Source organism: Dipodomys spectabilis, unplaced genomic scaffold, assembly GCF_019054845.1.
Source record: "Dipodomys spectabilis isolate Male_0828 unplaced genomic scaffold, ASM1905484v1 ptg000118l, whole genome shotgun sequence".
NCBI lineage: Eukaryota > Metazoa > Chordata > Mammalia > Rodentia > Heteromyidae > Dipodomys > Dipodomys spectabilis.
Genome location: NW_024870795.1, coordinates 4,476,293 through 4,530,000, shown reverse-complemented (window position 1 = coordinate 4,530,000; position 53,708 = coordinate 4,476,293). Strand labels below are relative to the sequence as shown.

The 53,708-nt window shown below is 60.4% G+C and overlaps 1 protein-coding gene across 1 annotated transcript; it reads left to right on the top strand.

Annotated features, from left to right (window-relative positions):
- The first annotated feature begins 3,221 nt into the window (after positions 1-3,221).
- Runx3 (RUNX family transcription factor 3) lies at positions 3,222-50,116 on the top strand. The gene is made up of 6 exons (XM_042688717.1): positions 3,222-3,298; positions 27,302-27,570; positions 29,744-29,900; positions 38,041-38,145; positions 45,330-45,479; positions 47,948-50,116. Exons 1-6 carry the CDS (start codon positions 3,241-3,243, stop codon positions 48,481-48,483), a joined length of 1,275 nt encoding a protein of 424 aa, XP_042544651.1. The 5' UTR covers positions 3,222-3,240; the 3' UTR covers positions 48,484-50,116.
- The last annotated feature ends 3,592 nt before the right edge of the window (positions 50,117-53,708 follow it).

The following is a 53,708-nucleotide window of genomic DNA, read 5'->3' as shown; positions in this document are numbered from 1 at the left end:
CGGAGCTCAGCTGGGGGCTCCTCCCGGCTTTGGGGGGCTCCTGAGGCCCCTCCCCCCCGTCACCCATGTGGCACCAGTAATCTCTGGACTCACCTCCCTCACTGGACTTCGGCTCCATTGTTAGGAAAAAAACAAGGATCACTGGGGGTGGGGGAGAGCTGCGAACAAGATGCTGCACTTGGGAGGAGGGAGGTTGGAAAAGATAAGGGGAAAATAGAACAATCTAGAAGCCACGTATGTGGGTGGCTTCACTGCCACCTTTGCCTCCAAGGTCACCTTTAAAGACACCCAAACTGGACACTAAGAGAGAGTCCTTCTTAGCTGTTTGTAATTGAAGTTAGAATAAAAGGCTGAGGATGTTTTTTCTTAGCTGAGCCCAGTAGCTCTCGCCTGTAATCCCAGCACTCGGGAGGTTGTGGTAGGAGAATCTTCAAGGACAGACTTCACTACATAGTAACAGCCAGTTAATGATTCTCTTCTTCAAAAAAAAATGTTTTATTAAACTGAACTTATTTTTCTAAGATGACTTTAAGAGGAGATTTAATTGACCATGTAGCCTAGAAGATACATCGTGGGAAGTTGAAAGAAAGGGAGCCCCACCAAAAGAAAAGAAAAAAAATGAGCATTGAGCCGGGTGCTGGTGGCTCACCCCTGTGATCCTAGCTACTCAAGAGGCTGAGATCTGAGGATCATGGTTCAAAGCCATCCAGGAAAGTGTAAGCCTCTTCTCTCCCATAAATCATCAAAAGACTGGAAGTGGAGCTGTGGCTCAAGTGGTAGAGCGCTTGCCTTGAGCTGAAGAGCTGAGGGACAGCGCCCAGGCCCCACGACAAAAAAAAAAAAAAAAAAAAAATTGAGCACCTACAGAGAGCTAAGTATACTAGCAATTGTTTCTACTTAATCCTCTTCACAATTCTGGAGGTAAGTACTGCAACTGGCTGCATTTCTCAGTTAGGGAAACTGAGGGCCAGAAAAGTAAAGCCTCTTCCCCCACAGTTTTGTAGCTCCATAAAGCCAAAATCAGGCTTCCGGTATGGCTGGTTCCAGCCTCCACCTTCTTCCTGCTTTCCCAGGTAGTGTCCAGGGCTTTGTTTGAAGTCTAGCACAGTCTTAGGAGGGAGCCTGAGGATTTTAATCCCTCCAGGGCAAAGACTAAGCCAAGTACTCGGTGCACACTTGCTCATTTCCCCAGAATGCACTGGGCTACCTGGTGTCCAGTTTGCCCACCCAGCGGGGCTCAGCTCAGTCCCTGGGGCTCCCCACGTCCCCTGTGCCAGGCCCGGACTCAGCTTCTGGGGAGGGGGAGGCCCTCAGAGTGAGCAAGTTATAGGATCCGGGTGGGGAGGGCGCCCGTGGGTGTGGAGACCCTAGTCTGGCAGGATGTTAGAAACTGGAGGTGGCGCCCGGCTCCGGTGGCTCACGCCTGTAATCCTAGCTACTCAGGAGGCTGAGATCTGAGGATCACGGCTCAAAGCCAGCCTGTCAGGAAAGCCTGTGAGACTCTTATCTTCAGTAAAATGAAAAAGCTGGAGGTGGCGCTGTGGCTTAAACGGGAGCACACTCACCTTGAGTGCCAAGAGGCCCAGGCCCTGAGTTCAAGCCCTGGGACTAGAGAATGGGGGCTCTTTCCTCTTGTGTCGTTCTCTGTTCTACCTCTCAACAGAGGGCATCATGGGGTCAGAGCGGAGGCCTGGGGTGGCGGAAGTTCTGATCCCATGTCAGGACACCATGTGTGACAGCGGGTGTACAGGCTCCTCCCCTCTGGGGCCCCAGAGGGCTGGCCTGTGACACGCAACGGTCAAGTTTACCAGGGAAATGGCAAAGGCCACGTCCCCACCACCAGCCTGTGCCACCATTAGGGCAGACCTGGCGCGTGGGAACAGAAATGTGGGGTCGGGTCATCTTTCTGTACTTTGAGTCGCTCTGGGCCTCCAATCCTTCCCTGGGATGGGAAGGGCTCTATGGGATGGAAGAGCAGCATGAGCAAAGGCCCTGAGGCAGAGAGCTCAGAGAACCATCCCCCCCCCCGCCCCTCCCCTACTAAGAGGAGGCTCAGGTGAGCCAGATGGGAACTGGGCTTTGAAGGGCAGCAAGCTTAGACAGCAGAACCCCAGCTCCACGGGGGGGGGGGGGGGGGGGGGCCTGTGGTACCGCACCGCCACGCCACCAGCAATCCCGGGACAGGCCTGTCCCCAGGGGCAGGCCCAGGCCACTTCATGTGTTTCCCATTTGCACGTAATCCCAGCTCCCATAAAAGCCCCTGAAGTGCCACCCTGCCACACAGGAGGACGCCTCTCCCTGGCAGCCTTGGAGGAGGCGGAGAGAGGGTGGCCGCCGCAGCTGCTAGGGCGAGAAACCATCTGCCCGCTGGTGGACCAGGCCTCAGGCGCCTGGAGAGGGACCCGCAGGGCCAGCAAAAGCCATCTTCCTCCTCCTCTTCCTTTCAAAACCAAAAAAAAAGAGAACGAGGCAGCCACAAGTCTAAGATCCGTGACCTCACACCAGGTGACAGCAGCCCAGCCAATGGGCGCGGGCGGCGGGCTGGGCCTGGGGCTGGCTTGGCACTGAGCAGGTCGGCTCCCTCAACCACACAACCACAAGGCCAGGGCCTCGCCCCCCCCCCCCCCACCGGGGCCCTGCGAGGAGCTGGTTGGTCCCGGGCGTCCCCACCCCCTGGCCGCCCTCTGGCTGCAGCCTTGCCCCCCCCCAGGGGAGAGAGGGTGAGTCTCGTTCATTCATTCATTCATTCCCACACCACCGATCGGTCGGTCGGTCAGTGGGTGCCCAGTGGGAGGGTTGGCCAGCCTCACTGCCCAGGCCTCCGGCTCCTCCAGCCCGGCCTCCCGAGCCCCTTCCCGTCCTCTAATGATACACTCGGCCTGGGCTCCTGTTGAAAACTTGTGGCTAGACATTCCTGCGGGACCGGAGAGGCAGATTCTTGGGTACAAACAGCAACTTACTTTCCTTGGGGATTTTTTTTACCCTTCTGACATTCTCGCCTTCTTGCCTTTTTTCCCTTTCTTTTCTTTTCATTTTTGGTAGCAGCAAGGGGGGGAGAAAAAAAAAGAGGCCAAACCAACCCCCCAGCACCTCCTCACCCACCCCACCGCCTTTCCTCCTCAAAAGTAGCTCAAAGAAGAAAGGGGGGGACCCAACCATAAAGCAGCCGCCAACCCAGTCAACCTCAACCCCCACCCCACCCCCCCGAAGTCCAGAATTCTGGAGAATTCCGAGCAGGGCATGGCTTCCAACAGCATCTTCGATTCCTTCCCGTCCTACTCCCAGACCTTCATCCGCGGTGAGTAAGCGGTACCCCCCCCCCCCGGGCGGCCCTTTGGGGTGGGAGCTGTGGCCAAGAGGCCCCCCGACCACCCCCCACCCCGTCCAGCCGCCTCCCCCGCCGACCCCGGCTGCCCGCCGGCCTCCGGCAGCCTCGGGGAGGAGGGCTGGCCGCCTCCGTGGTCTCTTGATGTGGCACTTTCTCGCTGGAGCTCAGAGGGCCCTGGGGGGCCAGGACCAGTGGGGTCCCCTCTGTTTCCTGCCTTGAACCTCGGACTCGACCACTTGGGTGCAGGCAGATCTGGGGCTGAGACTTGGGATGGCGCAGGGAGGCAGGCGGGCCGAGGCTGGACCTCCGGCTCGGATCTCTGCGAGGTCCTGGCTCTGCTGGGCGATCTTTGGGGAGTGGCAGCCAGTGAGGAGAGGGGAGCCTGGGCATGGGGGCTCACGGCTGCAGGCTGCGCCCACATGGAGGCTGAGGGGGAGGACGGTGGGTTTGGGAAAGACCCCTGGGCTCGGGGGCCGGGGACCTGAGTGTTTTGGGGGTGGCTGATTTTGTCTCTTCGCGGCCTTGGAGGGACCCAGAGTTCTGGGTTGTGTCCCTCAGCAAGGATGGGTATGGGGGTCCTCGTGGAAGGCCTCTCACTGAAGGGGGGACTCCTGTCTCTCCGTGGCCCTCAGGGGGGCCGTTCCTCAGCCTCAGGCCCTCCCTCCTCCGCTGCCTTCTTCCTTCTGAGATTGGGGATCTAGAGTTGTTCCAACCTTGCTGTGTGACCCGACGTGGGTTGCGTCACCTCTCTGTGCTCCCAAGAGAGCGGTGCTGGCTGTGCTGTTGCGATTGTCTGAGGCTGGAGGCAGGCTGTGCACACGGCCAGCAGCTCCGGTTCTTCCAGGGACCAGTTTCTCCACTAGAAGGGGGAGGGGAGGGATGGGGTGCTAAGGAAGATCTAGAACCCCAGGGCTTGGTGGGGGCAGGGGGCTGGGGAAGATGACTTTTGAGTCTTGGTCTTGAGTCTTGTCTGTCAGGAGCCTGTCAGCCTGTCTGTCTGTCTGCCCTGCCACTGGCTCCGGGCTGCCATTGACCCAGGGCAGGTTGGGCATTGTCTGTATAGGCTCAGCTGAGGCTGGCCTGAGAGCCCGCTTTGGTCAGGCCGCGGTAGGGAGGTGGCGTGGAGGACTCCCAACCCCCCCACTCCCCACCCCCAAACCTGGCAGTGGCCGCTGACAAGCCGCAGCCCCAGCCCCCCCCCCCCCCCCCCGCCCCATCCCTCCTGCCATTCTTACCCGGTGCCCTGGTCGTCCTTAGAGCTAATTAAAGGCAGGGCTGCGGCAAGAAAATAAGAGTTTATAAAAACCATTTGCTGGCCCTTTGTAATCTGCATTCTCTCTCGGTGAGCAAGATGGAGAAATGCAGGGTTTCAAACAAAGGAGGCCTGGGAGCCTGGGCTGGCGCTGCTGAGTTGGTTTGGAGCGGGGAGGCGGCCTCTGGGGTGCAGGGGGCACGGGGAGAGGGCCAAGGACGCCCGTGGGCCGCAGGTACCGACTGCTGTCAGCCAAGTCCAAAAGCAGCTGCGCTTCAGACTGGGCGGCCATCCTGGCGATGCGGCCAGAAGCCAAGGACAGGCGGGGGAGCCCAGGGCGCGTCGTGCTGCAGGCTGAGGGCTGCCCACTGTCCCGCCCTGAAAAGTTAGTTACCTGCCGTTTCCCCTAGGCAGACACACGGAAAGAGAGGCGTGTTGCGGTTAGAACTGACGAAAGGGAAGACCTCATTATTTCCAGCCCGAGTTCGTGGACCCCCGCCCCCCAATTTCTCCACGAGTCGAGAACCCCAAGACTCCTGGGCCCTTGCCGCTTTCCTGGTGGGATTGCGCGCGTCCCTGTGGTTGTTTTGGTTGGGTTTGGGTTGGGTTCGGCGGTATTGGGAGGTTTGAATTCAGGGCCTTGGGGTGCTAGCTGGCTTCACAGGGGCTCTACCACCCGAGCCACACCTCCAGGCCCTGTTGGCTTTAATTACTATTTCACTGCAAGGACGGTGTGCTTTTTACCCAAGGCCGGCCTTGGTGATCTTTCCCCAGTCTCCATCCCCCAAGTAGCTGGGATTACAGGCCTGAGCCGCGGCACCTGGTAGAGAGAAAGGGCCTTCTATCCTCCACCCGCTCCCCTCCCTCTGCCTGCCTCCCCCAAATGCTGCCGCACCCCAGACCCCCAGCCAGGTGAGCTCAGCAGATCTCACCACCCCCAAAGCTTACATCCGGGGTCTGAGCTTTTGAAACCTCTCCCCAGAGTGATTCTGATGGCAGGCTTGGGAGCTGCTGCCTGGAGCCCCGTCCTCTGCCCTCTATGGCCCAAGTGCTGTGTGATGCTCTGCGAGTCACTTGACATCTCTGGTGGCCCTTGTCTCGTTGGTACAGGAAAGGAGGGAGTTGGGATCCACATTCTTCCCCGAGGCCTATCCCTGTGTCCCCTACCCTGCTTCCAGAGAGAGCCCCCTGTGCTGTCACCCAGCTCTGCCATCTTGGGGTCCCCCTAGACCCACAGGGGAAGGGGGGTGTCTTCGGCCTGGTGGAGAGTCAGGACTTGGGCAGAACCTTCTGGCAGCTGGGCCATGTCCCACCCCCTCTTTATAGCAGAGGGTAAAGAGGACCCCAGAGAGGAGGGCACAGCGGCATCCACACTCCCCACTCAGGATTGAGGGGAGCCCGGGGCGGGGGGGGGGGTGAGGGGAGGAAGAGGTGTTTGTTTCTCAACTTTGTCATCTTGAGATCTGGAGGGGCACCGCATTCCCAGGTGAAATGTGGACTGGGCTCTTCCTAGCTAGCTTGGGGGGGGGGGGCGGCCGCTCTGTGACTCAGTTTCCTCATCTGTCGGATCTCATGGGGCGACCAAGAGACCAAGGAACCCACGCAGGCTCAGAGCGGCGGCCCTCAGGAGCCCCGGTGCCGGGCTTGTGAGTTCACGCACACGCGTGTCTGTCATTGGACTTGTCGCGGTCCTCGTGCGTGCAGGGGTGTGCCACCCTCTCCTTGTGTGTGCGGGGGTGTGTGTGGCGGCGCTTACCCGCCAGCTAGTGATGCCCAGTGTCTTCCCGTGGGGGCGTGGGGAGTTTTATCGTGATCTTTCCACACGCACGCACGCAGCGCCGCACCTGCTCTGGCCCTCTCCTCATTCCACACCCCCCCCCTCCTTTTGTGTGTGCTTGAACTCAGGGCCTGGGCACCATCCCTGAGCTTTTTGTGCTCAAAACGAGCGCTCTACCACCTTGAGCCACAGCGCCACTTCCGGCTTTTCAGCGATTCATTGGAGATAGGAGTCTCACGGGCTTCCTGCCCGGGCTGGCTTTGAACTGCGATCCTCAGGTCGCAGCCTCCTGAGTAGCTAGGATGACAGGCGTGAGCCACCGGCCTGGACCCTTCCCGTTCACCCTCTTCCTCCCACTGGGGCCCAAACTTAAACAACGCCTGCTTTACGTGCTGGTCATTGTTTAAAGGGTGTTAACTGCACTGAGGGGCTTCACTTTGGTATTCCAGACTCACGTATCAAACTCTGCTCGGAATCACCCGCTCTCAGGGCTTGCTCTCTCCTTCCCCATCCCCAGTGGTCAATGAGTTCCAGGGACATCCCCTGAGCCATCTTCACATAGAGGTGCAGTCGGTTTGGAAATCCCCCCTCCCTTCCCCCCCCCCCCCCCAGTCCCACAGTTGGAAGCCTGTTCTGTGCGCCCCTCCGCACATTGCTGCACACGGGGCTTTATACAGACGGGCACATCTGTAAATATGTGTCTTGGGGGCCTGGCTTCTACCTAGGAGTAAAAGCACATGATATTCAACTTTCTGGGCTTCTCCCATTCCATCCATTTTCCTGAAAATAACACACCTTTTTTTTTCTTCATGGCTGTATACTATTCCATGGTGTTTCTATGCACCAGATTTTTTTTTTTTTTGTCCATTCATTCACTGCTGAGCAACTCCCACTGCGGCAGCGAGGGGCGGGCGTGTCCCAGGGGAGCCTGCGGGAGGGCAGCTGCGGTCCAGGCCCTTGACCCCCCCCCCCCCCCCCCCCCCCGCGCGGACACCTGGGAGGCTGGGGAAACAGACCCAGACGGAGAAGAGGCTGCCTGGGAGGAAGGGGCAGCAGCCCGGAGCCCTCCCCCGGGCCCTGGCCGGTGGCCAGCACCAGGGGACCTTCCAGATTCCAGCCCCCCCCCCCACGCCCTGCCCAGGCTCAGGTGCGCGCCCGCCGCCCGCAGCCCTGGACGCCCGCAGCCCTGGACGCCGTGGCTGCCCCGCTCCCGGTGCCACGGCGGCCCAGCCGCTTTGATGGCGGCTTCTGAGGGCGCCGTGCACACGCCCGTCTCCCGGACCACCCTGCCTGCCCACAGCACCCCAGGCTGGGAGGGCATTCCTGGGAGCCCCCGCTGCCCACAGAGGCCCCCACACCCGGGCTGTGTGTCCAGGGCCCCGCTGGACATATAGAAGCCCCATTGACACCCAGCTGGAGATGGCCACATCAAAGCCCAGCCCTGCTCCCTCACCTGGGGGGAGGGGCCGGGAAGGACAGCCCGGAGCCTGACCTTCCAGAAAGTTCTGTGAGGCGGGAAGAAAGCCACTAGGAGGAAAGGCTGGCCTCTCCTGAGGGGCGGGGAGACACACCCGGGCTGGGGGTCCCGCGGGACATCGGGAACGTCCCCCCTTGCTCCTGTCTCCAGGGGGCACCTCACTGCACCCCCCCCGCCTCGTGTGCCTCCTGGGGCCCGGGCCGTCCAGGCTGAGCTCCATTGCACCCCACCAGTGTTTCCAGGGAGCCACTTGGGGGACCCTGTCCTCAGCCCCCCCATGCCACAGTGGGAAGGGAGGCAGGAGGGAGGGAAGGAGGAAGAGGAAAGGAGAAGGTAGAGAAGGGTGCAGGAGGGAAGAAGGAAGGGAAGAGGGAGGGGTCCCCCCCGGGGGGCCAGGACCCGCCCCCCTCCCCCCCACGCACGCTAAAGGACCCCTGCGAACCGCCCACTCCTCTTGCGTAGACAGGGCCCCTCAGTGTAGGCCTCAAAGAGGGAAAGAGGGGGACGTGTCCCCTCCTGAGCCCAGTGCAGCTGCCTGCCGGGTCTCGGAGCTGGACAGACTGAGCCGCGGGCTCCGAGATGGACGGGATGGAGGCGGAGGGCACCCCAGAAAGGCGTCTGGAGTGGAGACTCCACCCCCGCTTCCTCGTGACGTGGGGGGTGCTCACCCCGCCTCTCCGGACTCAGTTTCCCATCTGTAGAATGGTGAGCCTAACAGTGCACGCCCGAGGCTCCCTGGGTGCGTTTACAGCCATGAGGGGAGGTGCGCACTCGCCAGCTCCCGCGTAAAGCCAGAGAGCCAAGGCAGAGCTCCCTTCCGGGCTGTGCGCAAAAGATGGCCAGCGAGCGACAGCGAGCCACAGCGAGCCACAGCGAGCCACAGCGAGCGAGCTCTCCTCTCTAGCTCCGTTTTACACTCACTCCTTCTCAGAGTCTGCCCTGGGCCTGGCCCTCTCCCCAGGCCTGGGGAGGGGACGGGGGGGGGGGGGGCAGGGGAGGTGCAGGGTATGCAGGGCTGATCCTTTCCTGTGCACACCTGGTGGCAGAGGCCGGTGCAAGGTGACCTTGGCAGGGGAAAGAAGAACACAGGGATGAATGGATAGCTAGGTGGATAGATGGGTGGGTGGATGGAAAGATGGTAGATGGGTATATGGATTGTAGGTTAATGGGTGGTAGCTGGATGTTGGATGGATAGATAGATGAGTGGTGGATGGTGGATGGTGGATGGTGGATGGTGGATGGATGGGTGGGTGGGTGGATGAATAGATGGATGATGGATGGATGATGGATGGATGATGGATGGATGGATGGATGGATGATGGATGGATGGATGGATGGATGGATGATGGGTGGATGGATAGATAGATGGTGGGTGCATGATGGATGGTGGATGGGTGGATAGGTGACTAGTGGATGGATGATGGATGGATGATGAATGGTGGAAGATGGATAGATGGATGGTAGATGGATGGATAGGTAGATGATAGGCAGATAGATAGATAGATAGAAGATGGATGGATAGATAGATGGATGGATGGACAGATAGATAGATAGATAGATAGATAGATGATGGATAGATAGAAGATGGGTGGATGGTTAGAAGATAGATAGATAAATAGATGGATAGATGGAAGATAGATAGATAGATAGACAGACAGACAGAAAGACAGACAGACAGACAGACGAACAGGCCAGCGACTGCTGGCCAGGCGGCTCCCAGCACCCCACTTCCCCTTTGCTGTCTGGTTTTTCTCCGAAGCCCTGTCCTGGCTGCTGCCCGGCTGTGCTGCACAGACGGCTGGGAGGTTTAGGTTCCTCTTTGGGGTTTTCTTTCAAGTCTGGGAAAAGTGTTTTTGGCACAAGGCTCAGGCTTGTGTGTGGTCGGAAAGGGCAGACGTGTAACTGACGTATGGTTTGCTTGGTGGCTGCTGTCGATGCCCCTCGGGAATGCCCTCCTCCGTGTGCCCCGAGCACATGCGCTCGCACACGCGCGTGTGTGGAGAGGCCTCCGGAGCCCTGGGCATGGTGGGAGGAGGCGGGGGACGTGGAGCTTGCCTCACCTGGGCTGACGGGGAGACGTATCTGATGGGGGAGGGAGAGCAGGTGCTGGGAGAAGAGAGAGAATGGGGGGGCAGATCTGTTTGGACCACGGCTGCCCCCAAACAGTGCTCCTACAAGGCTGGTCGGGTGAGTTTTACAGAGCTGATGGCCGATGTGCTTCACCCAGCTCCTGGCAGAATGCCAAGCGCTCCATAAAGCCAAATCATGGTGTGACCTCGGTGCCAGGGCCCCATTTCACCGATGGGAACTGAGAGTCAGCAAAGGCAAGTGACTTCCACCCGCGGTCATATCGGGAGAGACCGGTGGGGCCCAGGCTCAGACCAGGGCCTGCCTGGTGCCAGGGCCGCCTGGTTAAACTCTCACTCCGACCTAGAGGGGTCTCCTGGTCCTTAAGATGAAGACACACCACCTCCAGGGCGCCCTCCGTGATTATTCCGGGAGAGGTGACTTCCGCCTCCCCTGCCACCTTCCATGCCCCTTCAGGCCCTGCTCGGATAAGTACTTCCAGAAGGGTTTCTAGAAAGCTGGAGTCTGGGTGGGGCTGGGATCAGGCGGGTGTGGGGCACAGCCCGGTGCAGGGAGCTGGGAGGGCCGGTGCCTTCAGGATGAATAGGGAAATAGGGTCTTGGCTGGATCAAGGGACAGTGGGGATCAAGCATCTCATGGCGCTCAGAGCTCTGGCTGAACTGGGCAGGGCGGGTGTGCACTCTGAGCGCACGTGTGTGTGTGTGTGTGTGTGTGTGTGTGTGTGAGAGTGAATGAAAGCCCCAGGGCCTCCACCTGGGCTCACCAGCCCTATTTTTACCCACACAGCTGTGTGGCCACATGACCTTGGTCTCAGGCGCGTAGATGATGCAGGATGCTCAGCCGGGACCCTGTGCGCTGCGGGGTCCCAGGCTCAGGCTATGGCTCCACCCCCAGGCGCCCCAGGCCCCAGGCTGGAGACCCTGCTCCTTCCTTCCTGCTCCATTCCCCCAGCGCCAGTGCTGTTCATGCTTCGTGCCCACAACGTAAAAATAAGAAACGATACCAGGCGCCGGCGGCTCACGCCTGTCATCCTAGCTACTCAGGAGGCTGAGATCTGAGGATCACAGTTCAGAGCCAGCCCGGGCAGGAGAGACCGTGAGACTCCTATCTCCAATAAAACCACCAGAAAACCGGAAGTGGCGCTGTAGCTCAAGTGGTAGAGCGCTCGCCTTGAGCTGAAGGGCGCAGGGACAGCACCCAGGCCCAGAGTTCAAACCGACCAAAAAAAAAAAAAAAAAAACTACCAAAAAGCCAAAGTAGAGCCATGACTCAAGTGGTAGAGCACTAAGCCAAGAGAACACAGCGCCTTGAGCTCAAGCCCCAGTGCCGGCACATAAACAGAAAGTTCTTGGAGACGTTCAGTGCTACAGAAGAGTCTAAGTTTACTGCATTGAGTGCTATGGGAGAAGCCTAGAACCTTCCATATCTCGAAGCATGCCACCTGCAGGAGGGGCAGGAGGAAGATGGGGCTTAGAACCAGAGGCTGCAGATTTCTCCACCAGACCGCCGCTGGCTGGCTGGCCCTGCGGCCTCCTGACCTCGTGGCCTGTGAGGTGCGGATGCCAGGCTGGCTGGGCATGGGAGGGGTCTCCTCATTATGACCCCCCTCCCTTGAATCACAGCTCTTCTTCACCTCCTCTGTTTCCTAGAAACCAGGAAACCAAGGTGGCACTTCCCTGGGTGCTCCGCAGATGTTATCAGGCAGAGATGAAGAAGCCAGACAAACTTGAGAACAACAGTACCAGCAACAGGGCTCTCTGGTGCAGGACTTGTCAGGGCCTTTCATGTCCTCATAAACACGGACAGCTCTACTAAACACAGCAAGGTAAACTGCTTCATGGAAAGCTATTAAATCCATATCTTGGACTAAGGCACTCTAGAGCCAAATGATCTGTTCAAAGACTCGAGAAACTGTGTGAGACTTAAAAGAAAATTTTGCTGGCCTGTAAATACTGAAAAAAAAAAAAAAAAGATGAAATTAAGAAATACTTAATTGAGCCAAACATACCAGGTGGCTCACTCCTGTAATCCCTGAGAATCTCTGTTCAAGTCCAGTCTGGGTGAAAAAGTTAGCAAGACCTCATCACAAGCCATAGGCTGGGCATGGTGGCTCAAACCTGTAGTCCCAGCTATGAAAAGCCCGTAAGTGGGCTATAGGTAGAAGATCCTGATCTGAGGTCAGCCCAGGGCTAAGTCTCCATACCCCACCTGAAAAATAACCAGCTGGGGTCGTGGCTCAACAGTCGAGCACCTGCCTAGAAAGCGCAAGGTCTCGAGTTCAAACCTCAGAACCTCCAAAAAAAATGTGTAGAAAACTGTCTAGAAAGGGTAAATTATGACGACTAAAGTCTTAAACAGCTATACCATATTAGCAGTGTCCAGACATGGAAAATCTCCACCACGACAGTATTCTAGAAGCTTCCTTCTGGGCCGCCATCGTGTGTGATGAGTGGCACTGTGGCGTGCAGCCCTCCCTGCGACCCACATGCGTTTCCCCCGAGAACCGAAGCTGCTGTGAAGCCTGTTGCACAGATGAGGAAACTGAGGTGCCGGCAGCTGAGCCTCCTGCTGGGGCGGCCCAGCGGGGCCCTCCTGCCGGGGCGTGGGCAGGCTCCTGTGCCTTAGTGGAGGCAAGGCCAGCGTCTGGGGACCAAGGCAGGGAAGGCTGGAAACACGCACACACATGCACACATGTACACACACACATGCACACACGCACACACATGCACACACGCACACACATGCACACACACATGCACACACGCACACACATGCACACACACATGCACACACGCACACACATGCACACATGTGCGTGCACACACACATGTGTGCGCATATGCACACACACACGCGCACACACACGCACACACACGCACGCACACACACGCACACACACATGCACACACGCGCACGCGTGCACACACATGTACACACGCGCGCACACACGCACACGCACACACCCGCATGCACGCATACACACGTGCACACACGCACACGCACACACGCGTGCATACGCACACACACACACACAGGGCCTTGGTGTGCAGGCCCTCTCCTTCACCAGGGCAGAAGGGGAGAAACTGAGGCTCAGAGAGAGAGGGGACGTGACCAAAGCTAAGCTCCAGCCACATCCTGAAACCCGTGCGCGTGCACACACACACGCACGCACACACACAGGCAGCACACACCTCACAGGCGCGCACACGCAGTCTGTGGCTGTAACACCCATCCACTATTCAGCCCCCCCCCCGTGGGATCCCGGCCGCCCCTGAGCATGGTCTCACACAAGTCCAGCCAAGAAACCCCTCCTGTCCTGCCGAGGCCCCAGACCCTGCCACGGGCCTGGGCCCACGGGCTGGTGTGGCCCCCGGGTGGCCACGAGCCGGCACACCTGAGACCCAGGCCACGCCACTGGACGTCAGAACCAGGGAGACAGAGGCAGGCGGCGCACAGCGGCCGGCCTGGCCCCTCTGCGGGTGAACTATGAACACATATGAGCTGTGCCCAGGCCCCAGGGTCCCGCGGCATCGACCTCCCTGGTCCACTCGTCCGTAGGGAGCTGAACATCTAAGGCTGGGCACTGTAGCTCACGCCTGTAATCCTAGCTACTCAGAAGGCTGAGATCTGAGGATCGTGGTTCAAAGCCAGCCTGGCCAGAAAAGTCTGCAAGACTTATCTCCAGTAAACTACTTAGAAAAGCCAGAAGTAGTGCTGTGGCTCAAGTGGTAGAGTACTTACCTTGAGTACAAAGAGGCTCAGGGAATTCAAGCCCCAGGACTGACAGGAAGGAAGGAAGGAAGGAAGGAAGGAAGGAAGGAAGGAAGGAAGGGAGGGAGGGAGGGAGGGAAGGAGGGAGGGAGGGAGGGAGAAAAGAAAGAGAAAAGAAAAAGGAAAAGAGCCAGGTGCTGGTGACTCCTGCCCGGCTGCTCAGGAGGCTGAGGTCTGAGGATCTCAGACAAACAAATCGGAAAGAGTGTCTCTTCCCAAAAAAGCTGGAAGTAAAGGTGTGGTTCAAATGCTGGAGCTCTAGCTATGAGCCAGGGGAGCCAGCCTGGGGCCCTGAGTTCAAGCCCCCATACCAACGCCCCGAGCAAAACCGACAAGCGGCTGGATACCTAGCATGTGGGGCTTTGGGTGGAGCCTGGAGTGCTGTGGGCATGCTCTGTCAGGAAAGGGGAGGCCGTGCCCCCGAGGGGGTCAGGGTGTGCGCCAGGGCAGGGCTGGGCCAGAGCCGCAGGGTGAGGGGACCGCGTGGGGGGAGGGGGGGATCTGGCTGAGACCTGCACTTCCTCACATGGACAGAAGCCCAGGAACACCCCAAGCCACCACACAGCCGGCCCAAGGGACCGCCGTGGTGGTCCAGCCCCCCCGGCCACACAGGGCCTGCATGGCAGAGGGGACACGGGACACGGGGACACTCTCCACACACACAATACACTGCGGGGGTCTCAAAAGCAGATCTCAAACTGCACATCCTGTCCCGGATCCGGACCTGGCCTGGCAAAAGAAAGGAGGGAGGGCAGGAGGGTGGGAAGGAGGGAGGGAGGGAGGGAGGGAGCAGAGCAGGCTAGGAGCCCAAACGTCACTCACTGTTCTGGGTGGCAGGGTTTGTGGGTGGTTTTAATTTTCTTCTTCATAATTTTATTATTTTCCAATTTTCCCTTAATGAATGTGTATTATTTTCATACTCGGGAAAAAGATGTGTTTTTGTGTGAAGAGACTGGATTCGGAATTGTTCTTCCCTTCCGAGACGCTGGGCTTTAACACCGAGTTCCATACCCCCCTGCCCCAAGCAGTACTTCTGGGCGTTGGTTCTTCTGAAAGGAGCCTCTGGGAGCTCCCACCCACCCACCCCCATCTCCCCAAAAGCCAGGCTAGGGTCTCAGGAGCTGGAAGTGGCCTGCCATGGTCCCTAGACTGGTGACAAGGTGATTGGGACAAGGGCAGAGAGGAGAGAGAAGAGCCGTGACCCTCTTCACCAAGAAGGGCAAACAGGATAGGGCTTTGGCGTATGCACAGGAGTGCCCTTCTGGTGTCCTTGGCTTGTGGCCCTGCCTCTACTTTTAAGGCCAATACCGGGAGCCAGGTCTCTGCATACCACCATCACCCTGGCCTCTAGCCTGTTCTCCATGACCACCTCCCCCCTGGCCGCCCTCATCTCCCTCCCTCTTCCACTTGAAAGAAAGGACTTGAGGCTCACCTGGGAAGCCAAGATGCCACCTTACATAGTCCCTTTTGCTACCTAAGGTGCTGGAGTCACCATGTTGGGGATTCGCATGTGGGCCTCACTGTTTATGCCTCCTGGAGCCTCTTGGAGGAGACACAGGGTTCTGCTTCCTAAACAGGTGGGCAGCAGGCAACTGCGTGTGCAAAGGCCCTGTGGCTGTAGGACTCCTGCGGCTGGAGCTAGGCGAGAGGGGGGCGGGGTAGGAGGAGATGAGAACAGTGTGACAGGACCGCCGCAGGGGCTGGGCGGACACCCCCGCGTCCCTCACCGCCCCCTTGCCCCCACACTGCCCTGGGAGCGCCTTTACTTGCTTGTCCTCTGGCTTTTCTTTTTCTCCCACTGGAAGGAAGGTGTCATGCCACTTCATGGCTCTCTTGTCCCTTCCTGCCCCCCCCCCCACTCCCAGAACCTGAGATCATCCTCAGCACATAGTAGGTGCTCAGTAAGTCCTTGCTGACCACACACACAGTAGGTCCTCAGTGTTTGCTGGCTGCATGAACCCAGGGCCCCTGGCTCCTCTGCTTCTTGCTTCTTCTCTTCTTTTCCGCTCCTCCTTTCCCTCTCCAAGTGCAGGATTGGGAACCTTGGCCCGAGGGGGGCTGGGACAGGGGTGAGGATAGTCCCAGGGGCGCTCAGGCCCCCAAGCGCGGCCTGGGTCTTGGGGAGGAGGCAGGGAGCGGAGTCTGCGGACACTTGCTGGACCTCCTGGAGCCTTATTTTTTGGTCGGTCGTGGGTCTTGAACTCAGGGCCTGGGCGCTGTCCCTCAACTCTTCAGCTCAAGGCAAGTGCTCTACCCCTTGAGCCACAGCGCCACTTCCAGGTTTCTGGTGGTTTATTGGAGATAAGAGTCTCACAGACTTTCCTGCCCGGGCTGGCTTTGACCCACGATCCTCAGATCTCAGCCTCCTGAGTAGCTAGGATGACAGGCGTGAGCCACTAGCACCTGGCTAGAGTGGCATTTCTGTCAGGGAGAAAAGCGAATGGCAAAGAGGGGTCCATGTCCCACCCTGCAGCTGGGGTTGGGGGGAGGGAGGGGGAGGGAGGGGGAGGGGGATGAAGGGATCAGGACATAGGAGCCAGCCTAGGCTTAGCTCCACCCATATCCACCTCTGTCCCACCTCCGTCCCCAAATCCAGGGGACAGGGCCCCAGACCTCCCAAGTAGCACCTCAGGGGTGGCCAGCCACCACTTCCTGCACACACACACACACACACACACACACACACTCATGCACACGCACGAACAGCCCACTTCCTGGCGTCTGCACTCAGCAATGACAGCCCTCTGGTTGGCTGGAGGTGAACTTGAGCAAGGTACTATCTGCTTCTGTGTTTTTCCTTCTTGATGGGGGTCCTGGCCCTGGAACAGAGAGCATAGCCAGCCAAGCAGATGTAGCGAGAAGCTCTGTGGCAATCCACAGAGCGTGGGTGATTTGAATCCAGGGCTGGCTCCCGGCTGAGCCTGCCATAGACCACGAGCACAAGGTACAGCGTCCGCCACAGCCGGGCGCATCCAGCACTTCTGCCCAATTTGCTTTCAAGTCTGGGCTGGATTTATTTATTTTTTTCATATCTTTTGCTTTCCTTCAAATATAAGTAGGGGGCTGGGAAGGTGGCTCAGTGGCTCAGTGCTTGCCTCGCTTGCATGAAGCCCTGGGTTTGATTCCTCAGTACCACATACACAGAAAAAGCTGAAAGTGGTGCTGTGGCTCAAGTGGTAGAGTGCTAGCCTTGAGCACAGAGAAGCTCGGGCGGGGACAGCGCCCAGGCCCTGAGTTCAAGCCCCAGGACCTACAAATAAATAAATAAAATATAGAAGAAATTGAACAATACAATCAACCTACCAGTCACTGATGGCTCACGCCTGTCATCCTAGCTACTCAGGAGGCTGAGATCTGAGGATCACGGTTCAAAGCCAGCCCAGACAGGAAAGATGATGAGACTCTGATCTCCAATGAACCACCAAAAAAGCCCAAAGTGGAGTTGTGGCTCAAGTGGCAGAGTGCCAGCCTTGAGTGAAAAAGCTCAGGGACAGTGCCCACGCCATGAAGTCTCAGCATTGGTATACACACACACACACACACACACACACACACACACACACACACACACACACACACACACACGGGGTTGGACTCAGGGCTTGGGCACTGTCCCTGAGCTTCTTTTTGTTCAGGGCTAGCACTCTACCACTTGAGCCACAGCACCACTTCTGGCTTTTTCTGTGGACGTGGTACTGAGGAATCGAACCCAGGACTTCATGCATGCTAGGCAAGCACTCTACCACTAAGCCACCTTCCCAGCCCCACAGGTTTTTGGTTTTTTTGCTATTTATTACATATGGTTTTACCTAAGAACAAAATAATAATTATGATAATAATGATAAATTTACAGATAGAAACAATTTCAGAACTGGAACTGTAAATCAGCTGCGCGCATTCTGCTGCCCAGCCGAGCCGCGGCTCCCCCCCCCCCCCCCCCCCCCGTGGGCCCTGACGGCCGTGGGCCCTGGCGGCCGTGGGCGGTGGCGGCCGTGGGCGGTGGCGGCCGTGGGCCCTGGCGGCCGTGGGCGGTGGCGGCCGTGGGCGGTGGCGGCCGTGGGCCCTGGCGGCCGTGGGCGGTGGTAGCCGTGGGCCCTGGCGGCCGTGGGCCCTGGCGGCCGCGGGCGGTGGCGGCCGTGGGCGGTGGCGGCCGTGGGCCCTGGCGGCCGCGGGCGGTGGCGGCCGCGGGCGGTGGCGGCCGTGGGCCCTGGCGGCCGTGGGCGGTGGCGGCCGTGGGCGGTGGCGGCCGTGGGCGGTGGCGGCCGTGGGCCCTGGCTCCCATGGGCCCTGGCGGCCATGGGTCCTGGCGGCCGCGGGCGGTGGCTCCCTTGGGCCCTGGCTCCCATGGGCCCTGGCGGCCGCGGGTCCTGACGGCTGTGGGCGGTGGCGGTGAAGCCCCTGAGCGACATGCCAAGTGCCCCCGTCCTTCCTTTGTGGAACTCAGCTCCACAAAAAAAAGAAAAAGAAATTACTAGCAAGACAAATGTGCGCGTGTGGGACCCCTCTCCTCCCCTCTGCCTGGGGCCGGACAGTTGTGGCCACACTCCCCATCTGTTTTGTTTTTTTTTTTTGGTCGGTCGTGGGGCTTGAACTCTGGGCCTGGGCTCTGTCCCTCAGCTCTTCAGCTCAAGGCCAGCGCTCCACCACTTGAGCCACAGCACCATTTCTGGTTTTCTGGTGGTTTATTGGAGATAGGAGTCTCACGGAGTTTCCTGCCCGGGCTGGCTTTGAACCGCGATCCTCCGATCTCAGCCTCCTGGGTAGCTAGGATGACAGGCGTGAGCCACCGACACCCGGCTTCCTCATCGTATGAACTGAACTCCCGCTCGGCTGGATCCTCTTTGCTCTCAATGTTATTTTCTGCTTGTGAGAGGAGAGAGTTTGGGGTGACTGAAAGGCCAGTATGAGGGGGCGTGTGCCGCGCGTGAGGCTGTATTGGGAGTGGGCGGGAGCGGGTCATCTGCCCTCTCCATTTCACATGGAGGCTGGGGGGGGGGGGCAGCCCGGTCACACAGCCTGGGAGGAGACAGCAGGCTGGTGTCTGGGCTGGCTCACCCGCCGCACAGGCAGCTGGGGAGTGGGGTTCACGTCACCCCCACAGCACAGTGGGGTGTGGAGAAGTCCGGTGCTGGAGGAGGGTCTGCCAGCCCCACTGGGCTCACCAGCTGGGAGAAGTGGGGACCGGCAGCCCCCAGAGCTGGGAGCCCCGAGCCTCACCCTTACTGAGCCTGCCCAGGGCACACGCGGCCTGGGATGGAGGGGCTGCCGGGAGCCCCGCCCCGCGTGTCTGCATGCGGGACTCGTCTGTGCATGGCCACCGTGGCTCAGGGGGAGGGAGGGATGCAGCACCCGTGACTGTGTTTGTGTTTAACTGTCCACGTGTGTGGATCCCAGCACCGCCGGGGCGTCAGGGAGGTCCTGTCTGCATACACGCACAGGTGTGTCACCCGCCAGCCCTCTTGAGCCAGCCTGTGAGCCGTGTGAGGCATCCTGTGCCCTGGCTTCCAGCTCCGCCCTTCCGCTCTCCAGGCTCTTTGCAGTCCTGGGACAGGTGCCTTTTCTTTTCTGCCAATCCTGGGGCTTGCACTCTGGGCCTGGACGCTGTCCCTGAGCACCGTTTTGCTCAAGGCTAGCGCTCTACCACTTTGAGCCACAATGCCATTCCAGCTTTTTCTGTGATTAATTGGAGATGAGTCTCCCAGACTTTCCTGGCTTTGAACCCTGATCCTGGAATCTCAGCCTCCTGAGTAGCTAGGATTACAGGCAGGAGCCTCCGGTGCCTGGCTCAAAAGGTGCCTTTTCTACAGAGATGAGACACTGGCTTAATGTGACAAGAACACAGTGCTCTGCCACCAGATACATTTCTATCTAAAGGCGGGTCTCAGTTCTCCATTTTATGGCACTATAATGGAATGCCTGAGGCTGGCTCCTTTCTAGGAGAACTTTTTCCTAGACACTTTGGAACTGCTAAGTCTAAATCAGGGTGCTACCTACAGCCGGGGCCAGGTCGCCACCTCCAGGATGGTGGGTGTCACTGTGCCCTCCAAAAGGGCCGACTGTGCCCTCACAAGGTGGAAGGGCAGAAAGGATGATCGCTGGTTCCCAGAAACCCTTCTGTGAGCTGGAGCTCCTGTCACCCAGCCACAACTCCCCAGAGTCCCCACCCCCCAGTGCCACCGCACAGAGGAGTCAGGCTCAACAACGAGAGACCCTGGGGAACATGGGGTTCTTAATGCCCACCAGGGCATTAAAATGGACCTAACTTCCAGCCTGGGCACGGGGGTGGGGGGAAGGAAGCCTGGCGGGCAGATGAGGGAAAGCAGGTGCAGCACCCTGTCTGACCTTGGCCAAGCCCTGGGCTCTTCTTGAGCCTCAGTTTCCCCAGCTGTGGAATGGGGAAATCGACTTCAGATCGCTATGAGGTTCTTAAGATGTTTGAGCCAGGCCTCCCCTGGGATGGAGTCCAGTGGCCCGGATGGTGACCGCAGCGCCCGCCACACCGGGTGGTGGCCCCGAGAGGTGGCATGAAACACCGCTGTTCTCTGCCTCGCCCTGCCCGTATTGATCGTGCCATGCATGCGGTACACAGCTGATCCCTTTCCGCAAAGGGCTGGCTGGCTTTCCTTTCCAAGGGCGACACTAGAAAGCCATGTGGCTTTTATTGCCGGCAGGAATGTCACAGGCCTTCCTCCTCCACCACATGAAATGGAGCCGTAATCTGCAGCCGTGTAAGGCCAGAGCTGCTCTCTGCGGAGCCCCGGACTCTGAGATTCATTAAGGCCTCACAAGGACTGACAGTCATTAGGAACTTTTAAGGGAGGGTGGAAAATCCCTAATGGGACCAGCCGGTCTCAGGAGCTGCCGGGTGGGCTAGGGGAGAGGAGGGCTTCCCAGGAATGAAGGTTCCAAGCTGCATCCCTGGGAGGGGGCGGCAGGGAGGGGCTCAGGCTCTGTCCCGGCCTCAGCCGAGACTTTGAGTGAGACCCTTCCTTCCCCAGGCCTTGGTTCTGCTATTTGACGGGCAAGGATTTGGGGCTGGGATCTCAGAGGCTTTTAGAGGGTCACTGTAAAGTGCTAAATCCTTCCTACCACACCAGTGCTCACACACATGCGTGTGCTGGTCCTAGGGCTTGAACTCAGGGCCTGGGCACTGTCCCTGAACTATTTTGCTCAAGGCCAGTGCTCTTCCACTTGAGTCACAACTCCACTTCTGGCTTTTTGGTGGTTTATTGGGGACTTTCCCAACCCAGGTTAGCTTTGAACTTGTGATTCTCAGTTCTCAGCCTCCTGAGCAGCCAGGATCGCAGGTGTGAGCCACCAGCACCCAGTGTGGCCACAATTCTTGTGCCAAGTCTAGTTTGGGTCCATGGCTGTAACTTCAAGCATCTGGTCTGGTCCATGAGAACAGAATGGGATGCTGTGGAATCTGTCTGCGCTCGGGCTGGGCGGCCTGCCTGGGATCTCAGCAAGATCCTTTACTTCTCCTGCTTCTATTTTTGTCACTTGGAAAATGGGGGAAGATCATTATAGCTGCTCGTTAAGCATGCTGAAGACCAGTGTACAAAGACTCAGGAGCCTTTTTGTTGTTGTTTTTTGTCAGTCGTGGGGTTTGAACTCTGGGCCTGGCGCTGTCCTTGAGCTCTTCAGCTCAAGGCCAGCGCTCTACCACTTGAGCCACAGCACCCCTTCTGGTTTTCTGGTGGTTTATTGGAGATAGGAGTCTCATGGTCTCTCCTGCCCGGGCTGGCTTTGAACCACGATCCTCAGATCTCAGCCTCCTGAGTAGCTAGGATGACAGCCACCAGTGCCAAGCCAGAGGAGCTTTTTCTGTCCATCCCTGCCAAAGCCAAAGCCCCATCAGGTCCTGGGTAAGAACTTGAACTCCTCTTTGCTAGAAGTCTGGGGCTCCAGCTTCCCAGGACCCTCTCCCCACTGGAGCCTCTCCCTCTCCCCCCCCCCAATCCACGGCTGCCTGGTGGGAGGCGTGGGTCCTCCCCCCCCCCCCCCCCGTGCTCAGATGGACTTGTCTGTGTTGGGGTGTTGGAGAGGAAGCTCTTCCCTCCTAGAGCCAGAGTTTCCCCCTCCACGAAATGAAGCAAATAAAAGAATGAAGCCCCCGTGCGCCCAGGCACCATGAGGTTGAGCCACGCGGGGAGAAAAGCTCCCCGCACACACGGCAGCCAACACACTTCCAGGGCAATTATCAGTCAGACCAGGAATCGAAGTCACAGGCGACCCAGTCATTCCCTGAGGGAATGGACTCCATTTATAGATGACAGGAGGGAGGAGCGGGGGATGGGGGGACGGGGGGGGGGGGAGGGGGAGAAGACCCCCCTTGGGGCCCAGGCTACTGATGGAGCCCACATGCTTGCTGGGGTCTCCCTCCCTCCTCCTCCTCCCTTCCCGTCCCTGCACTCCCCAGAGACTGGCCTAATGTGGGGCAGGAATGGGGAGGGGGCTTGCTAGTGTTCCCCCCCCCCCAAAAGCAGAACGGCCTGCGTGTGCTAGAAGGGCCTGTGGGCCCCTGCCCAAGGGTGCAGGAAACCCTGCCTGGTGTCCCCCAGGGAGCTGGCTAGTGCTGAGAGAGGGACATCGAGGCCCAGAGGGAGAGAGGGTGGAATGGCCGGTCCCCTAAGCACTGGATGTTGGGGTGACACCAGCTGCGGGGAGAACTCAGGACTATGGTCTTGCTGCTCCCAGCTAGGGGCCCGCCCTGCCTTGTGGCCCTGGGCTAGGCAGTGCCCCCCCCCCCAGGCCAGTCCTTAAGCTGAGGGATCCAGAGATCTGCTCTCACTGGTGGCTCTGAGGATCCAAGGTGGTAGACCCCAGCCCAGAACCGGGAAGGTTGGCCAGCCCCTCCTGCCCAACTCCCAAGACATCCCAGAGATGTCGCCTGGCCACCAGCGAAGCATCCCTTCCACTGCGCTGACCGCTCTTTGCCCACCACCACCACCTGGCTGCGGGGAGAGCTTGGTGCCTCATGGCCGTGGGGTGCCCTGCTCCCCACATCTGGAAGTCTTGCAGGCTTTTTTGTTGTTGTTGTTGGTCATGGAGCTTGAACTCTGGGCCTGAGCGCTGTCCCTCAGCTCTTCAGCTCTACCACTTGAGCTACAGCACCACTTCCAGTTTTCTAGTGGTTTTATTGGAGATAGGAGTCTCATGGTCTTTCCTGCCCGGGCTGGCTTTGAACCGCGATCCTCAGATCTCAGTCTCCTGAGTAGCTAGGATTACAGGCGTGAGCCACCGGCGCCCGGTGCCTTTGCTTAGCGGCTCCAAAGCCTGGCACATGCCCTAAAACTCTAGGCTACTGTCTCCCCAGTGTGCTCACCCCATGTGTGGGGCCAAATGGGGTGCCAGGCTCAGGTGAAAGCCACACAGACAGTCACTGGCACTGCTGATAGATGTACCCCAGCCCCCAAGCTCCCTTGGACCCACTCTGTCCTCCACCAAGTTTGACCCTTCAACACACACACACACACGCACTCTGTAGTTCAAAATACACCTGTACACACACACACACACACACAACACTCCAGAGAGGCCGCCTGCCGGGAAGGAGGGCCCAGAGCCAGATTCTCCACAGAGGGGGTTCCCTCTCAAAGGTCCTTCCTTCTCCACTTAAATGTGACCATTTTTCATGACTCGGTCTCTCAGTTTACATGTGCATGCACAGGTTCGTCATAGAACTGTATTTTCTGTCTAGTGTAAGTCACCGTCTGCGAACGTTCATGTCTAAAATCACTTTGCCAAGACCATGTCATTTACTTTTCTTGCACAGCAAATGACTGACGGCATTGCAGGTAGACTGGAGCTCTGCCTCCCTCCCCTCCCTTCCCCCTCCCCTCCCCTGCCCTTCTCTTCCATCCTCCCTACTGTAAAATCCACAGTTAGATACAATCTCCACTGTCAGACTAGGAAAGCCACCCATCCCTGGAACTCCCAGGGGCTCCCTGGAACTCCCAGGGGCTCCCAGGAAGGCAAGTTCCACCTTGGATCCCTCTGGAGCGAGTATGGGGATCAGGCTGGTTCTAGAAGAGTCTCCTGGGTGGGGAGGGAGGAAACAGAGTCCTGTGGAGGGGGAGTGGAGGGGGAGTGGAGGGGGAGTGGAGGGGGAGGGCCCTGCCTCTGAACCAGCCCAGTGGCATCCTATCAAAGTGTCTGCTTGTATGGGTGAGGGAGGGGGATGAGGGTCTGAGAGCCTCTGGGACTCCTGGGGGGGGGGGGAACACATCTGCAAGGAACACTGGGGTCAATCTACCTGAAGGCAAGTCCTGGGCTGCCCTTATCACCCCAGGCAGCGCCCAGGTGAGCCAAGAGGGGCCAGCATGAACTTGGCTCTGATGGGAGAACTGGACATCTGGCAGAGACTCACAGGGCTTGGGGGGGGGGGGGGACAGGAAACAGGCCAAAGAGCTGGTAGACAAGAGGTGACAGCACACACACACACACACACACACACACACACACACACACACACATCTTTTTGGTTTTTTGCAATAACAGCGGCACTGACCTGCCAGTGAGGTTTGTACTTGCCAGGCCAGCACTAAGGACCTGGCCCACAAACCTGCCTTGGGCAGCGCTGCAGATGGGGGGCCCCCAGCTCACAGCCTGGATGGGGGCTCCCCAGCAGGCAGAGGAGCCAGCTGTCCTTGCCTCAGTTACTCCTGGCTTAGAAGCTCTGGACCAAGCTAGTGAGGAGAATGCCTCCAAGGAGAGGAGACAGCAGTTGTTTCCAAGCTGGGAGGGGAAAGCGTATGGCCTGGCGCTCAGGATAACTCTCCTCTGTCACTGCAATGGACAAAAAGAGTAGCGCAGCCAGCCCTGGGCTGTCAGTCCCCGAGCGGGAGGAAGCTGGTTAGGTGTTGGTCAGAACTGTGAATGAAATTCTGTGCCTCCCATCCTGCAAAAGAGTAGGGGAGTGGAAAAAAAATTATTTCTTCTTTCTCTTCTCCTTCCACTTCTTCCTCCTCTAATATGGGGCTTGAACTCAGGGCCTGGTTGCTTCCTAAGCTTTTTTTTTTGCTCAAAGCTAATGCTCTGCCGCTTGAGCCACAGATCCACTTCTGGCTTTTTTGGTGACTGGCTGAAGACAAGAGTGTCACTGGTTTTCCTGCCCAGGCTGGCTTCGAACCGTGATCCTCAGGTCTCAGCCTCCTGAGTAGCTGGGATCACAGGCGGGGAGGGGGTCCTGCGGGCCAGGCCGCACCGAGGGCGCGGAACCCTCGCGCAGCCCGTGCGGAAAGGCCGCGCTTCCCGCGCCGGGCCCGGGTGCCCGCAGCTGCCGCGCATCTGTGCGCTGGGCCGGGCCGCGCGGCGGCTCCACGGGCAGAGCGCGGGCGCCCACCAGCGGCGGCTCCCGGCGCTGCCGCCGCCCCGGGGCGGCCCGGTGGCCCCGCGACCTCCGCGCGGGGGACCCAGCGCCCGCCACCCGCTCCCCAGCTCGGGGCGCCCGGGATCAGCGCGCGCGTTTCCCGGGGCTGGAGTGGCGCGGGGCGGGAGCCAGGCGCGGAGCCCCGCTGTCCGGAGCCCCGTTTGTGCACCTGGCGAGGGGCGGGAAGGGCGACCGCTGGGAGATCGGCGGTCCCCGGTTCCTCCGCTGCGGAGGGCAGCACGGCGGCCCGGAGGGCCCCCCCCCCAGCAGGGGACTTTTCCCGGGAAGCTCCCGACGTGGGAAGCGCCAAGGCCCGGGTACCGCGGTTTCCTCGCTCCGCGGCCCCGGGGCCAGCGCTTCCGAGGGCGCGGGCTGCCCCCACGAGGGACGGCGCGCGGGGGGGACAGCCCGGGAAGGGGCCCTGGCCAACGGGGTGGCCCGAGGGGCTGGCACGAGGCCCGAGAACCAGGCACCAGGCGCTTTTCTCTGGGTGGTCGAGGCCGGACTCGAACCCGCCCCCCGCGTTGTGCGGCCCGGGCTCGATTTCGTTGGGCGAAGACGCCGCTCGCCACGGGCCGGGCCCAGGTCCGAGGCGGGACGTGGGCTCGATCTCGCCGCCCGGCCGTCCGCCCCCCACGGTCTCACCGCACGTTTTGTTCCGGGGGGCGGGGGGATCGGTCCTCGTGCACCTGTCCGATGTGGGAGGCATCGAAAACTCAGCCGAATGCCCCGAGCGCCCGGGAACTCGCGGGCCTTCGTTCCTCGCCGTCCTGGGAGCCCGTGCGGGGCGACAGCTCCGAGCTCCGAGCTCGGCCGCGGCGGCTCCTCACCGGGCCGAGGACAGGGGCGAGGAAAAGGTGGATCCCGCCGCGGGGGTGAGCGCCAGGCGTCCCCACCCGGCCGGACCGCGGAGCAAAGGCCCCGGGGCCCAGGGAAGAGCTGTCCGGGCGCGTGCGCATGGCGCGACGGGCCTGCGGGGTCCGCTTTCCGCCCACAGCGAGGGAGCCGACCCTCCCGTGGGGGGCGGTGACCCTTCGCGGTGCCCCGCCGCGGGAAGCACGCGCGCTGCAGGCCCCACCGCGTTTTCCCCCGGTGCCACGGCCCGCGCCCCCGACCCCGCAAGAAGAACGACGCCCCGAGGCCTGCACGATCCGGAAAGCGGCTTTACACCGAGGGGAGCGGACGGGGTGTTCGGGCCCAGCCGCCCGCGGTGCTCCGGCCCGGGCACGGGGGGCCACGGAGGCCGGGGGCGCAGCCGTGCGGGGCCGGAGCCGTGCGGGGCCAGGAGCCGCCCGGGCGGACGGCCGGGCACGTGGAGCCCCCTGTGCGGCGGAGGCTCGTGGATCAGAACAGACTGTGGGGCCGAGGGGGAGAGGAACTTCTGGGGGGGCGGTGACCCCGGCTTCGGGGGCCCCCCTCACCAGGCGCCCAGCTGAGGGTGCCGGCGTCACCGGCCTGAAGGGAAGCCGGGTCGCGGCCAGCCGGGCGGGGAAGGCGGGACGGCGGGCTCGCGCTCGGGGTCTTCCCGCCGGCCGCGGCTGCTCGCAACCTGCAACTCTCGGGGGCCGCGGCGGCCGCGCGGGGGGACCCCGCGACCCGGGCGTCCTCGGCGGGGCGGGCCGGGCCGGGCCGGGGCGGGGCCTTCCGCCCCTCCTCCCCGCCGCGCGCGGCCCTCGCGGGCCCCGTTCCGCCCCGGCCGGCGCCGCGCGGTGCCCGCGACGGGGGCTCCGATTGGCTGCGCCCCGCGTCGCTCGGGCGGCCCCGCCCCGCGGGCCCCGGGGTACTAACCCCGCGCGGGCCGCCGCGGCCCCGCCACTTGATTCTCTAGGATTTGGCCTGGGGCGGCGGCGGCGGTGGCGGCGGCCGGGGGCTGCGGGACGGGGGGCGGCGGCGGCGGTGGCGGCTCAGCCCGCGCGGGCCCCGCCGCGGCCTAGACAGCGGGACGCCGCACTCGGGCCGTGCGCCCGGGATGCGGGGCTAGCGAGGGGGTGGGGGCGGCGCGCGGCCGTCCATCCGTCTGGGCACCGGGACCTCGCGGCCCCGCCGGCCCCCTCGCGGGGAGGGGGGGGGTCCCCGGGCACCGTCCCCCCCCTCCCCGGCCCCCGGCCCCCTGCTCTCGCGCCCGCCGGTCCGCTTTCCCGCTCCCCGCGGCTAGCGGCGACCCCCGGGGGCGCCCACGCCCGCCGCCGCCGCCGCCCGCGCCCTGACGGCCGCTGTTATGCGTATTCCCGTAGACCCGAGCACCAGCCGCCGCTTCACTCCCCCCTCCACGGCCTTCCCCTGCGGCGGCGGCGGCGGCGGCGGCAAGATGGGCGACGGCGGCGGCGCCCTGAGCGCGCAGGCGGCCGTGGGGCCCGGCCGCGCCCGGCCCGAGGTGCGCTCGATGGTGGACGTGCTGGCGGACCACGCGGGCGAGCTCGTGCGCACCGACAGCCCCAACTTCCTCTGCTCCGTGCTGCCCTCCCACTGGCGCTGCAACAAGACGCTGCCGGTCGCCTTCAAGGTGCGTGTGGGGGGGACGGGAGGGGGAGGACACGGGGGGCCCAGGTCCGGGGGGTCCCGCAAGCTGCGGGGGGGCCCTCCCGCGGTGGGTGTGTGCCTTCCTCCCCGGCAGGACCGGCCGAGGGAGCCGCACGCCGGGCACGGGGACGGGGCGACCTGCTGGGCATGCATCCTGAGCCCAGCACTTTTGGGGTTCGCCCTCACCCCCCACCTCCGAGCCTCCTGGCCTCGGTGGGGCCCTGACGCAGACGCGGAAACGGGAGTCCGGGGCGAGGGGCGCCCCGCGCGCCCCTGCTGCAGCCCCGTGGGCAGCGGGTGTGGGGGGGTCCCCGAGGCCGGGCCCGGCACCCCTCCTCCGGCACTGCCGCCCTCGCTTCCTGCTCATGCCCTCCGCGTCGGAAGCCGGGGCGCTCTGCATCCCGAATGGCGGCCGAGATTGGGGGTGCTCCACCCCGGGCACCCCCCACCGTCTTTCCCACCTCTTTCTCCAGGCCAGGGAGTAGTCGAGTGCTTTACTGTCTTTTTTTTTTTTCTTTAAAGAAGAGAAAAGCGGGGGGGCAGCGAGATGAAACGAAAACGCCTCGGTTTTCCCCGAAATCTCGCAGCTGCCGCGAGCCAGGGCCGGGCAGGAAGGGCCGGCGGTGGGGGGAGCGCGGGGCCCGGGGCGGCCGGGGGAGCGCGGGGCCGGGGGAGCGCGGGGCCCGGGGCGGCCGGGGGAGAGCGGGCCCGGGGCGGCCGGGGGAGCGCGGGGCCGGGGGAGCGCGGGGCCGGGGGGAGCGCGGGGCCGGGGGAGCGCGGGGCCCGGGGCGGCCGGGGGAGCGCGGGGCCGGGGGAGCGCGGGGCCCGGGGCGGCCGGGGGAGAGCGGGGCCGGGGAAGCGCGGGGCCGGGGGAGCGCGGGGCCCGGGGCGGCCGGGAGCGCGGGGGCCCGGGGCGGCCGGCGGAGCGCGGAGCCGGGGGAGCGCGGGGCCGGGGGCGGCCGGGGAAGCGCGGGGCCGGGGGAGCGCGGGGGCCCGGGGCGGCTGGGGGAGAGCGGGCCCGGGGCGGCCGGGCCGCAGCCGGAGCCGTCCTCGCTCCCGCTCCCACTAAAACGACCGCAGATCGGAAGAAGGGAGAAAAAAATATATAAGAAGAGCAGGAGAGGCTCTTTGAGGTCTCCGGGGTGACATCTTAAAATAATCTCCCGGGGAGGAGCCGGGAGAGGCCCCGCGTGACCGCGATCGGCAGATCGGGGTTTTACTGTCACTCGGAGCTTAAAAGGGATCTTTGAAATTAGAAGAAGACAGGATGTTGACAGGAAATCTGGCCTTTTTAATCAGACCCCGAACATGCTCTCCTTGAAATTTTTACCATCTGGGCCCCCAGTCGGCACGCGGCGTTGGCAGCGGCAGCCACGTTCGGATGACTGGGGGACTCTGGTTTGGGTCGCGTCTGCTTGCTTTATTTTCGCTGGCTGTTTTGTTTTCCTTTTCAAAAGGGTGCAGGGGGGGGGGGTGATCCTCCACCGGGGAGAAGGGGTCTGGCCAGGAAGGGCGTCTCCACCCATCAGGCAGTTCCCGAGTTCGCATCTACCACCTATACCAGCCACCCCCCTCCTGCATGGAGGTTTCGGCTCTCAAAACAACGGATTTGCGTTGTGCTTTTTTCTCTGCTTAACGAATTCAGACCCGGTAGCGGCCAAAAGACTGAGCCCGGGCCATGCCACAGGACACACTCCATTCTCGAAAGAGCCACTGTGTGAACTGAGTGCCAGGAGCCCCTCCTGCCGTTATTATTGTTGGTGATGTGCTTTTGACTTGGAAACCTGGCTGCTAGGAGCCGTGGTCTTGCTTGTTCTTTTGCCCCAGCCAGAAGAGGACAGGAACGAATGGTGTCCCCCTTTGGGGTGACCGGCTCCCCCTCAGTTGTCACTGCTTAGGTTTAGTTCAGTTAATAGAGAAGGGTGATTTCTTGGGACCCGGGTTAACGGATTGATCTAGGATGGGAGCCGGGAAGGCAGCGACGACACGGTCTTGCTTTCTGTATACTTCTTGCGGGAAAGCCCTTTATTGTCTCCTCGAATCCCTGCACCGGAGAAATCCGCAGTGCGCCTGGGACCTAAGGGAGCTGCCCGCCCCGCCCCTCGTCCCCCTGGCCTGTGCCTTTCTAAGCAGTGGCTCCGGCTCTGCATCCTCAGGTGGTGGCGCTGGGGGATGTACCCGACGGGACCGTGGTGACGGTGATGGCCGGCAACGACGAGAACTACTCGGCTGAACTGCGCAACGCCTCCGCTGTCATGAAGAACCAGGTAGCCAGATTCAACGACCTGCGCTTTGTGGGCCGCAGCGGGCGAGGTGAGCGAGCGGAAGGGCGGTCTCACCCCCTAATGGGCTGGCCCAGGGCCCGGCGGGGCCCAGGAAACTGAGAGAGACTTGGGGGTCTCCACGGAAGCCCCCAGAAACAGCTCCTATGTCGGGCTGTTGGGGTGTTGCAGACCCCTGCGAGGATGGAGGGTCATGGTAGCTCCTCAGACTCCCCAAATTTGGAGTCTTACTGCCTCCGAAAGCCTCCCTGAGGCTCTCTTTTTACAAAGCGCCTTTGGTCTCACCAAAGATGCTCCGAGAGGGTTTGAAGAGAAAGGGTGGCACACTGTAGGACATTGAATGTCAGCGAGCTCAGCTTCAAGACCACCTCTTGCCCGGAGGGTGGCTCCCCAGCCTGGCGCACATACTGAGGCAGTGGCCCGAGGGCAGGGTCCCCAGCCACACCCCGGGGCTGTGGAGCAGGAGGCTGCTGCTCCCGAGAGCCATCCTCACTCACATCCTGGGCGGAGGAGCCCGGGAAACCCTGCCCGGTGAAGTGGAGACACTTGTGAGTTGCTGGCCCTTTAAGACCTTCACATCCAAAAGACACACACACACAAAACATACACACACACAGCCCCTTGGGTTAGAAAAGGAGCTAAAGCTCCCGGCTCAGACTCCAGAGCTGCTGGGGCAGAATTGTGCTTTTCATCACCAATAAACACAGTTCCAGCCCCTGCTCACGAACGGGCATCTGGGCACCATTTTGTCCTCCAGCCCTTCAGTGTATACATACAAATGTCAAACATATTTTGACTTTTCAGCATTAATTAAAACCAGGGCATTATTTGCATGTAATAACTGTTTACTTGTTACTTTTTATGAAACTGAAATAGTTTACATTCTTTCAAACATTTCCTGTTCCTGTTGGCTCCCTTCCCCACGCGCAGCTTTCTTTCAAACGTTGCCCATAACTGGTTGCAGGTTGATGGATGGAAAATGTTTGCTTTTATGAATTAAGCTTTCATTGCTGCTCCTAATTAGTCTCCAAGCTCCTTTTGTCATCCCCAATCTCTCAAGTCCTTTGCAACTTAATCCCTGGCCCTGAGTGGAGAGTTACTGGTGTGGGTTGGTGGCAGGCTGACAACACTAGCCCAGGTTTCGGGGAGGGCGGGAACCGGCAGAAAGTGGGCGGGGCCCTGGAGCCCCAGCAAGGCATGGGGAACCTGGGGCTTTCCTCTCCCTCCTCCCAGCTGCACTCCTCCCTGGTGACTTAGAGAAACAGCCAAGCCAGGTGGTGAGCCCCATTCCGCGGGACAGGATCTCACAATGTAGCCAGGCTGGCCTCACACTGGAGATCCTCCTGCCTCAGCACCTTGTGTGTCCGGAATACAAGCATGCACTACCCCGCCTGGCACAAATGATTTCTTAGTGGTTTGCGGATGCACAGCCCTGTGTAAGCCTGTAGAGCCCACAGGGAGGAAGATAGGTTTTTCAGAGTATCTTGGACTGCACATTCTTGGAGCTTGCAAAGCTGAAGCTGGGGTTGCAGTTCTGGGGGATGCAGGAAGCTAAGTCTTTATTATAAACGCATATGCCTGGGGACCACGGTCAGACCTGGCTCAGAGGCTCTTGGTCATTCAGAGTCCAGCACCATCTGGCCTACTTGTTGTTGAATGGCATTGGAAGGAAAATCATTTAACCAACTTTGTGCCTCTACTTCCTGGTCCTCTGGAATAGAGTCGTGGTAAAGGTGCTGCCTCTTGAGACGTGGGGAAGATTAAGGAAAGAGATTCAGTTTGCATATTCTCGGGGCTGGGTACATGTTAGAGATTTTGTTACTTCGAATGCTGGGGACTGGAAGAATCTTTGAGGTCCCTTTGAGCGGTGACAGTCATGGATCCTCTGATTACAGTGTGATTACAGTGTGGTTTTGGCAGGGGTGGGGGGAAACCCAGAAGGTGTGAATTGTTGAGGAAGAGAGGAGGAGGCAGCTGGGGTGAGGATGGAGGGAGGGCTGGGGGTCTTGGGGTGTGAAGCCCCACCTTTGCTGTGCCCACACTGCTGATGGGGGAATTCCCACCAGAGAACACACCTGTGATTGACACAGGGGATCCAGGCCGCTTAGGTGAGGACAGGGTGGGTCTGAAACCTGAGTCCCTTCCTTGCTTCTGCCAGGACTGAGAATTCAGGTGGAAATTCCTGCTTATTTCTTCTTAAAGAAATTCCTTGAGGAACTGGAGGTGTGGCTCAGGTGGTAGAGTGACAGCCATAAGTGAAAAAGCCAAGCATGAGTGTGAGGCCCTGAGTTCAAGACCCAGTACAATACAATAATATAATACACCAAGTGCTGGTGGCTCACGCCTGTGATACTAGCTACTCAGGAGGCTGAGAGCTGAGGCGAATGGGTCAAAGCCAGCCCAGCCCAGATTAACCACCAAAAAAGCCAGAAGTGTAGCTATGGCTCCAAGTGGTAGAGTTGCTAGCCTTGAGCACAAAAGCTCAGGGACAGCACCGAGGCCCTGAGATCAAGCCCCAGGATTGGCACAAAGATAAATGAAATTAAATATTGGATATGCACACACACAGTCTAACCCCAGGGCTTGAGCAATGAGACAGGCCTAGATGTCCCTCCTTCCCTCCTAACTTCCTTCCTTCCTAACTTCCCTCCCTCCCTCCCTCCTTCCCTCCCTCCTTCCCTCCCTCCTTCCCTCCCTCCCTCCTTTCTTCCTTCCTTCCTCCCTTCCCTCCTTCCCTCCTTCCTTCCTTCTTTCCTTCCTTCCTTCCTTCCCTCCCTCCCTCCTTCCCTCCCTCCCTCCTTTCTTCCTTCCTCCCTTCCCTCCTTCCCTCCTTCCTTCCTTCTTTCCTTCCTTCCTTCCTTCCTTCCCTCCCTCCCTCCCTCCTTCCCTCCCTCCCTCCCTCCCTCCTTCCCTCCCTCCTTCCCTCCCTCCCTCCTTTCTTCCTTCCTTCCTCCCTTCCCTCCTTCCCTCCTTCCTTCCTTCTTTCCTTCCTTCCCTCCCTCCCTCCCTCTCTCTCTCCCTCCCTCCCTCCTTCCCTCCCTCCCTCCTTTTCTTCCTTTCTGGGAATGTCTAGTAAGCTGTCCCCATCTTCTGCACCTCATGTGTGCACACCCAGTCTACCTACTTACACCCTCAAATCTGTCAAGTCCCATGGTACATAGGAGGAGGAAAGGGCAAGTGATTTCTAACCAAACGTGTAACTGTAACGTGAAAGGACGTTTCTTCCTGGTGGGCAGTGGCCTCCAGGTAGAAGCTGCTACAGCAAACAGCACGTGGCCTAAGGAGTGGCACTCTGAATGTGGCCTTGCCACCCTGAAGATGCCAACACACCTGGCAAAGTTCTGTGCATCCCCCCCCCCCCTTATTTGTGATGCTGGGTATCAAACTTTAGGCCTCATGCATGCTAGGCAAGCATTCTACCACCCAGAGAAGGACAGGAGGGAGGGAGGGGAGGAAGGAGGATCTTCCCTTTGAAAGAAGAAAAAAATCTTCCCTTCTAGAAATTCAGTAGATATTGAACAAGCTGAAAACTACCTCTTTTTTTTTTAAATCCCTTGTGTCAGTCCTGAGATTCATGAGCACCTGAACGAAAGTGGTTTGCTGAGACAGCTGTCTGTGGAGAGTATTGGGGTGATATGTTGGTCTCAGGTTGAGGGGCTCCATTGCTTTCTGCCAATGTTCAGTAGACTCAGAGGAACTGGGAGCCCGACATGTAGCCTCTCCACAGCCCACACGGGCTCCCGTGGACAACCAGAGACCTAAGACCTGCCCCTGCCTCCAGCTGAGCCCTGTCTGGGGGTGCCTGTCCCACACTTGGAGCTCTGGGGGTTCATGTGTTTGCCAGCCTCTCACCTCCTCCATCTTTTCTGCGTCCTGTCCAGGGGAGATGGCATTGCTGAGTGGGGCCAGGGAGACAGAAGTGGGGGGCGTTCAGGGAGACCATTCTCCTTCCCTTCCATTCCTGCTTCTAGGCCTTAACCCTCCAGCCTCCTGACCTCCTCTCTCCTCTCTGTGGATACCTGGGAGCTGGTGGCGGGCCTGGGGGCTAGAAGGATGCTGTTGAGGCAGGCCATGACCTGGTGGAACAGGTCTCAGCCCACAGGAACAGGGCTCCCGTGCGAGTGGAGGGCAGCCAGCAAGGGTACTGTGTGAGCTGGTCACTTGCTGCCCCTCTGTGGGCCGCAGTGGTCTCATCCGTAAACGAGAACCCCGCCCCGGTGTCTGCTTGCTCTCACTGCAAGGAGCAGGTTCATGGAGCGCCTACTGTGTGCCAGCTGCTGTGCTCATAGGGGCTGGGGACCCAGCTGTGTCCTTCTCTGGGAAGCTTACCATTTAGTAAGTAAGAGACAAAATAAACAAGTAGACGAGTCATTAAAAATGGGGAGGGTTCTCGGGAACTTCACACGGGCCGGGAGTGGAGAGGGAGCCCTGAGGGCTGGGCATAAACGAACTTGAAGGGTTGCGGTGAGAGCCAGCTTCAGTCAACCGCAGAATGCTGGAGAAGTTGTGATAAATGTGCTGCTTTGTTTAGCACATTAAATAACAAGATCCAGCCGTGGGTCTAATGATGAAGGCGAGTTCAAGTTGTGACCAGCAGAAAAGATAGTTGGAGACTTGCAAGGGTTGTAATGTGATCCGTGAATATCCCAGCTTCGGCAGGCCCGGGTCACAGGTTCGGCCCAGACACCCCTGGCTTCCGTGGAGGTGAGGACACCATTGCTGGTCACAGGCCGGCTCCATGCTGAGGAGTCCCCACAGAGGCCACGCTAGCCCTCCCCATCTCTTCCCTCTTCCCTCCATTCCTCTCTCCCTTTTCTCCCTTCCTTCTTCCTTTCCCTCTCTCCCTTATTTTCCTCCTCCCTTCCCCTTCTCTCCCCTTCCCACCCTTTCTCCCTTCCTCTTTTCCTCTCTCCCTCTTTCTTCCTTCCTTCCTTCCTCCCCCTTCCCTCCTTCCTCCCCCCTCCCTCCCTTCCTCCCTTCCTCCTCTTTCTGCCTCTCTTCTTTCCTTCCTTCCCCTTCTTGCCTCCCTTTTTCCTTCCTTCCTTCCTTCCTTCCTCCCTTTTCCCCTTCCTCCCTCCCTCCCTTCTTCCCTTCCTCTCCCCCTGTTTCCCTCCCCTCTTCCTCCATGGTGTCAGGCGTAGAGGCCCGGTACTGGTGGTGGATAAGGACCTCCCCACTCAGCCACAGCCCTGGCCCTGCAGATGGCCACTCAAGGGACCACGTGAAGCCTCAGAGAGCAGGTTGCTCCAGTCCACCTTTAGTAGCTGCCGGATTGTGGCGTGGTCAGGGCTGTGGCTGCAGGGGTCCTCTGGTCTTGTGTCCTGAGTCGGCCTGACCCCTGCGTTAGCATGGCCCCTAAGCATGGAAGTGCTGGAAAGCCATGGAGGGTCAGCCATGCTGGCTGGCTGGAGAGGACAGGGGAGGACTCAGTTCTGGGGTCACCTGCCCCCAGGCTCCCCAGAAATTGCAGGTCTGCAGCTTCTGTGTCCAGAAGTCACGCAGGTACCTCTCCAGTCTGAGAGTGAGGCCCAGGTGTGTTCCATCTTTGGGTTCAGGGAGTGGGGTGCACACTGGGTCCCGGGGTGCAGCTGCTGTCTGCCCTTCTTAGCCCCCTCTGCCTCCAGGAGCCCTGGGCTCTCTGACACAACCCTGCAATGGGCTGGTGTAATCCCTGGCTGGGGCTAGAATCTCACCTGCGCAGAGCGCATCCAATCTCACTGGGCCCAACCCCGAGGGCCCCCCACCCATGACAGGTACTGTGGCCAGTACCCCAGGATCCCAGTGAGGACTGACAGGCGAGGTGGGCACACGGAACCTCCAGCCCAACAGCAAGAAGCTGTAGGGGTGTGAAGGACTGTGTGTGCGTGCGTGCGTGCATGTGTGTGTGTGTGCGTATGTGGGTGTGTGCATGTGTGTGTGTGTGTGTGTGTATGCGTGCGCGGGCAGCTCCTCCTCAGGTGCCCTTCCAGCAAACCCCTAGCCAGGGCCATGCCTGCCACTCAGCCCCAGCGCATAACACTCCCAGGGAGAAAATGCTAGATTGCAAGCAAACCTTTATCTCCTTCCTGCATGGAGGAACATGCTGGAACATTCAAGGCAGCATAGAAGTAGCCAGCAAGAGCTAGAAGAGAACATGAAGACCAGCTCAGTGTCAGAAGGCCAGAGTGCTGGGGAGCTGAGTGCTAGCCCACTTCATGTACACCTGTGATCCTAGCTGCTCTGGAGGCTGAGGATCATAGTTCAAAGCTCACCTGGGCAAGAAAGTCCATGAGATTCATATTCCAATTAACCACCCAAAGCCGGAGATGGAGCTGTGGCTCAAGTGATAGAGTGCCAGCCTTGAGCACAAAAGCTTAGGGACAGTGCCCAGGCCTTGAGTTCAAGCCCCAGGACCTACACACACACAAACACACTCTCCTCCCAGGAAAGTAGAAAAGAAGCCGATGCCGTCACTTGAGTTGGATCGTGACATGAAGTGACCACAGCAGAGGTTTCAGTCTCACTAATAATGGAAGTGAGACAAACAGAATCAAGAGAGTTTGGAGATCTCTCAGCTTGATAGACACATCGCCAGGCTGGTGACACTGGGTGATGATGCCGTAAGAGACCAGCACCCACAGACCCAGCCCAGCAGCCCCTCCCAAGCCCGCCACCGCTCCCCGCTTCTTGCAATCTATTCTGAGGAAATAACTCGAGATGCAGACCGAGATTTTTCTGAACAGAAGGTCATATTCATTTCATTCTGAATGGCTAAAAAAAAAAGTATTATTATTTTAAAAGCTTTTCCCCTCTCAGGAATTTTGAATGGAGTCTTTGGAGCCAAGTGTCTATCTAAAAATAGAACAGAGTTCTGGAAATAACAGTTGTGCCTACAAAGTAAAATGGCTACAGCTCCCAGACCCGTCCTTTTCCAGTTCCAATGTGCACAGCAGTAAGAAATTAGCCACAAAATCAGGACACAGACAAATAGAAGATGAGGCCTCTACAGTGAGACACTTGCTTTTCTCTAACTGTTTAAAAAAAAAAAAAAAAAAAAAAACCAACAAGGAAGTTTAAGCCAGGTGCTGGTGGCTCAACCTGCAATCCTAGCTACTTAGGAGGCTGAGATCTGAAGATAGGGGTTCAAAGCCAGACCAGGCAGGAAAGTTCATGAGGCTCTTACCTCCAGTTAAGCACCTCCCCCACCCAAAAAAAAGCCAGAAGTGGAGCTGTGTGTCAAGTGGTAAAGTGCTAGCCTTGAGCAAAGCTCAGGGACAGCATCCAGACCCTGAGTTCAAGCCCCAGAACTGGCATCAAAAAAAAATCAAGGAAGTTTTAATAACATGGCAGAGTCCTTCTGATGTGTTGAATGAAAAAAATGGCAGGAAAAAAAACCATTTTATACTCTTGCAGCTACGTAAAACAATTACCTGTGGTAATGGTGTTGATCTCTGGCTAGTAGAACTTGGGTGGAACTTTCTTCTTTATGGATTTTTGTTTTGTTTTGTTTTGCCAGTGCTGGTTTTGACTCAGGGCCTGCGCACTGTCCCTGTGTTTCTTTTATTCAAGGCTCACACTCTACCACTTGTGCCACAGTGCCACTTCCAGCTTTTTCTGTGTATATGGTTCTGAGGAATGGAACCCAGGGCTTCATCCATGCTAGGCAAGCACTCTACCACTGAGCCACCTTCCCAGCCCCTTCTTTATGAACTTAATTTGTTTATGTTTTCTGTATTCTTGGATTTTTCTACAAAAGTCAGTTAGTTTTAGAAAAATACACACACACACACATATGCATACCTGCAGCCCTTTTTCCTCCCACCCCAAAATCATATGGATTTCTCAATAGAAAGAACAGCTCTGAAAAAAAGAAGGAATAAAGCGAAGGGGGGGGGGTGGGGGAACGTGGGGAAAGGGGACAGAATCCTTACCAGATCTCCAGGAACCTTGAACATCAAGTTCAGCAGCTTGGGCTGGGAAGGTGGCTCAGTGGTAGAGCGCTAGCCTTGAGCTGAAGAGCTGAGGGACAGGGCCCAGGCCCAGAGTTCAGGCCCCAAGACTGGACCCCCCAAAAAAAAAAAGTTCAGCAGCTTGACCTTCACCCCGAGCCCCCTCTTCCATCAGGGCTGGGAGGGGAGAGACCTGGCCTTCCTGCAGATACCAGGCCCTAACCTCCTGCCTTTATCCCCCAGGAAAGAGCTTCACGCTGACCATCACCGTGTTCACCAACCCCACTCAAGTGGCCACCTACCACCGAGCCATCAAGGTCACTGTGGATGGACCCCGGGAGCCCCGACGTAAGTGCCGCCACGCCCCAGGCCAGGGCAGAGGGGTGCCCTTGGCCCCTGGCACACTGCTGGGGTCTCCAGCCTCCACGTCTACTGCGGCCGGGCCCTCTGGTCCTCGCCCCTGGGTGGAGAGGACAGTGGGGGGGGGGGGTTGTGGCAGAGCCAGGTGGGTAGCCCACCTCTCCTTTGGGTAACTGTGCCCAGGGGCAGCAGCGTCGGGTGCGCGGGACTCTGGGGGTGTTTGGAATGATGACTGCACCAGGGTCACTCTGCACCAGCTTCTCCCGCTCATGGCTGAGGATGACGGGTGGAGGGCAGTGGGCAGTAGGCTGTGCTGCCCTGTGAGGCCAGCTCCCTGGAGCGTGGGACTGGCTCATGTGTGTATTAAACACCTACTATGCCGGTCATCCCCTGTCTTAAGAGTCCGTATCTGGTTCCTTCTGCCTGGGGAAGGCCTGGAGTAAGAGGGAGGGGACGGGAACACAGGATGGGAGGGAAGACCAGGCAGCCAGCGCCGACGCTCTGCTTCCGGAAGCATCCAGAGCTGGTCACAGGCGCTCAGCCTGTGTGCCAGAGCCAGCCGGTCCCTCGCTTGCTCTCTCTGATCCTCGAAGAGACAGAAAAAAATTCTCACCTATTACTGCACAGGACCCTGTAACCGGGAGCCAAAGGGGGACCTCGCTCCTGGGGTGAGAGCTCCCCTCCTGAGGAGCCAGGTGCCTGGGGGGCCCTCACGCCATGCTGTGGGGGGCTGCCGTGGGCTGCGGGCTCCCCGAGGGAGCACTGCTGGTACTGAGCAGGTCTGGGCAGGAGAGCCACACAGAGGGGTGGCTGTGCCAGAGCCACATGGGAGACGGGCCCCCTGGCAGTGAGGGGCCTGGCTCTCCATCCTCCTGGTTTCTGGCCCCTCCTCATGGCTGGGCACTGGCTTGCGTGGCTTTGGGGTGATCCCCTCCTGACCACCAGGGGCCACATCCCCTGGGCCCGGGCTCTGCCATCAGCCAGTAGGCAGCGTCCCTCATCACCAAAGTACTTGCTCTAGCCAAACTCCTTCCTGCTGGGACCCCACGATCCAGCCCTGGGGATCGATGGCCCCTGGCCAGCTCTGCCTCCTTTCTGCCTCAGTGTTGCCCTTTGTGAGCCAGGTCTGTGAGCCCAGCAACCGGAAGATAGGGATGGCCGGAAGACATTGTCATCCACAGGCCTCGGGTGCAAAGCCCCAATCCTGAGGCAGCCTGGCTGTTGGACCTCAGACAAGTCACCTCTGCCTCAGTTTTCCTACCTCAAAACTGGGTTTAATCTGGCTGCTCCCTGGGAGTGCCATTATGAGGAGAGAGAGGTTGAGGTGTGCAGTTCTTACAGGGGAGCTGACAAGTGACAGTGTGCATGGCCGGCACTGTGTGACCTTGGGAGAATCTCTGACCCCGCTGGGCCTCAGCCTTCTTTTTTTTTTTTTTGGTCAGTTGTGGGCCTTGAACTCTGGGCCTGGGTGCTGTCCCTCAGCTCTTCAGCTCAAGGTGAACGCTCTACCACTTGAGGCACAGCGCCACTTCTGGTTTTCTGGTGGTTTATTAAGAGTTTCATGGCCTTTCCTTCCCCAGGCTGGCTTTGAACTGGGATCCTCAGATCTCAGCCTCCTGAGTAGCTAAAATTACAGGCGTGAGCCACCGGCTCAGCCTCTTCTTTCATGAGGGGTGACCCCACCCACCCTGTAGGCCTGGGCATCGTGGCTGCCTGTGGAGGGCAAATGGACTCCAGCCCCGGCCTGGCCTTCAGTCGGGATTGAGACACCGCCTGCACTCGGACGCAGAGGCGGCTGTGCGGCCGCTCTTCCCTGCACAGTCCTGGGCTCTGGGCCGTGGGCAGCCCCAGGAGGATCAGGGCAGAGCCGCTCGCGCACGCTCTGGACACCCTCCGCTCCATCTGGGGCTCTGGGAGGAGTGGCCGCTTAGAAAGCCGGTCTAGAACGTAGGATGGCTCCTGTGACGGTGTCGGGTGCTGTGGGAGTCAGCGAGGTTTCCGTAGGCCGGGCTGGCCGGCCCTTTGGGAGCCCCTGGTCCCTGTGCTTGCTCCCCATCTCCTCTCCAAGCTTTCCCTGCTTTGCACCCAGCTGTGGGTAAGGTGGGTGGGACAGGCTGGTCCCGGGAGCCCAGGGGAGGACACCCCAGGGTCCCTGAGGCCCGCGGCGTGTCCCTGGCTGGGTAGCTCCCCTCTGATGCCTTCCTTGCAAAGTGTGCCCAAGCCCAGCCTGCAGCCAAGCGGCCACGACCTGACGCTGGCGTGGTGGCCTCCTGCCTGTGTGGCCTGGTGTCTCTGAGTGGCTGGGGCTGGTGATTGCTGAGCTGGATTCAGGGCTGGGGGGGAGCGAGAGTGCCCACAGTTTGGAAATGGAGAACCCCATCTGTAGGCTTAGCAGATGCTGGTGCTGACAGCCTGGCACCCAGCTTCCAGGTCCTTCTGGAGACTCACCCCATTCAGGCCACCCCCCTCCTGCCCAGCACACTCCAGCGCTTCCCACCTTCTGAGGTGTGGGCTTCACGCCTGGGATTGCTCATTGCTCCGCTCCCGTCTCCATTTTGCCAAGCACTCTGTGCTAGGCTCAGTGTGTATTTGAGGAATACCCAGAGTAAACAAATAAGTAGTCAGTTTAGCTTCAGGTAGTGAGAAGTCCAGTAGAGGCCAGCAGATGTACAAGGAGTCTGGAGCGGTCAGAGCTATCTACCTCGCTTCCCACCCCCCACCCCAAGAGGCTGGGGGCGGAGGAGGCCCAAGGGCAGCTAGGTGGCAGCAGGGTGGTTGTAACATGGACTGAGCGCAGCTGCAGCAGGGCTGGGCTCTGGTTCCAGGTGTGTAGAAGGAAGCCTAGGAAAGGGTGCCAGGCTGTGGGGGGCTGCTGCCCTGCCCCCACCATCCTGGAGCGCTCCGAGGGGTGCAGGCCAAGGGGAGCCCGTCCGGCAGGCGGGAAGGGGTTAACCTCAGACCTCCCTGTGCGGCAGTCCGGGCTGGCACTCTAATCAAGGCCAGGCCTGGAAGCCCCGGTTGCAGACCTGGGAGGGAGCGGCTGCCTCTCCCTCCTTGCTGGCCCCCCGCCAGCCCGCTTCCCTGGCTGGCCACCGCTGGCTTTCATCTGCTCACAGGGGGCCGATTCACGGCAGACCACCCCGGGCCAGTGCCGGCTACCTCCGTGCACGCGGCTGGTTGGAGTGCATGCGGCGTAAATCTCCTGACACCGCAGAGGGCCGGCGCCCAGCCGCCAGCCTTGGGCCAGCAGGGTGCACAGTGGCGCTGTGTCTGGGCCGCAGAGGTTGCTGAGCGGCTGCAGGCGGCCAAGGGCCGGGTGATTGGGGCTTGACCCGGAGCCGGCCTCTTGCCAGCCACAGCCCAGGGGCCCCTCCTCTCCTGGGCAGCTCCAGACCTGAGGTTGACTCTCTGAGGCCTTCACGGTCCTACAGGTTGGAGGGAGGGGGGGAATGGCTGGGCCTGAGGGAGCTCCAACCTGGGCCCTGCACTGAATCTCTGGGTGCGGACGTGACCCTGAGAGGCTGGCAGGTGACCCTGCGAGGCTGGCAGGTGGCTGTCTGCTGCTCAGGCAGTGGAGAGGAGCTGCTCCCCGGCGAGCAGCTGGTCCGGAGGCCTTCCCTGCAGGCCTGTGTACTTCTCAACCCTGTCCTTGCCTTGGGGTCCCAGTGTGTGATCCCTACTCTACCCAGGACCACCAGGGCATGACGGCTGCCTCTCAGGGGCCTGGGACCACTGGGTGCTTGGTAGGGCAGGCTGGGCTGTGTCCTCTATGCAGGAGGGACCTGGGCGCTCCCCGACATGGTGCCTGGGAGTTGGTTGTCTGTGATCTGAGCCCCACCAGCAGGCAGGTGAGGCCCACAGACCCAGGACGGCTTTCCCCTGGTGGTGTCCGTCTTGACTCCACTTTTCAAAAGCTTGTGATCCGTCCACCAGCCAGTCCACCTGCACAGGGTCAACCAGGGCGCTGACCACCTTGTAGATGTGGCAACTCCTGCTCCTCGTGGAGAGCCTCCCCTCCCCCTTGCCCCATGGACAGCAGCCCTCCGCCCTGCCACCAGGCTGAGCCTTGCACCATGAGGAGGTCCAGATTTTTCTGAGCAGGGCGGCAGAGAAAGTGGGGTACCTCCCTTGGGCCTGGGGATCCTCAGTTTTTTATCTATAGAGAGGGGGTGCAGAGGCCCTTCCTCTCACTGAGAGAGGCAGAAGGGGAAGTAGAGGGAGTGGAGCTGGCATGGGGGACGCTAGCACTCAGGGGGCTTCAGGACCTCTGGATGGGGGGGTGGGGGGCTCTTCAGCAGGCCCCAAGAACAAGGCAACATTCCTGGCAGAGTGGCTGCCTCCTTCCGCCAGTCTGACCAGCATTGGATTCTTGTGATTTTAAGTCTGGGACTTTCTGAGAAGGGACTTGGAGCACTACCTGTACAGTAGGGAAACTGAGTCACTGAGGGCAGAAGGGCAGCGCACCAGGTGACCTGTGACCGGCTCCTGCTGTGGTACGCCGATGAGAGAGGCCTCTTCTGTAGCCCATCTCCTCGGGCACGGGCTCTTCCGTTGGTCTGACTCCTCATGTGAGTGCCCGGCCCAGGGCACTGAGACTCTCGGGCGCCTGGCCACGTGGGACAGCCGGACACCCCTTTTCCCCTCCCTGGTGGAGGCTCCAGCTCTCCACAGACAAAGGGAAGCGATTGTCATGTGCTGAGGCAGCCCCTCCCCCAGGAAGCCACCTTCCCAAGGGCAAAGCAGCAGGGGCCGGAGGGGGGACCTCCCCCTCACTGGCATAGCCCAGGCCAGGCCAGCCATGCAGCAGCATCCTGGGACCTTTGTTGGCCTTATCTGAACCATAGGGGCTGGAAAGGAAGTGTCAGGAGCACTGGACATGGAGTCCTAGAGCTGAGTATGAATGCTGCCCTGCTCGCTGGGCTCTGTTACAGAGATGTCACCATGGTGGCTCAATGTCTGTGTCCCTGAGCAGGAGCAGGGTGCGGAGGTGACCGTGGGGAAGCGCACAGAGGCTGCGAGACCAGGACTCCGCGGGCTGGCGCTGTGATGGGCGCAGCAGCCCGGGAGAAGCGGACTGGGACTTGAGCCAGGCCGCCCTTCTCAAACCCCATGCTGCGTGTGATCCGCCTTGCTTCCGTGTGTGTGTGTGTGTGTGTGTGTGTGTGTGTGTGTGTGTGTGTGTGCGCGCGTGCATGCAGGGTGTAAACACCTCGGCGCAGGCTGGGTTTGGCAGCTTTCAGCAGCCCCACTGCCCGCGTGGCGCTTGTGGTTCACTGAGATGCCCAGATCCTTCACACCCAAGCCCTTGTGAGGCCGCTGCGAGGCTCCACCGCCATCCGGCCGGCTTCCTGCCTGTTGAGATGACTCTGAATTCTCTGTCCCATCTCCCTGCCATTTCCAGTGGCCTCAGCCCGGCAGCCACATTTCCTCCCAGCCCTGGCAGAGGTGGCACTGAGCCGGGAACAGGAAAGCAGCCAGCAGGGGCCCATGGCGTCTGGGCGGCCCGAGCCCGTGCCCCCTATGAAACTGCCTCTCTACCTGCCGCAGCCCCTCCCCTCCCTCGGGCCTCCCTGACCGGCCTCCCACGGCCCCAGCGCCCGAGCCCACTTTCTCTCCCTTGTCACCAGGAGGCTCGGTGGCGGCAGCGGGAGCCGGGTGGTCTCGGGGCTCCTGTGGGTCCCCGCACCGCCCCTGCGGCTCTCGGATGCCAGGCAAACCCAGGCGTGGGTGTGGGGAGCAGAGATACCTGGATTCTGCGTGTGCTTTTTTTTTTTCCTCCTTGGTGGTACTGGGGGTTTGAACTCAAGACTTTGCACTCCAGCCCGCTACATCCCCTCCTTGAAAGAAACTCGGCCCCCTCTGGGACCCTGGCTCTGCCCCCCCCCCAGCTTGGCCCCCTCTGAGGCCCTGGCTCTGCCCCCTGGAGACACCTGTGACGTCACACTTAGGCCGTGCTCACTTGTCTACCCCACAGGCGTCGTGAGACTCCGTGGGCCCCCGCCTGCTCCTCTCCTCTCTGTCTAGAAAACCCCTCGTCGCAGTAGACCCAGGCCTCTCCGTTGGTAGCTCTCTTTGGAGACCGTGGAGGCAGAACTGGCCATTGGCTCACGGCTAGACTCCAGGAGTGTGCAGCCGCCATGGGCTCTGGACAACCCCAGATCCCAGTGTAGATGGGGCCGCTCCTGGGAGCCATGCAGAACCAAAGGGGACGTTTGCACCAGACCAGGCGTCCATTCAGAGAGGAACAGGGGTCATCACCCCTCCAAGAGAGGAAAAGCCAAGAACAAGGCTCTCTAATGGCACGGCCATCCCTGCAGTGTTCATCAAGCTCCAAAGAGAGCCAAGTCATTACATAGTGACACCATTCTAGAAGATTCCATGAGAGGTTTCCTCTTTATTTTTCACAAACACACAATCACAGACATACTAAGCGGGGGGACCCCAGGCTGCCATGGTGCTTTGATTTTGGTAAACGCAGTTTGCTTGTGAGTGCAGGATGAGTAGCTGGGAGGGTGGGGGGCACAGGCTGAGGTCAGCCCCCCCCCCGGCTTCGTGGGCCATGCAGAGGCAGGAAGCACTGGCTCCCCAGTGTCCTCCCAGGCCGGGCACGCTGGCCCTGGACCCCTGCTTTCAGCTCCTCGCCCCGGTGCCGCGCCTCCGCCTGGCGTCTGCCGCCACAGGGGTGGGATGGATGCCGGGCCGGCTCAGCGTGAGCAGCCTGCCTCCTTCCCCAGGGCCTCTCATTTTCCCCGCAGACCAGGTAAAGGGGGGTCCTGGCTGTGGGGCAGCACCCTCCCGGCCTCCCTGCCTTCCTAGAGCCTCCAAGGGCCACTTTCCCAGGCTTGTTGCCTCAGTTTCCCCTCTGTTGTGGGAGTTGACAGACTTGGAGCTGAGCCCTGACTTTGCGCACAATGACTGCTCCCTGCCTGTGACCAGGAGCCTGTGGTGTCAATCCTATCCATGTCCGCAGGGGACACCCCGGGGAGGGGGCATTAACCACCATTCTGCATTCAGAAAGTCTGGGAACCTCAGGGGAGGTTGGTGGTGATCCCAGGGTTCTCCCCACAGAGGTCTAAGGTTAGACCTCAGGAAGGACTTCCCAGCAGAGCGAGACATCGTATCCCCTGAGACTCCAGGAAAGCAGTGGTTGATGAGCTGTGTGTGCTCCGCAGGGCACCGGCAGAAGCTGGAAGACCAGACCAAGGCCTTCCCCGACCGCTTTGGGGACCTGCGCATGCGGGTGACCCCCAGCACGCCTAGCCCCCGTGGCTCGCTCAGCACCGCCAGCCACTTCAGCAGCCAGGCCCAGACCCCGGTCCAAGGTATGGAGCAGGGGAGGGCTGGGGGGAGGAGGGCTGGAGGGGGGGCGGGGGACGCAGGCCGGGGCCCTTCCCAGAGCCAGCCAGGCCCAGCCAGAACCCTCCTGGCTTGCAGGTGTCCCCTGGGACCACAGAAACACCCCTCCCCACCTCAGCCTGAGTCCCCTGGGACGCGTGGGGTTAAGCCAGTATTCCCATTGGCTGCCCAGCCTGCCCTGCCCTCCAGGAGGCTGCATGCAGCTGGTACGCAGGCTGGGGCAGGTGGTCAGCCGCAGGTCTGACCCCTGGCTGGGAGACGGGCTGGCACTGTGCCCTGGGCCAGGCCCTCTCCTCCCCCCAGCCTGAAGGCCCCTGAGGCAGACGAGGGGCCCTGCCCGGCCCTTGTCACGCGCTCCACGCGGGGTGTCCTCGTGGTAGGGGCTTGGCGATGCCCGTTCTAACTGGGCCCTGGGTGGGGAGAGCTCCCCACCCAGAGCTCCACGTCTCCTCCAGAGACGTGGAATGTGAGACTCCGCTTTCCAGCACTCAGGTGCTGTGGGTGGGGTTCAGCCTCCGGAGATGGGCGGTGCCCCTTATTTGGCTCATGCCACCCCCGCCCAGGAACTGCTCCCCTTCTGACCCCCACCCAGGCCATCACGCCCAGTCTCCCTGGGCAGAGCCAGGTCTAGTGGGGAGTGGGGCCCAGCCAGGGACACCCCCGAATATCCAGCCCCGGAGTGAACCGCGGCTTCCGCTCCTCCAGCTCTGTGCAGGGAGAGGCCACCCGGCCTTCTCAGCTGGCGTGGTGTGGGGGTCAGGGCCCTCGGGGGCCGGAGCAGGCAGAGTTTCTGCTTGTCGCTGGGCTGGAGGAGAGGAGACGGCATTTCGCTGTCCGCAGGGCCTTGCTGGGAGCCCTGGCTCTGCCTTGCGCTGTGATCTCAGACAAGTCACAGAACCTCTCTGAGCCTCAGGCCTCTCTGCCACAGGGGGCTTGAGCAGGCTGCCCTTGCCCCTGGGGAGCAGCTCTGCCTCCAGGCTCTGGCCCGGGGATCCCCCTGGGTGCCTGTTAATAGCTTTGAACCCCTGGCTTTGGTCACTGGCAGCAAAGTCAAAGCCCAGCTCCTCTGAGCCCCCTCCCCCGCCCCAGCCTCCACAATGGGGGCTTCTCACCACTCAAAGGGCCCATTCAGCCACCATGTAGCAGCCGGGCCCGATCGCAGAAGAAAATAAACATTTCCTGCACTGTTGGGATTGGCTGCTGGACAGCAGCGGCCCGGGCAGCTCGGGTTTCCTGGGGCAGTGGCCGGGGGTGGGCGCGGGACTGCGGAAGCGGCCGGGGGTCTGGGGAGTGCCCGAGGTAGGTACTTCCCAAGTATATGGAGGGGGCTGGGGAGACGGCAGGCCCGGGTCCTCCACTTCAGGGCCTCCTGCCCACTCTGGGGTCCTTCGTCAGGTGGGCAGAATCCCTCTCTGCCCTGCCCCCGGTGGGCTTGGGCTTCCTCTTCCTGGGGTGTCTGGGGACAGCAGGCATCAAGGCTTTTCACCAGCCAGGACCAGAGACCCGAGGAGAACAGGTGTTCCCCAAGGTCAGCTAGCACTCAGGCCGAGATGAGGCAGCTGGAGGCCATCCAAACCCCACCATGGCCAGCAGGGCCCGACCAGGACTGGCACAGGCTTCACTGGGCCAGAGGATGCCGCTTGGCTGGTCTTCAGCGTCCTCCCCTGGCCCTCCGCCCTTGACGGGTAGAGACCGTGGGGCTGGGCCAGGCAGGCATCACCTGAGCCCCACCGCAGCCAGAGTACAGGGGTCGGGACCTCACCTTCCAGGGTCCTGAGTGGCATCGTGTCTGCAGCAACGACTGCGCTGTGCCCAGCTCCACTGGAAACCTGTGGGGACTTGATTCTTACTAACTGGTGTCGCCCCCGGGAAGTAGATGCTCGGAGAGTAGATGCTCAAGGATGCACAGCTAGTGACGGTCAAACGCGGGTAGCTGTCTTGCTCCAGAAGCCACATGGCTGGGCAGATAGATGATGGGGTTTTGCCCTAGATCCCTCACGCTCGCTGTCTCTGGGCCTTGCGTGTTCCCACTCACGTGGTGAGACTCAATGCTGTGGTTACAAAAGTGTGGGTGCAGGCTGTGATGCTCTCAGGCTGCACTGGGCTGGCATGGGAGGGCCTGGGGGCAGGAGGCTGCTGAGCTGTGCCGCGCCCCCTCACTCATGCCCACCCCCCCCACCCCCGCGGCGAGTTCACAACTGCCTGTTCACTCCCCACAGTCCTCCCTCACCACCTCGATGGTGTCTTCAGAAGAGGGGGTGCAGCGCCTCCTAAAGGCCCTTTCACACCCACGTCCAGCCCTTGCACCCTGTCTTCAGCCTGCCCCTGCCTGCCAGGCTGGGTGGAAAGGGGCAGCGCCGGGACCCCAAGGCCCCCCTCCAAAGAGGCCCTGGGGTGTCCCGGGCTGCCCCTGACTCCCTCCTTGTGTCCCCAGGCACCTCGGACCTGAACACCTTCCCGGACCCCCGCCAGTTCGACCGCTCCTTCCCCGCGCTGCCCACCCTCACCGAGAGCCGCTTCTCCGACCCCAGGATGCATTACCCAGGTGCCATGTCAGCTGCCTTCCCCTACAGCGCCTCTCCCTCGGGCACCGGCCTGGGCAGCCTGGGCGTGGCGGGCATGCCAGCCGCCAGCCGCTTCCACCACACCTACCTCCCGCCGCCCTACCCCGGGGCCCCGCAGAGCCAGAGCGGCCCCTTCCAGGCCAACCCTGCGCCCTACCACCTCTACTACGGCGCCTCCTCGGGCTCCTACCAGTTCTCCATGGTGGCCACAGGCAGTGGTGAGCGCTCGCCCACCCGCATGCTGGCCTCCTGCCCCAGCAGCGCCGCCTCCGTGGCCGCGGGCCACCTCATGAACCCCGGCTTGGGCCAGGCGGACGGCGTGGAGGCCGACGGCAGCCACAGCAACTCGCCCACCGCCCTGAGCACGCCGGGCCGCATGGACGAGGCTGTGTGGCGGCCCTACTGACCGCCCGCCGTGCGGACCCCAGCCCTCCGCGCGGCGACCCTGCGCCCACAGGACTCGGGTCGCAGAGGTTCCCGTGGCAGCCCGGCCTCACGGATGTACTGACGTCCCCAAGACACTGCCCAGCCCAGACCCTCCGCCTCTCCTCCGGCCGCCGCCCAGCTGGGAAGAAGCCAGGGAACCCCTGTGGTCTGCGCACCACCTGAAGCTCCATGGGCCATGCCCACCCTCTGCATTGACACTCACTGAGTCAGAACTGGAAGCCCCTCCACCCCCCCCCACCCGGTACCGGATCCTCTCTCTGTGGAGGGGGTGAGGGCACCCCCAGACAATCCTCTGCCTGCCCCCTAGCACCTGCCAGCCCACAGCAGACCCGCGCGGCCCCTGTCCCGGGCCCTCTACGTGCCTCCCAGACCCTACTGCTCCTCCCGCCTGCCCCACAGGTCTCCCTGGAAGGTCTGACCCATGCCATTTTTGAGAGAGAACTTGAAGGCCAGACAGGTCCCAGCAGAAAGGGGACGTCCCTGTCCCCTCGCTCTCTGGAGCTGTAGCTCTCACCCGCAGCCTCCAGACCCCTGCGCTCGCCTCTCCACCCTGTTCTTCACTCCACAAGCCAACGTGAACCAAAACCAGTTTTTAAAACTGATTTCAGGAAAAGCAGCTTCACCAGACATTTTGAAACTAGGCCTCTTACAGATAAAAGCTCTCTGACTGTGAGCAGCCCACTGCCGGGACCCCCACCTCCCTCCCCAGACTCACGTTTCTACATGCAGGCGACCGAGGGAGGCACCTGACCATCGTGGCCCAGGGGCTCAGGCTGGGGGTCCTGTCTCAGTTCTAGTCCTGGAAAGCCCAGGAGAGATCACCAGGGCTGGCCAGGCTCCGTGGCTGTGGAAATCTCCCCTCAGTATTCCTCAGTGAGGGCCACCATGCCACCCCCAGCTGTGATCACAGCCACGTTACGAGCCTGGCAGGCTGGGGGCCTGTGATCCCTGCACACCTCTCCTGCTGTAGTTTGCTCTTGTCCTGCCCTCCCTGGGCAAAGCAATGGCTGCCTCTTTAACTTAGTGGCTGGGGTGACCTGCGGGCTCTCTGGCCCCTTCTCAGGAAGCAGTTGCAAGTCCACTGCCCTCTTGCCTGCGCTACTCCCAGTCTGTGCTGTGACCTGGGCCAGGACAGCCAGGGAGGCATCTGGGTTCCTGATACCCAGCACTTTGTAGCCCACCCTAGAAGAAATGACTACCCCTTCCTGGTACCTAAGCCCTGGTGGGACAGGAAGTAAAATTCCCCCTCCCCCTCAGGCCTGACAGTATCAGCAGCTGGGCTGGTAAAAATGGGTCCTTATTTGCAAGGCTGCTTTAAAGTCATGGTAGGCCAGTGCACTGAATAGGAAACACCAGAGAGCAAAAAGTTCTGACACAGTGTTGCTGTGAGCAGTTCGGATCCTCCGTGGCTTTGTCCGGAAGCCGCTTGGAGCCCAGGGGAAGGGAGGGTGGAACTGCTTTGCACTAGCGTCTGCTTGGTGTGTTTCTGATGCACAACTTGCTTGTACAGTAAATGTCTTCTGTACTATTTAACTGTAAAGTGGAATTTTGACCGATTTGTTACAATAATATAAACTGAATGTGTTGAAGGATCCTGTGCCAGGTTTCAGGGTTATGTGCCTGAGGGATGGGCAGAAGACCTCCTGCCCAGGAGACGAAGCGGTGCCTGGGGCGGGGGCAGGGCTGAGCCTGCTGTGACAGAGATGCTCTGCCATCCAGCCAGAGATCGCGGCCCAGGGACAGCTGGAGAGATCCCCTCCCCCCGCACGCGTGCACAGGACCCCAGATGAACATCAGAGAGGTCACAGAGGAGGAAGCGCGCGGCAGGGCACTGACTTCCTACCAGAGGCAGAGGTGGAAGTGACAGCAGGCCATGCAGATGTCCCTCCAGGTTTGGATTCCAGGGGGTGACAGGTTGGGAAGTCGGGCCACAGCCCCACAACTGCCTTAGCGCCCATTTTGCAGATGAGCCACCGAGGTGCCATCAAGGCGTCAGGTTCCATAGCTAGAGCTGCTCAGGGCGGAGCTGGACCACAGCCAGGAGATGGGCGTGATGGCACGGCCATGCGACCCCTCCTCCCACACCCCCAGCCTGGGCCGGGCCATGTTAGATCACGGGGTGAGCCGCCCTGGGTGGGTCCTTCACAGCCGAGATCCCTTCACAGTGGGTCTGCGCCGGATCTCCTGTAGCTATAGGATCCCTCCACAACAAGCCCTGGGCGGATCTCCCAGAGCTGCAGTGGCTCTCCTCGGTGGGCCCTGGGTGGATCGCCCTGGCATCTGCAGAGCTGACCCGGAAGCAGTGCCACCGTGCCCAATGCCCTCCTTGTATTTGTGTGTATTTGGAGTCGCCTGGTAATGAAGCCTGGCCCCCACGGCTGGCAGGAGAGCTGTGGCCTCTGGAGCCTGTGCTGAAGCTGCCAGCACCTGTACCCCACTTGCCAAGGGGCAATGGAGACCCTGTCTAGCCCAGCACCCCTGTGAGCCCGTGAGGAAGCATGCAGTACTGGCAGTGGCCTGCAGGTGGCGGTGGGTGGGGCCTGGCTGCGCAGCGGGAGTGGGGGCGGGTGTGGGGAGGGCTGCCTGAGCTGCAGAGGTATTAGAAAGAACTTCCGGTCCTCTGTCACCTTGGACAGTCCCGGAGACTCTTAACGGGGGAGCCGGCCTTCCTCACTACTGGGGCGAGCCAGCCCCACCCCGCTCAGAGCACGGGCAGGGTGACAGGCCCTGATCCCAAGGCCCAGCTGGACAGGGACTTACCTGGCTGAAGGGAAGGGCCGCTGTCTGAGGTGGGATGAGCCCAGCTTCGGGAGCCCGAGGGAGGCTGCCCACCTCCCCTGTGCTGCCCCAGAATCAAGGGCCTGGAGCACCCGTTGGGGTGGGGAGACCATCGGCTTCCCAGCCTGGGGTCCCTGAGTCCGGGGTGGGCAGTCTGGGGCTGGCCCAGGGGCAGGGGAAGGGTGGCCTCCTGGACACTGGGCTGTGTCCGGCGCCTCCCGAGGGAGACGGGGCTGAAGGGACAGCAGCTGGCACCGAGGGGCCACGAGGCTCTTACGCTGGGAAATGGCTGTCCTAGCAGGGTTTACCTGAGGGGAAACTGAGGGTCAGAGGAGACAGTGTCACGTGGCTCACGGAGGAGGAAATGTGGAGACCCTGACTGCTTCACTCCTCAGCCCAGACCCCTCCCCTGCTCCAGACCGTGCCCCGTAAATGGCAGCCAGGGCCCCTGGCCGAGCTCTGGGCCACTCTCTACCACACCAAGCACCCCAGCTGGGCGCGGGGATGCAAACAGCGCAGAGGCAGGTTCATCCTGCTGTCAGAAACGAAGCCCTGGAAGGGGCCAGGCAGGGGGGCCTGGTGAAAGGAATGGCTGTGGTGACCAAAGCCTGCCAGGCCTGGGGGGCTGGGGCCTGTGCCCCACCTGTGTGGTCCCAGTGAGAGGACCTGGGGGCCGATCCCAGCCTCTAGCCCCTGTGCTGTGTGTTTTATGTATTTGCATCCCTCTAAGCTGGCCTGCGAAGGGGCCACAGCCCTCAGTCCCTTCCCAGAGCTGCCTCCCTGGTCCTAATAGGGCAGCTGCTGAGCCCCACAGCCCCACGCTGCTCTCTTCAAGGCCAGAAACCCAGCTCCATTTACCAGGCCAGGAAGAGCTAGGGAAGCCATAGCCAGATGCTCACAGGGCAGCCATTGGGCTGACAGGTGGTAGACCTAGCGAGGGCCAGGGCAAGCACGGAGGGCACCCTTCAGATAGGATGGGGAGGAAAAAAGTAGGAAACGATCAGGTTAAGAATCAGCAGGCAGGGGCTGGGAAGGTGGCTCAGTGGTAGAGTGCTTGCCTTGCATGCCTGAGGCCCTGAGTTCAATTCCTCAGCACCACATAAGAAAAAAAGCCGGAAGTGGCACTGTGGCTCAAGTGGTAGAGCGCTAGCCTTGAGCTGAAGAGCTGAGGGACAGCGCCCAGGCCGAGAGTTCAGGCCTCACAATCAGACACCCCCCCCCAAAAAAAAAAAAGAAATCTAAGAATCAGCAGGCAGAGCTGGGGATGTGGCTTAGTGGCAGAGTGCTTGCCTAGCATGCATGAAGTCCTGGGTTCGATTCCTCAGTATCACATACACAGAAAAAGCCAGAAGTAGTACTGTGGGTTCAAGTGGTAGAGTGCTAGCCTTGAGTAAAAAGAAGCTCAGGGACAGTGCTCAGGCCCTGAGTTCAACCCCCAGGACTGGCAAAAAAGAAAAACTAAAAAACAAAAGAATCATCAGGCAGGTATGCAAATAGACGCTCTCCCATACAAACGCCCAGGAACCCGGCATAGGACCAAGCTGCGAAGGACAGCAGGGAAGAAAAAGGAGAAGCCAGCAGGACTAAAGGCGTAGCTCAGCTGCCTAGCAAGCTCCAGGCCCTGAGTTCAAACTCCAGGTCTGCCAATCGTAATGGCAGTGATAGTTAATACTGAATGCCTGCCAGTCACTAATCAAAATACTTTCCCATTGTTAGCTCAGTGCGTTGAGTCCTAATCATTTTACAGAGGGAACAGGGCACACATGCACCCCGGGAACCCCTATCCTGCCAAGGCAAAGCAGTAATGGGAGATAGCAGGCTTACGTTTCCAGCCAGCGAGAGCTGGAAGTAAGCTCTGCACCAGGTGGCAGGGAAAGGGAACGTTGCTTACGTTCTGTGACCCAATCTTCTGCCATGGCCGTCATCAGGAGAGGAGAAAGAAGAAGCGAGAACGCATCTTTGCTTAGAAGCAGAAGTAGAAAGGACTCGGTAGGGTGGGCTGCGGCTCCCTGGCAGGGCTCTGGCTCAGGACATCGCGTGCGTGGCTCTCCGCCTGGCTTTTTTCTTCTCAGTACTGAGGCTGGCACGCAGGGCCTTGTGCCCTCAGGCCTGCTTTTTCACTCAAGGCGGGAACTCCACCACTTGAACCACACCTCCACTTCTGGCTTTTGGGTGGTGAACTGGAGATACTAGTCTCCATGGGCTCAGGCTGGCTTCAAACCGTGATCTTCACATCTCAGCCTCCCTGGCAGCTAGGATTACAGGCATGAGCCACTAGTGCCCGGCTTACTCTGCGTCTGAAAAGCAGAAGCATGGTTCTAGGATTCCACAAAGTGGGAAATTGAATGAAAAGTCACATCCTTGGCTCCTTTGGGTACACCGCAGCCCACCCATCCCCGTCCTCAC

Coding starts and splice junctions, on each gene's coding strand:
- Runx3 (XM_042688717.1), top strand. CDS start 3,241: ATGGCTTCCAACAGCATCTTCGATTCCTTCCCGTCCTACTCCCAGACC. Junction 27,571..29,743: donor CGCTGCCGGTCGCCTTCAAG/GTGCGTGTGGGG, acceptor CTGCATCCTCAG/GTGGTGGCGCTGGGGGATGT. Junction 38,146..45,329: donor TGGACCCCGGGAGCCCCGAC/GTAAGTGCCGCC, acceptor TGTGCTCCGCAG/GGCACCGGCAGAAGCTGGAA.